This window comes from Pipistrellus hanaki (assembly GCF_964339955.1).
Source record: "Pipistrellus hanaki genome assembly, chromosome: 6".
Classification (NCBI taxonomy): Eukaryota; Metazoa; Chordata; class Mammalia; order Chiroptera; family Vespertilionidae; genus Pipistrellus; species Pipistrellus hanaki.
The window spans coordinates 57,849,537-57,921,625 of NC_140508.1; positions in this window are offsets into that span (position 1 = coordinate 57,849,537).

Genomic DNA, 72,089 nt, shown 5'->3' on the forward strand with positions numbered 1-72,089 from the left:
AGAAGGGAAGGGAAAAAAAAGAGAGGAAAGGAAGTTGTTAAGTACATTCACATTGTTGTACAACCATCATCACTATCCATCTCCAGGACTTTTCATCACTCCAAACGGAAACTCTGTACCTAGTAAATAATAACACTACAGATTCTAGTAATCACCATTCTACTTTGTGTCTCTATGAATTTGACTGTTCCAGGTAGCTCATATAAGTGAAGTCATATAATATTTGTTCTTTTGTATCTGGATTTATTTCACTTAGTATAATGTCTTCAAGGTTCATACATGTATCGTGTTGCAGCATGAATCAGAATTTCATTGATTTTTAAGGCTTATTTATATTCTATTGTAGGAATACACTACATTATTTAATCCATTTCTCTTTCAGTAAGCACTAAGTTGCTTCCACCATTTGGCTATTGTGAATAACGTTGGTATGGACATGAGTGTACAAATATCTGTTCATATCTGCTTTTAGTTCTTTGGGATGTATACCCAGAAGTGGAATTGTAAGATCATTTGGTAATTCTATGGTTAAATTTTTGAGGAACCATCATAACTTTTCCCACAGTGGTTACACCATTTTACTTCTACTGACAACATAGGTGTTCTAATCTCTCCACATCCTTGCCAACATGTTATTTTGTGTGTGTGTGTGTGTGTGTGTGTGTGTGTGTGTGTGTGTTTTATAATAGCCACTCTAATGGGTGTAAAGTGCTATTTCATTGTACTTTTTATTTTCATCTTCCTAATAGAGATGCCAAACATCTTTGCATGTGCTTATTGGCCATTCATATATCTTATTTGGCTAAATGTCTATTGGCATACCTTGGGTATACTGTGGGTTCAGTTCCAGATCACTGCAATGAAGCAAGTCTTGTAATAAAATTATGCTAAGTGAAATAAGTCAGATAGAGAAGGACAAATACCATATGATTTCATTTATATGTGGAACCTAATGAACAAAATAAATGAACAAACAAAGAAACAGACTCATAGGTACAGCGAACAGACTGACAGAGAGGAGTGGGGCTGGGGGACTGGGTGAAAAGTTGAAGGGATTAAGCATTATACTTTGGTAGTTATGGAATACTCACAGAGTTGCAGATTACAGTTTAGGGAATATAGTCAATGATATGATAAATATGTATGGGGCCAAGTGCATACTTGAAGCAGCAGGGGGCCGCTCTGTAAAGTACTTGCCTTTTTAACTACTTTGCTATATAAAACTAATACAGAATAATCATGGATGTAATTATAATTAAAAAACACACAGAAGTACAGGGTTCAAAGAGCTTTCAGGTTGGGGAGCCAGAGTATTTCCTGCCCTGAACTCCATGAGAACAGAGAGTCCTTTGACTGGGCTTTGCCATATGTGTCTCTTCACCTTGCAATTGATTCGTATCCTTTGTAGTAAAGTCAGAAAAAAGTCATAATTATTTTGCCTTCAGTTTGTAAAAAATGCACCATCTGTTAAGCACAATAAAGTGATGCACAGTAAAATGAGGTATGACTATAGCCTCTTTTGCACATTTTTAATTGAGTTTTTTATTGTTTCGCTATTATTTTTGAGTTGTAGTTCTTTATATATTCTGAATATTAATATCTAACTGGACACATAATTTGAAAATACTTTATCCCTTCTGTGGATAGTGTCCTTTATACACAAAAGTTTAATTTTTATCTTTTATTTATATTTCTTATTCTTTTGTTGCCCATGCCTTCTATGTCACATCCAAGAAATCATTGCTAAATATAATGTCATACAGTTTTTGCCTGAGTTGAACTTTTTTGATTGGCCTATATCTTAGAGCTCTCTTATTTTACCTATTAACCCAAAAAATAAAAATCCTCAGGGGATACAGTTTTTAATTTGCATTGTAACACTTAGTCTAAGGGTTGCCAAAAAGATATTCATTGAGCCCAACAGTAATTTAAAAACAACAAATATGTTTACTTAGGGAGGGTTATATGTAAGGTAGCCAAAAGGTCCTGAAGGAAATAAATTGAAACACTGCACTATAGCTCATAATATTTCTCATAGTTATGGGTAAATCTCTTTGCAAACAGATGTGGTCCATTTGTGGCACATAAACAACAATGTATAAACTGTATCAAGTCGCTGTGAAATAAGCAGTTATGAGAAATGAGTTCCATCTGTTAAAGCAGAATATCTGAGAAGTCATTCAGCATGCTTATTCTGTATTCAGTTAATGTGGATATAATAAAACTAAATTATAGAGAGGATATTATAGAATTCAATACTTCAGTGCTAATGACTCAGACTACTTAACAAGATGCTAAATGAGAGGCTGTCTGCATTTGGGATTCAAGAGCAAAGATAAAATATTAAAGCTGATAGTGTTCAGTTCTTTATAGCTTAATTCCAAAAATATTTATTAATAAAGCAATTCACATTCTGGTTTTTAAGATCCTAGTTTTATAGTAGTGATAATGGAAAAATGAGAAATGAATTAGCATTTGATGTCATTGCTCAGGTCAATAATACTTTTTTGTGCTGACTTTAATTAATATATTCTGTTTTTATTAAAATTATATTGTGCTAGGATTCCAAGACAATTCAATTGAATTGAAATTCAGTTATTTTTCAACAAATGGTGATGGAACAACAGGATATTCACATGTGAAAGAATAAAGGTGAAACTCTACCTAACACTAAACAAAAATTAATTCAAAATGGACCAAAATGTATAAGAAAATCTCATAAAATTCAACACCAAACAAATGACCCAATAAAAACAATGGTTAGAGGACCTGAACAGACACCTCTCTCTCAAGAAGACATATGAATAGCCAATATATATATGAAAAGATGTTCAACCTCACTAGCAATTAGGTAAATGCAAATAAAAACTATAATGATATACTACCTCACACCTGTCAGAGTGGCTATTATCAACAAGACCAAGCAATAAAAAAGAACCCTCATTCACTGCTGGTGGGCATATAAGCTGGTACAACCACTTTGGAAAATAGCCTGGTGATTCCTCAAAAAATTAAGAATAGAGCTACTATATGATGCAGCAATCTCTCTCCTGGCTATGCATGAAAAATTTGAAAACATATTTGCAAAGATATATACACCACTATGTTGCAGCATTATTCATGGTGGCCATGACATGGAAACAACCAAAGTGTCCCATGATAGAGGACTGGATAAAGAAGATGTGGTACATGTACACAATAGAATACTACTCAGCCCTAAGAAAGGATAAAACTTGCAACAACATAGATGGACCTTGAGAACATCATGCTAAGTGAAATAAGTCAGTCAGAAAAAGCTAAGAACCACCAGATTTTATTCATATGTGGGATATAAAACTAAACCTCAGGGACACAAACAGTAGTGTGGTACTTGCCAGAAGGAAGGGGCTGAGGGTAAAGGGGATCCTAATATAAGGTGTCAGGAGAAGATTTGACTTTGGGTGGTGGGCACATGGTGCATTATGCAGATCTTGTAACATAGAAACCCACACCTGAAACCTTTATGATCATATTAACCAATGTCGCCCCAATCAATTTAATTTGACAAATAAATTAAATTTTAAGATCTTTAGTTAGGTAAAACCTTCTTAGACACCAAAACCACAGTGACAAAACCAAACAAAAACAACAACAACAACAAAAAAAAAAACCCAGATAAGTTGGATTTAATCAAAATTAAAAACTTTTGTGCTTCAAAGGACACCATCAGGAAAGTGAAAATATAAAATATAAAATGAGAGAGAATACCTGCAAATCATATATCTGATTAGTGACTTGTATTCATAACATGAAGTAACCCTACATCGAAATAATAAAAAGGTGAAGAAACGAATTTAAAAATAGACAAAGGATCTGAATAGACATTTCCCCAAATAAAATATATTTATATCTAACAAACACATGAAAATATATACGACATCATTTACTGCCAGGGAAATGCAAATTAAAACCACATTGAGATACCACTTCACTCACACTACAATGGCTAGAATCAGGAAGTCAGATATAAACAAGCAGTAGCAGGTTGCTGGTGGGAATGTGAAATGGTATAGCTGCCTTTGACAACATTTAGTGTTTCCTTCAATGAGTTAAACATAGGGTTACCATATGGCTAATTAACTCCACTTGGTTTATAGCCTAGAGAAATTAAAACATATGTCCACACAGAAATGCATACATGAATGTGCATAGCAGCATTATTTATCGTAGCCCCAAAGTAAAAGCAATGCTTATGTCCATAAGCTGATAATTGGATATACAAATTATGGTATAGCAATACAACTGAATATTATTCAGCCAATAAAAGGAATGAATTACTGATGCATTTTATAGCATGAATGAACCATCAGACATTATGCTGACTGAAAGAAACTAGTCACACAAAAACAAATGTATGATTACATTTATGTGAGATGCCCAGAATTGGCAAATCTATGGAAACAGAAGGTATAGTCATGATTCTCTAGGGCTGGAGTAGGAAAAGGATGAGAGCAATGGAGAGTGACTGGTTGTTTGTTTGTTTTTTAAGGTAATAAATATGTTCTAAAATTAGATTGTGTTAATGGATGCACAACTGCAAATGTACTATTTCTAAAATATATACATTAAATGGGTGAATTATAACTAAATTATATCTCTATAAAGCCATTGATTTCAAAGTCATTAAAATTATGTGGGGAATTCCTCTGAAGAGGAAGAGATTAGGCTTTGAAATTAGGCATGGAAAAGTCATTCCATCTGAATGGTGTTTATTACTTAATTGAGTTTGACAATTAAATGATTGCTGCTCCGTTTCAAGGTTTTCATTCATTTATTTATTTATGCATAGTTACTATTGCCTGGGCGCTGAAGATACAAGCATGAAAAAGAAAATGCTTGCTCTCAGCTCAGCGAATAAAGGAAGGGGGGAGAATTACACACAGTAACTGAGATAGAAATATGGCATAGATGCAATAAAAGCACAGCCTAGAGGACCTACCTGGGATTGGGCATAAAGACAAAGGCGATCAAGAGGAACTTTCCTGAAGGGTGGACTGGAGTTTATCAAGTGGTCAAGAGAGGAAGAGAATACAAGAGAATGAGTTTCTCCCTTTAATTCTTATAGACTTCACGTACTGCTGATTTTAGATTGATCATTAGGAAGGACATAGCAATACAGTTAACTTTGGAGACTAATTTTACTTGCCATGTGCACAAAGCCCGTTGTGGTCATAAAATTGGAGGGTTTTTTTGTTTTGTTTTGTTTTGTTTTTTTACCTTCTGCCTCACTATACTAACAAGGCTTGTCCTCCACTGAAATATCATGGTAGTTGGTTTCTAGATCCATAAGTTTTATGGGGAGGACATTTGAGTCAGAGAGAAATCTTAGTTGGAATTTCTTCCCTATTACTTGCTAGCTGCATGATCCTTGATTTTCTGTGAATTGTAAGAAAATGACAACAGTTAACTGGTATGGTTCCATAAAGATGAAAGGAAATAGAACATATATATGTATAGAACTTCAATACATGGTCCTAGTATTGTTATAATTACATTTTCTTATGCTGAACAGATGAAAGATGTTTTAATTTCTAAAGAATATTTTAATCTCACAGATATTTTATCCTGGTGAGCAGGACTGAGATCATTCAATATATCTATTGTATGCTGCCATTTAATCAATACACAAAGAGAAACAAGATCAGTTCTCTATTACAATAAAAATGCCAGAGGGACAAAAGGCTAAGGAAATGAAAACCTAATGGGTAAAGGAATTGAGCCAGGTATGACTGAGAAGACAAGGCAAAAGCTGCTCACAAATCAGGCAGACAATCAAGTAAAGGTGGAGAGCAGCCTGGACTCGGAGGTCACACTCAGCAGCAGACAGAGTTGTCAGCAGCATTTAGGAGCTGGGAAATTACAATAGCAGGGACTGAAGGATATTAGCTGGTATTTATTTCCTAAGATATTATAAGCACATTTGTTTGGGGCTTTATCTCCAGTGAAGAAGGTAGAGTATTCTCACTATCTTTCCATAATGCTTAACAGATGGACCCTCTGTTTTATTTGCATAGTTAGAAGGATTTCCATTGTACAAATGAGAATACACACATTTATATGCACTTACATACATATACACATATATGATATTTATATCATATGCATTGAAAATTTCCTCCAGAGTTAAATGTCCTTAAGTGCTATTTCTTTCCATGTGTGACTGCTTTCACGGAGACCACCCCTACATGTTGCTCTCTATAGCATCAGTGGATGGGAAGTTGCCCATCTCCTTCATAGTTCTTGAATGTTGGGCCGGATGAATGCTAAAATAGCTACACTAAAAAGTGGAGAATAGAAAAGTGTCACTTCCTACACTTAACTTTCATCAACCTTGAAAGGCTTTTCAAAATGCTAGTCCATGGAGGCAGGTAAACTGCTTTTAAAAAATCTACATCTGTAGAATATAAGGCACCATCATTTCTAGTGCAAGTTCCTGCTTGCCCAAAGAATAGCCTTTATTCACAGATGCTCCTTTCTCCAGCAGCTTTCCAAGATAAAATGAATGGGCATTCAATGTCTCTCTACTGAATAAAGGTTATTATGTCCTCAGAGGATGACTTTTCCAGACCTACACTTAAATTTGATTCTGAAAAGAAAATTCACTAATCACTTAGATGATTATTATTATTGTAATTAATAAACATCTGGTATGCCAAATGGGTAAGGATCCCATTGACCTTAATGCTGGGGATTGGAACTTTCTTTCCAGTGAAATTAGATTAAAAACTATAGGACTAATTAAGAGACATCAAGGGAGAAATATGTTAAAAGTAATAAGGTGTGATAGATGAGGTTAAAGAGAGTCAGAAATCTTTTTTTTTAATGTTTTTACTTAAAAATTCTTGTGTCTTACACTCTAAAGTGTGTCTTTTTTACAAAGCATTTAACTACAGAAAATTTAAACCACAAAGAAGACAGCAAGAGAGGAAGAAACAAGATAAATGCAAAATACTGAGAAAACAATTAATAAAAAGGCAAAAGTACTGCCTTTAAATGTAAAAGGACCAATATCTCTAATAAAAGACATGGAATGGCTAAACAGATAAAAAAAATAAAACCCTACAAACTGTTGCCTATAGGCTGAAGGAATGAAAAAACATATTCCATGCAAATGGAACCAAAAGAGAGCATATCAGAGAAAATAGACTTTTAGTAAAAAATTATAACAAAAAAACAAAGGTAATTATATTTTGATAAAGGGATCAACTCACTAAGCAAAATAACAATTATAAAATATATACACCCAACATGGAAGCACCTAAATTTATAAAGCAAATATTAACAGATATGAAGAGAGATCTATGGTACTATGTTCACTGCAGCATTATTCATAATAGCCAAAATATGAAAACAATCTGTGCCACTTAATAGATGAATGTATAAAGAAAATGTGATATTCATGTACAATAGAATATTATTCATCATTCAAAAGGAAGGAAATCTTGACATTTGCAACAAGATAGATGAACTTGGAGGATATGTGTCCATTTTTTGAACTATTTCCCAAACTAACTTTTATAACTGCTAACCATTGAGCAACACCAGCCAGGGAGTATATGTGTTCATTGTTAAGTATTCTAGAAAACAGAGCTCATGTTTCATTTGGGGTGTACAGACTTAAGGATGTAGCTATATCTTGACCAGTTTTATTTTTAAAAATCTGAAGTTTAAGGGAATGGATTTTCTGCTCACACAACAGTGTCCCAGCTGCTTCTCATCACCAGTGTTCCAATATGACTTTCAATTCCTCTAGCCCACAAAGCCACAAAACTATAACCTCCTCCACACAGCACGGATAATAGTATCCCATTGTTTAAATTGTCTTTATAGTTCCCTGATTTCCTCCTGCCTCTGCCTCTTCTCTTGACCAATTTACTTCCTATACCACTGACCTCAGTGCCTCAGTTTTTGACAACTTCACCGGCTACCTCGCTCGATTTGCCCAATAAAATAATGAAAGTTTTTACAGTACCAAAGCAAAGGAGCTCTGATCATCACTGAGAAATACATTTGAGTGTAGGGGGAAAAAAGATAATGTTTTTGCCAATGTTTGTTGCTATGCAACCACTACACTATGACAACTAGCACTAAAATGAAACATAACTTCATAAATGGAGAATGGTTTAAAAGAATGCAGTTAGAGACTGTTAATAAAGCCAGCACCTTCTGGAACCTCCTAAAAGGAATCAACTGGAGAGGAAGTCAAGGGCATTATAAGGGCTTATAATTTGTTAGAAATGAAGCCCAAATGCAGACCCAGGCAGTTATTCCTTAAATTCTATATTATATCAAACAGTGCATCTGGAATGCACAACTAATTACGATTACAGCTGGAATGGGACACCTACATCAGTTACAATGCAAAAGAGACACATCATTATTTAGATTTTTTAAACATTTCAACTATAACTGAACTAGAATGCATATTTTTTGCAATGGAGAAAGCATGATCACAAAGATGAGATGAACTCTAAATCTAAAGCTCTTCTAGTAATCAGTATAAAAACCAGCCACTTATATATCTGCTGAACGTTTTTTTAAATGAATGCATTTTATTAAAAGTTGTGTCTGATAAAAAAAATTTTGGAGAATCTAATAATGGCATCAAGTATTACAGAAAATAAGCTATGTCTTGGGGATACTTTCTCTGTAGAAGACAAAGCATTCTGTCGCTCTTGTTATTTTCCCCCTTTTGTGGGGTGCCAAAGTGTACCCCCCAAATTCACATCTGAATAAAGACTTCCTACTTTTTCCTCCTTCAGGAAGAAAAAAAAAGTAATTATAAGGTTTCTATAAGCCAGGGTTCTCTAGAGAAACAGAACCAATAGGATACAAATACAAGCTCTCTGTTGTATAGAGACCTGAAAATCATTTTGAAAATTTCCTTTACGTTTCACTTCACATGTTGCAAGCTGAACTACCATTGCCATTATAATCTATATATATAAAAACCTAAGCGACCAGCAGACCAGCCAACCGGCTGGTAGCTATGATGTGCACTGACCTCCAGGGGGCAGACGCTCAATTCAGGAGCCACCATGACACACACTGGCCATTTACAAAGAAACAGCACTGAGGACCTGGAGCCCACAAAGCAACACTCGGCTTCCCCAAGTGGGATACAGGCCCCACCACCACCTCAGAGTGACACCATCCCACCAAATTGCAGCAGATGCTACTAAGATCCCATGGTGCAAAATGCAGCCCACAGCCCAGCCCAGCCTGCTGTGGGCACTGGGTAATGACGTCACATAGCCATGCCTAGCTTCCTCTTCCTAGTGACTAGCCTCCTTGAAGTTTCTTCAGCCCAGGAACATGACTTGCTTTGTACCCAGGTGGAAATATTTCACACTTTAAATGTCTATGAACCATTTTTCCTGTGCCTCATCTCATTTGATCCTCACAGAAGTTCTGGAGAAGGTAGATAGGAGACTTGGTAGGATCCTATTTTCTTTTCATTAGTCAGAAAGTGGAGATTTAGAAAGCTTAGAAACTTGAGCCAACTGAAAAGAAGTAAGAAATTGTGGGCCTTGAAAATACTTCATGTTTTCTAACTGCACAGAATATAGTCAAACCATGCTGAAGTTAAGTATTTTACCCTTTGTTCTTACTGTGTGATCTATAATAATAATGTGCTTTGTGTTGATATTTACTGCTGTGTTGCTGACAATTACCTTAAAGAGAAGTTGGGGTGCTTCACTGGGCTGAAAAATGTTTAGCTAAATCAGAAAGCAGGTTTTAATTAAGCAATTTTATCTATATATATAAAGCTCTCATTGGCACCAATCACACACATGTGTTTCCACCTGTCATTGTTGATCATGAATTTGGTTGACACTTCTATTATAGAAAAAGGGCGAATAGCGATATTAAAATATTTCTTCTAATCATTTTCCTTTCAATGAACACAAATTTTTGCATGAGGACTCTAATGTTTTATAAAGCTCTTCACAAAAGTGCCAATGATTCATTTGGATGAAATTTTATTAATCATAGAAGGTAAAAATTTACCTTAATTTACTGAAAAGCATAACCATTATGTTTATTGGTTCTTAGAAATCATTTGTGCCAGTGACACCAAAATATGCTTTTATTTATTTTACCATACATTATCTGTGCATTGTATTATGTGTTTACTCCCTCTAGTCAAGTTTCCTTCTATCACCATTTATCTCTCCTTTACCTTCTCTACCTCCTCAAGCCCTCTTCCCTCAGGCAATCACCATAATGTAGTCTGTGTCAAGGAATCTTTCTTATTTTTGTTTTTTTCTTTGCTTAATCCCTTTACCCTTCTCACTCAGCCCCCAAACCCTTCCTCTCTGACAATTGTCTGTTCTCTGTATCCATGAGTCTGTCTCCACAATCTCAGACATTTCTCATAGTGATATTTTTTTTTCTGATATATTGCCTCAGGCAAAATAAGCAAAAGGAAAAAAAAATAAACATATGGGACTATGTCAAACTAAAAAGTTTTGCACAGCAAAGGAAACCATCAAAAAAATAAAAAGACAACCCATTGAATGGGAGAACATATTCACTTAAAAATCTGATAAGGACTTAATATTCAAAATTTATAAGGAACTCATAAAACTCAACAACAAAAAAACAAACAATCTAATTAAGAAATGAGCAAAGGACCTGAATAGACACCTCTCCAAATAGACATACAGAAGGCCAAGAGACACATGAAAGGATGCTCATTGTCACTAATCATCAGAGATGCAAATTAAAATCACAATGAGATATCACCTCATACCTGTCAGAATGGCTATCATCAACAAATCAACCAAGAGCAAGTGTTGGAGAGGATGTGGAAAAAAGAGACTCCCTGTGCGCTGTTGGTGGGAAAGCAGTTCCATACAGCCACTGGGAAAGCAGGATGGAGTCCCTTCAAAAAATTAAAAATGGAACTGCCTTATGACCTAGCAATTCCACTTCTGGGAATTTATCCAAAAAACCCTAAAACACTAATTCAAACGAATATTATGCACTCCTATGTTCATTGCAGTGGTATTTACAACAGCCAAGATTTGGAAGCAGCCCTGATGCCCATCAGTAGATGAGTGGATAAAAAAGCTGAGCTACATTTACTTTGGAAAAATTTTATCAAAATATGCACTTAAAAAACAAAATTCTAGTCTTAAAAACAAGTGAGTCCAACTCAATGCAACTAGAATTTCAATTTTCACTTAATCAAACCTATAAATCTAATTACAAATTTTATGAAGTTGTTTCTAGCTATAATAAAATAAACACCAGCCACAACACACCACCAAGGGATGAAAATTAGCCAAATATGTCCGAATCTATAAAGATTCTCACTAATTTTATGAAAATAAATTAGTTACTTGTGTAATAAATGATTATGAGTCTTTAAAATCCAAAAAATCAATTTAAAACTTTTAGAACTAACTAGTTTAGAAATGCAGTCGCCACTAGATTTATCCTATGTCAACAAACAATAATTATAAAACAAAAGAAAAATATTTTCATTCAAAGAAGCAAAAAAAATCTAGAATTACTAAGAAAAATGTGCATTCTTATGATAAACAGTTATAGGATTTAATAGGAAGAAGCAAAGGGAGATCTAATAAATTAAGATACACATTTTTCCTCCAAAGGATTAAATAGTATTGAGAAAGCAATAATTCCAAAATTAATGTAATGGTTTAATTCAATCCTGATGATATTTTTGTAAACTGGACAATAATTAGTTTAAAGTTTATTTGGAAGAGCAAATATAATAATAGTTTTAAAAAGTCTCAACCATGTGCTGGGGGATAAGGGGCAGCCAGGGAGAGGTCAATGGGGAAAAAGGAGATTTATGTACTACTTTAAACAATAAAGAATTAAAAAACATTTTAAAAGTCTCAAACAGAGACATCATGTTAGTAAAATTACCCACAAAATATATATTAAAAAAACTACAAATAAAATAGTACGAAATTGGTGCAAAACATAAGAGTAAACAGCACAGATATCATGACAATAACCTAACTCCGTCAGTAATAGGATACAAGTTAAAAGTGACCATCACAAAACAATGGGGCTAGCTTCTTTAAAAAATAATTTGGGAATAAACTGGCCTTGCAAAAAAAGATTATTCAAAAATTGGCTTTTCAAAGGGCATTATTCGAAAAGAGTTTGAGGGGAATTGATCAAATCCAAGTCTCATTTTATACTCTCACATAAAAAGTTAACTTTAAACAAGAGAAAGTGGAGAAAACATATATATTTAACTGATCTTCTGATGGGCAGAGTTCCTAAGTATATTAGAAATGAAGAAAACACAACGGAAAACATAGCACATATGTCTAGGTAGAGATTTACATGTTACGTTTGCCAATTAAAGGCTTACTCCACCCACCTCTCACCGGCATCCAGGCTGTCTGGTGTCTGACATCAGAAGGAGTGGTCAGTTTATCTCAGTCCCAGCGGTTCTCTGTCCTCTGATGTTGTGACTCTGAACTTTTCCTGTTAGACTTGTTTCTTGAGCTCCAGGATGTCGCAAGATTGTCCCTCTCCTTTAGAGTTTTCGTAAGCAAACCAAGAACCCAGGTGGAGTCCAGGTGAAAGGAGTTTTAGGGATAAAGTAGGCAGGTGTAGGGAATTCTAGGAATGAAGAGGATCTATGGGGGAGGAAGGCATACAGAGGGGGAAAGAGGTGCCACAGAATAAGGGGAGAGGAAGACATCCATTCACAGAAAATAGGGAAAAGCTACAGGTTATGGAGAGAAAAAGGAAACCAACTTTCACCGAGGTTCGAGAAATGCCATCAAATGGGAGAAAGAGAAAAACAGATTTTCATAGAAAGTAGAGAATTCTACCACTGAAGGGGGAAAGTAAGGGGAGGCACCAGATGGGGTTTGGGCTTTGAAGCTAATATTCTACCACTTAGAAAGGAGTATGAAAAAACAAAAACAACAACAACAATAAAAACAAAACAAAACAGAGAACTGGAGTGTTTATAAACTTAGCAAAAAAAAAAAAAAAAAAAAAAAAGCTTGGTGAGTTACCCCTGGGACCCTCTCCCTACACGGGAGTCTGTACTTGCTTCCAATAAATTCCCCCCCTTTTCATCTACCACCTTTTGTCCTTGGCTTCATTCTTCCAATCCATGTGGTTAAGAACCCGGGAGAGAAATCACCCTTGCATCCTGCTTAGAACAACGCGACTCACAGGTTTGTTCAGTAATAATTTGTGGTGACAAATTGCCTCAACACGAACCCCATTCAGTTGTTACTGATTTGACAAGCCCAATGTGTTGCATATTGTGGGATGATGTACTACAGCAGCCCAGAGGGAACCATAAGGGGAACTTTTCTTTTTCTTCTTCTTATGACATTTCATTTTGAACTAGAATTATAAATCGCACAATTTTAAACATTGCTTTATATTCCTCCTCGACACTTCCAACAGCCTATCAGGCTTTTAACTCTCAGACACCAACAGCTCTTCCTCAAAGCTGGCAACTCTCACAGGAACTTAGGGCCCATTCTAAACATACTCTGCACACTTATTCCTCACCTTGGAGACAGTACAAGCCATTGAACCCTCTCCAGTTTAAAAGACCTCGTAATCATGTGACCCACTGTGGCCAATAAGGTCCAGGAAGTTTAGCTGCAGCCCTGGCCACACACCCTGATTTGCCCTGGGGCAGGAAACCTGTGCCTTCCTTGTTCCAATTGCAGGACTGGCCTCCACTTTCCCTAAGTGATGCACAGCCCAGCCCAATGAAACCTGAAATAGCTTTGTAACTCAAAAATGTTCCCCCAACACAGAATATATAAAATCACCTACCATATTCTTAGACCCTCACAACGCCTTCCTCTGAACATTTCCAGGCCAGTGGAATGTGTTATGTGACCCCTCCCTTCTTCCAATCTCTCCTTCCTCCCGTGTGCCTCTGTGCCTATTTGTATTGCAGTTTATACATGAAAGCAGAGACTCAGCAGATACGTCCCTGGCACTTGGTAGACATTCAGGAAATATTAGTTGAATAAAAGAATTAATAGACTCCATTTTCAAAAAGCTTCTCTCCATCAATTATAGACGTCTGTACTGAAGATTCTCTCGTTAGCACGTATAACAGTGGAAGGGTTAGCATTGACTGGGGACGGAAATGGCATTAAAAGGACAGAGAGTTGACTACAGAGAGAAATTATTGTGACACAATTAGGATCTCTTAGAGGAGAAAGGTTGAAAGTAGAGAAGGATTGGTTTGATTCAATTAATTCTCAGTGTGGTGAGGGCATCTATTTTTACCTCCACTGTCCTATGAGTAAAAACCATTCCACTGCTCAGAATGTTCGAGTCTTTTGGCCTCCACCAACCTTTGCCCTGACTTGTTCTATTCTGGTCTTCAGAGAACTTAATTCAAATCTGTATGAAGCACTGAGCCTTTTAAAAAAGCTTCCTTCCTAAGATTACAGTAATTTTAAAATAAGCTTTTATTTTGTTTATTGGATTTTAACACACTGAACTTTGTTCTGCTTGAGTCCATAGGTGTAATATTTTAATTTGTATCTTCATGATATCTATTTCCTCTCCTTTGCCTCCTTTTCTGTGGGCAGGCCGACCGAATTAGACCACAGTAATCTAAAGTAAACACTTTTCTCTTTTATTTATGAACCTAAAATGTTACTGTCTCTTGGGTACTTTATTTTCTTTGAAACAAATTCCTAAAATTTGAGTTTTTAAAACCAGTCACAATTTTAAATGATCATGGTTCCTTGGTAGACAAAGGCACTGTCCAGGGAATCTTTTCTTAAAGTAATAAACACAATAGTAACTTAGAATTTACAGAATGACTTACCTGGAAATTATTATTTGCAATAATTATAACATTTTTGGCTATATCCACTATAATGTAATTTAACTATTTGCTATTATAAACTGATTTTGCCTAATGCCAACTCTATGATTTATTCATTTTGGACATGTGAGTGTTCATCTACATTTATTGAAAAAATATAAAGGGTGAAGATAACATAGTTCCTGTCCTCAAGGCACTTACCCATTTCTTCTCAAACTCCTACAAAAATTCTGTCTCAAAACGAATGTGTTTAGTGTTAACAGAGGTATATTTCTATTATGCCTCAGGTAACATTAAAATATCAGTACAAAACTATCAAAAATTGATACTAATGACTTCTGGGTAGAGGAAAGTGAGATTATATATATATATATATATATATATATATATTAATATTTATATATATATATATATATATATATATATATATATATTAATATTTCCCAATAAGGCTATCTGTGCAATTTTCATTGAGCCAAACCATTCAGGGCTATGCTTCCAATTTTCAAATACCATTAGTTTTCATGTTTATTTTTCTTTCTAGAGCACATGTGTCAAACACAAGGCCTTGCAATGTGGCCCGCACCGCGCTGTCATCACTGCACTCCGCTGTCAGTTTATGACATTGTCAGTTTATGACTGTTCAGTAAACCATTCGGCCAGCGATTTAGGCTGGATTTTAGATTTTGGCCCCTTCTCTGATTGAGTTCGACACCCCTATTCTAGAGGAAGAGATATCTGAAAAGAGACTTTTAAAAGTACTATATTGATTGTATTATATATTGTGGTTACTTGTGGCAGTATCCTAATGAACTTTTCAAATAAAAGAATACATATTTTTTAAAAACTTGCATAAATGGTAATAGGAGATACAAAACAGATATTTCGAAGTTTCAAAGATTCATTAGCTATAGTTGTCAGTTTAGAGATTGCCTTTCTTAACACACAGTTTCAAATAAACAAAAAAATGGCATATCATCACTGACTAGGGAAGGGTCTTTAAAGTTTTTTGAAAGGTCCATTGAAGCCTAATAACATTTATCAGACTTGTCTACTTTTTTGGACATGATACATTCAAGGTCTGCAGTCAATTTCAGGGAATATTAATGTGCTGTTTTGAAAAGCTGAAGTGTGTCACATTCTTAATGCAATAGTTTGAAAATAGGTTGAAGATAGAGAGTTGATATAATTCAGTATTCTTACCCTGAGCATGCTTTCTTTTAAAAAGTCTCCATTATATTTCCTTTGTGAAATTCTGTGATTTCTAGAAGCAAGATTTCAGAATATATTCCTAACCAAATGTTTTCAATAGTTTATAAAATTTAGATTGAGATCATTAAAAACAAAAGGAGTATGTTTGAGAAACCCACTAATTGTTGATTTTCTAGGTGAGAAAGAATATGTAAAACATCTCTTATGGTCTATTATCTTATCTATTATATATTAATCTGTAAGGAATGTCTTTATGCCTTTTAACAATAGAAAAACTATGATTTAAGAGTGCAGGTATCTTTAAATGACTCCAGGAACAAGATTAATCTTTCTGAACTTCAGTTATCACATCAACAAATGGGTGTATATACTATCCCTACCTTATTTCTCAGGGTCATTAAAAAGCTTAAATGAGCTCTGCTATACATTGGGAGAAGGTCAGCATCATTGAAAGTGACAGAGATGGGAGGAGAGACCCAGAATATACCGGTAATGGTATCAAGTTCAAGCTGGAAGCTTATGAGAAGGTCTCTCAAATCTATAGACTCTTAGTGCTGGGTTCAGATTGGCTGGCTGTTGGAGAGAAATAAAAATGGAATATATGGCCGAGGCCGGTTTGGCTCAGTGGTAGAGCTTCGGTCTGCAGACTGAAAGGTCCCAGGTTCGATTCCAGTCAAGGGCATGTACATTGGTTGCGGGCACATCCCCGGTTGGGGGTGTGCAAGAGGCAGCTGGTCGGTGTTTCTCTCTCATCGACATTTCAAGTCTCTATCTCTCTCCCTTCCTCTCTGTAAAAAATCAATAAAATATATATTTTTTTTAAAATAGAATATATGGAAACCTAGGATAGAGTTACAGCAGTCCCCGGTAGGTAAATGTGGACCTTGGAAAAATCCTCACAATGAAAATGTGAATGACTTCTATTATGTGTGGTTTTTGTTTGCTTATCTGCTATCTCTAAATATTTTACAATGGACAGAATTTTATTTTACACTGAAAAAAATTTCATGTAAATATATACTGAGAAGAGCAGCTGTTTTTAAAAATATATATATTATTGATTTTTTACAGAGAGGAAGGGAGAGGAATAGAAAGTTAGAAACATCGATGAGAGAGAAACATCGATCAGCTGCCTCTTGCACCCCCCACACTGGGGATGTGCCCGCAACCAAGGTATAATACATGCCCCTGACCAGAATCGAACCTGGGACCCTTCAGTCCACAGGCTGATGCTTAGAATGTTCTGAGGAAGCAGAGAATTCTACCAGAATTCAAAAAGAGTTTGAGGGGTAGCATCTGCTGCAATTTGGTGGGATGGTGTCACTCTGAGGTGGTGGTGGGGCCAAACTGGTTTCAACGAAAGAGCAACTCTTATAGAATTGCTGTAAGAATTAAATAAGATCAATATCACCAATGCATTAAATATTTTTTAAAGAAAGCAAAAAAAAAATAAGATGCTATATTAAAGCACCACTGAAATGTGACTTTTTATTTTCTCCATATCAACAATAGACAAGAAAGAGCCTTTTTATTCTTAAACTTCCTGGGGTAACATTGTTTAATAACATTATGTAAGTTGCTTATAGTAGAATGCTGAGAGCTGATGGGTTTTTGTAGATAAGGGTTGCAGTTGGAAAGCCATCACTTTGAACTGTCATGCTAAAGACTGAATCAGGATGGGACTCTCAGTGGAAGCTAAATCTAGGGATAACAAGTAACAGGGAGAAGGATATATGCATGATAAAAATGTATCTTTCCACAGACCACTTATGACTTTTAGGGGGGTTGGGAGGGAAGTGGAATTATACAGTGGAGAAGGCAGGCCACACCTTGACCAATTTTTGGCACTGTTGAGAAACAAACAAACATCACTCACCTCTAGATGTGATGTCCTGAGAAGGACAGGGCACATTATCTATTCATTAACATAAATATGTAGTGAGTAAACATATTAATTAAATTGTTGTTTTTAAAAACCGAATTACATTTCAGTGATTGAAAAACTCATTTCACATCACTTGCAATATTAATTTGTGAATGGAGGTAAATCAGTGTATAGGTTTCTTGTTGTCATGTCATTCCTTTGCTTACATCTCATCTCCATCTTGAAATCTTTTAACATTAAGGGTCCCAAATGAAAGGATAGTACAGGACTAACAATCCACTTTAGATAAACAATGATAATATTTTTTAAATTTTTTTTCCTTCCCCCCCGCAAAAGAAATGGGTGGAAAAAATTGACTATTTAAGGTACCCTTTCAGTGTTTATTTAAAATGGCAGAGGGATCAAGCAAAAAAAAAAAAGAAAGAAAAGAAAAGAAAAAAGAAAGAGAAAGAATTCATGGACATAGACAACAGTGTGGAGTTTGAGGGGGGAGAGGGATGCACAAAGCAGGAAGAGGGTATGGGGGGATAAATGGTGATGAAAGAAAATAATCTTTTAAAAATAAAATGAGTCTGGCCAGTGTGGCTCAGTGGTTGAGCATTAGAGGTCACCAGTTCAATTCTTGGTCAAGACACATGCCCTGGATGTGGGCTTAATCTCCGATTGATGTTTCTACCTCCCTATCCTTCTCACTTCCTCTCTCTTAAAAATCAACAAAAACATATTTTTAAAAATAATTAAATTTTTAAAAATGAAAAAAAAAATTGTTGAGTTACCTGCTTTCCCCCCCCCCCCCAAAATCATTTTGTTTTCAGCTGAGTCTTACCTTAATGTTGTACACTTTAAATATTTAATGAATTTCATTTGTAGGAATCTATTCTTGCAGGAATCTGTTCTGGGAAAATCTTGTCTCACCAGTCATGCATATAGATAGGTGTTTTACTATTTTAAGGTGTCTATTCTATCTGGTTCCTTCCTCGTGGCAGCATCTTGCTGCCTTCCCACTCTGGCACTTTCCACCCCACATCTGATTATTTTAGGTAATCTCTGAAGTATTAGGATTGTCAAACAGTCCAAGCCCCATACTACAGCCTTTTGAATATCTTTCTTCATTCATTAAATATTCTGAGCTATAAATTATGATACAAGTAAACAACTTCAGCTTCAGAACTTCAACCCTAGAACCCACGAGACAGATATGTCAAATTATGTTGTAAACTAGAGATCCCTCAGCCCAGCCTGTGCCCTCTCGCAGTCCAGGAGCCCTCAGGGGACGTCCAACTGACAACTTAGGCCTGCTCCCCATGGACATCCCTGTGGAAGCACATTGACCCCCAGGGGGAGACTCTGGCTCCTTCCCGCTGCTACCCTGGTGGCCTCCCTCTGCAGGAGGCAACTGGCAGGCCGATCGAGGGATGGCACTGGCCAGCGAGTGGCTAACCCCACCCCATTGATCACCCTCCATCACCACTGGTCACCACTGCTTCCCCCATCTCCATCCCCTCCCTCTGCCCACTGGTACCCATCTTGGCTGGCCTGCAGCACCTGCTTGTAGGCCCAACCCCTACCAACTGGTTGTTCCACAATTTGGTTGATTTGCATAATTGGCTTCTATTATATAGTATAGCTTCCTCCCTACTGGTTATGAAGTTCAATATAACCAAGGTCTCTTGATTGAAGGGGGAATATAATCCCAAAATAGAATTTGGAAAAGGATACTTTTCCAAATCATTTTCCCCCATTGTAACAATCCCAAGGGCCCACAAGAAGAGATGTGTTTTATTATATAGTATAGCTTCCTCCTTACTGGTTATGAAGTTCAATATAACCAAGGTCTCTTGATTGAAGGGGGAATATAATCCCAAAATAGAATTTGGAAAAGGATACTATCATAAATCATTTTCCCCCATTGTAACAATCCCAAGGGCCCACAAGAAGAGATGTGGTGATGTGGTAGTGCAACCAGCTTAGGAATATACCAGGTACAACTCTGAATTATCTGTCTGGTTCTATATATACTTATTGAGCAACAGCTAGCAGAGGCGAGAAGGAGATAGAGACAGGGGATTCCATTTTGAACTTGGGCTTCTATAGGTTTTCAGGTGGATTATATATGTTGGAAAGACATACCCAGGAGGAGTCTACATAGTGCAGGAACTAAGGCAACATGTGTTAGTATGACTTTGTCCTAATGGACAAATTTCAGAAACACTCTCAATATAAGGAAGGCCCTACCAGAACTACCAAGTCACCAAATATTGTTACACAACAGAACTATTATGCCTAAGGTTTATATTTCCAACCTGAAAAGCCAAACATTCCCTATATATGTGTTTCCTTTCGATGAAATGTTAATTGTGTAAGGCCTTCATGTTTCTTGATGTAATTTAGCCATCGGCAAAGTTACATCAGCTCTCAGTGTCTCCGGTTCATTTTCAGAGACCTAGAGATCCACTTCCTCACGGTGTTCTTGAGGGACTCAATACCGTCCTTGGTCTAAGGAGAGTGATCATCAGAATTGCCCTCCTAGCTAAACTTTTGCTGGAACTTATACAAAAAGACCAGGATCCAAACATTCTAAGGCAATTACTTAATTGCTCATTATCTGCTTAAAATGTTTATGCATTTAAGCTGTTGAGGAGACATAGACCTCCTGACCTCTCTCTATATAAAATGCCAGTTCTTGCTAAAAACTACCACACCTCCCTTATTTATGCAGTGGTGAAAATGGATTTGAAAAAAAAATATTGCAATGATTCTCCTCTTGAAGTTCTTTATGTTGTTTAAATAACTGGTTTGTGTCAGTTAATTTAAAACATGACTGACAGTTTTCGGGGGGAAAAATCCTTCTTGAAGAGGCATTTAAGATTAATTTTTAAACAAAATAAATGATTTTGTACTACTCTTCTTAAAAAGAGAAATTATCATTATAGTATTTCTTAGTAAGATTTCATTTTTCTTATGTGTCAAGGACAGTACTGACAAGTCTTGTCTACACAGCTTGAAAAAAAAATGATGACATTTTAAGATGATTATAAAAATGGTTCTTAAAATTATTTTTGAACCAGAATATTTTAAGAAGTTAATTATATTTATGGATCTTCAATTTCCTAAAAAATCCTGCTATCCAAACGAATTTATAAAGATGCTTAAGGATTTCAAGGATCCTCTGAGGATCAGTATTTCCTCAGTCTAATTGAAGCCCCAGTAAAATCCTGTTCTAGCTCAGTTTTTTATAGCTTCGGGGGTCAGAGCCATTGACATGGCTTTCAACCGTTCCATCCAATTTACTGGTAATGCCAATGAACCATTTACAGGCTCCCTCTATGCCTCAGTTTCCTCATCCTTAGAAGAAAGATAAACTACTTTCACCATAGAAACAGTATGAGAAATATTCTTTCAACAAATATATGACGGGCATTTGTTTGAAGTGTAGGGCAATGTGTGAGGGAACAAGATAAATGGTCTTGATTGGGATTTATAGTCTAAAAGAAAGATAAACAGCAAACAAATAATAACAATAAAGAGTTGATTCCATTTTTGGTGGAGGGGACACACAAAGAAAGTATAGCAGAGATCTGAAGAATAGGCCGTTTTTTTTCCTTCGGTAAGAAATCTGGGAGAATGGCATTAGAAACAGATGAAAGACCAGGTGTGAAGCCCGTGAGAAATAATCTTTCAAGGAACTGGAAAAAGTCCATGTAGATGAGATCCAGAAAGCAAATGTGAGATAGAGGTTGTAGGAAATAAAGATCCTGTACTACTCTCCATCTCAGGGGTTTGAGCCTTTATTCAAAGCGATGGGGAGTAATTAAAAGATGTCAGATACATCAATGACAAGACAAGATGGTGTTTTTAAAAAAAATAAATCAAAAACAGAAAGCAGCAGGCCCATAGGTGATCACTGGAAAATTTACCAACTAGTAAGGTAGAAACTATTCTAATTCTCTGTAATATCTTAAAGAAGATAAAAGCAGAAGAAATACTTCCTAATTCAATCTTCAATCTACAAAACCAGCATTGCCCTAATACCAAAACCAGTGAAGGACATCACAAAAAAAAAAGGAAAATACAGAGCAACATCATTCATGAACATAGTAGCAAAATCCTCAATAAGATGTTAGCAAATCAAATTCAATAATGTATAAAAAGCATGATACACCACAACCCACCCCCACCTGTGCTTTCTTAGATTATGTGCGAGGAAAGATAAACATGATAAAAATCCTGACTTCCACAGTCTTATAGAGCCATGAAGAAGGAAACACAAATTCACTCCATCACAAGAATTCTTTTAAGTAAGATGGAATCTGACACAAACAAGCTTTCAGTTACTGCCCCCAAATTCCCCATTGACCAAATCCCCAATCATTCTGTAGGTTTTACTTTGGAGATCTCCAAAATACCTTTTAGCTTACTATTTATCTAGCAAGTTTCAAATAAAATCAGAGATACCGTGCTGGTCAAGCGGTATAAATTATTTTAGGGGAGAGAGAGAGAGAGAGAGAGAGAGAGAGAGAGAGAGAGAGAGAGAGAGAGAGAGAGAGAGAGAGAAACAGTGTACATTTTAAATGAAAGTCTTCCGTCTAGTGTGATTAAGCCACAGTAGGAAAGGCATGCTTTCAAGCATTTTAGGCCGTTATAAGCAGGCTCCGGTGAAAGAGGCCAGGGCACTTGTGAGCAAGGGAATACAGAAGCCAGGTGTCAACAACCACGAGGAGGAGGGAGCATAACCTCCATTTCCCCGCAGCAAATGGCTGACCTCTCTTCCTGCTTTGGCTCCATTCTGTCCTCTCATTTCTCCTAACAGGGAAACATGGGTTTAACAGCATCCTTGGGTCCCTATCCTTCCTGTGGCTGTGCAAGGGCCTGATCTGTGGGTGGTGCTACTGTAAACATTTCGGCTGCCAGTCCTGTTGCAACAGATATTTTTAAAGTTCTAGTTCAATACTCAGTTAATTCAAACCAAAGCACCTCTTATTGATCATTTCAGTCTGATCAGGTGTCTCAGATCCAACAACTAGACATTTACCTCTCCCATGACAAAGCTCCCATTTTCTTTCCAAGCTGGACAGGTCAGGTCTGCGTGCTCTCTCTGAGGGCTGGCTCCCCTGGTACCTAAGACCCTCTAATCCAGAGGCCCTCTCTTCCTCCTGCCAGTTGTCCTGAAGTACTCCAGCCCCAGCTTCCTTTGATCCACTACACTTTTCTGAATCTTGTCTGTTTCTTGATTCTCAGAGGCCAGGCCTCAGTCAACAGTCCCAGTGCTTTGGTATCTTCGTTTGACCTCCCTGACTGCTTGCCTGCACTGCAGACTATTGCCATTCTTTTTGGATTCCATGCTAGCTGGTCTGGTTGGACCTTTTGGCCATTATTTATGTTGTGGACTATCCACCAGCACTTTCCCCATCTAAGGGATGGATTGTGTGGCCCTATCCTTTGTAATCTGCTTTAAGGTGATGTAGTATCATTGTAAAGGCACAGCATGTCAAGAATTATTCTTTTCTCTCTCTCTCTCTCTCTCTCTCTCTCTCTCTCTCTCTCTCTCTCTTTCTTTCTCTCTCTCTCTCTCTCACACACACACACACAATCCAATCTATCAGTAAGTTCTGTCAAACTTCAAGGCATTTACCCAAATGCTACCCCTCTCATCTACCTCCAACAAATGCTATCCTGGTCAAAACTGCTAACACTTCTCACCTGGACTATTACAATAGGTACTTGCTTTTTCTTTGACTCCTACAGCCCAGTCTCCATACAGGAGGCAGACTGATAATATTACCAAATATGATAATGTCATTCCCCTTCCTTAGGACACCACTATAGCTTTGATCACATCCTAATAAATGCACCTAGGCTGACTCTCTTAGCCCCAGGATATGGTCTTTATTCCCAAGGCCTGGTCTCTTTGGAGTTTCAATGTCAACTCCAATGTATTTTCTAAGTCTTCCTATCCTGCTAGGACTCAGATACCCCTGCACCATTTTGGTGGGCAATTGCTAAAGTATCTGTTCATCTCTCTTTTAAATCTCCAACTGTTTCCTTCCCTGAGTCCCTTGTAATCTTGCCTTGTCCAGATCAGGGGGCCGAAAGGATTTAAGAAGAGTTTATACAAATTTATGAGAGTTTCCCCCATGTGGTTGTCTCTTTCCAGGACCCCTCCCCCAATTCCCGCCCCCATGCCCAATCAATTTCCAGTCACTCAGGGAGAGAGCCTAGGCAGTGCTGCTTTGGCTCTCTAGAAGCACTACAGGACAGAAGAGAGTCACATGGGCTGCATGGACTCGCTGAGAAGTAAAGTCAAAGAAGTGAGTCACGGCGGGGCTGCTGTGAGCTCACTGGAAAGTCGGAGAAAAGGGGGCCTTGGCCAGCTGCTCTCCCGGTTGTGTCTTGTGGGGACTCTCAGGGTTAGGGGAAAGAGAGCAGAGACACAGGCCTAAGGCAGAAAGGCGTGGGCAGGGTGTGTGCACTGGGTCCTTTGTCTTGAGGCTTTTATCTTTCTTTAGCCAGTGGAAATCCCAAGGGAGGGTCTTAACAGAATAGTCATTAGCTTTCCAGGTGTTTCCTTCAATGTGTTGATACATCAAAATGTGCCTGTAGAGGAGTCAAGGTTAATTCCAGTTAGTTTCATTTTTAAGGAACATCATCAAAGAGGGCCCAGGACTAACGCCCAGGACTGTCTGGGATGTGTAAGCTCCTAAGTGTCCTTGGTTAGGGAGGATAAAACTTGGGATTTACTAACTGACTGTAAATTGCTCAGATTGTTTGGCCTTGTTTAAGTACTCTGTCTCAGTATCTCTTATTTCACTTGTATACCTTGCTTTTTACTATCCTGCCTCATTTCCTCGTCTTTAAAATGCAGTAATAGCTGCTTCGTAACTTATCATCTGGCTTGAATGCATGTAAAAATACCAAGAACTGTATCAGACACATGGTGAGCACTGAATACAAGCTAGCTATTATCAAACAGCCTCGCAGATGAGCCTGGGGGTGAGGCTAACTCAGCATTGCACGGTGCAGGGAGAGCCTCTTTGAGAAGCTACAACTGCCAGCACGGCCTGCTGCCCTTGGAACACAGTTGGGCAGTGGGTTTGTAAAGAGAATCCTTTCCGGAAAATTAAGCGGAAGCAGAGAGAAGCAAATAAAGCCTTCAGATCAAGCGTATAAGAATCATTGGTGAAATATTTTAGGGGCTCACAAGATCTATAGTAAACTCATCTGAACTGAGAAAAAGGGAAAAGGGAAGATTACAAGGAGGCCATCTAGTCAGGGCAAATAAGTTAACTTTCGCTATCTGAACAGTTTTACAAATTTTAAAGTGCTGAAATGTTCCCAACTATTATGAAAATAGTTTCATTCACAGTTACAGCCAGATAGCTAACCACCACTGATAAAAACAGACAGGAGAAGAGGTAATTTGAAAAGAAAGTTTTCACAAAAGTGAAAGTGTAATGACAAATGAGTCAAGGGTAAATGGGTGTTAATGAATTATCTGAAGGCAAAAGTAAGAAAAATAAAAGTTGCACATAAAAATTGGTGAGGTCAATTAGAGGTCAAAGAAACAAAGCCAGCCAGGCAATCTAAGGCATGATTAGAAACACTAATTATTTAATAAATAGACTAAAAATAGGGGTTTAATTTTATGTGTTACTTGTGGCTCGATGTTCCTCCCCTTGTTAGGCACACTCAATGTCCAAATGCAGTTCTATTCACAGATTTGAGCATGCAGTATTTTCCTGGGAGAAATATAAGAATGTGGGTTTTATTTCCATTTTTTAAAAAATATTTTTAAGTGACTTCAGAAAGAAAGGGGGAGAGAGATAGAAACAACAATGATGAGAGAGAATCATTGATTGGCTGCCTCCTGCATGCCTACTGGGAATCCAGCCTGCAACCCAGGCATGTTCACTGAACAGGAATCTAACCATGACCTCCTGGTTCATAGGTCAACACTCAACCACTTAGCCACACCAGCCAGGCTCCATTTTTAATGTTACCAAATATTTCTTATATTAGAAAGTTTCATTTAATGTATATATATATATATATATATATATATATATATATATATATAGGTTGAATTCAGGTTGAAGAACAATATAGCACACATTACTATATTTTGCCCTTTGTATAATGTAAATAGATGACACTTAGACAGGCTAACCCAGAGTCATGCCATTCTTAAGTTATGGAACCGGACTGCCCAGGTGTCTGGATTTCTGTCCAGGACACTGCTAACCATGCGAACACCACCCCCCTAGGTCTTCCAAGGACTCAGTATTTGCCTGAGCTGCCCTTCCTCAGTGTGTCTGGTTGACAACTTTGAATGAGCTCAGGGTGCCTTTCAATGCAAATGCTAACTGACTGCCAAGAAGTGAAACCGGATTAGGAACTCTCATTTGCTGTATGGCCTCCTCAGAACTGAGGATGAAGCACGATTCCTTACTATTTCCATTGCAGTATTTGCAGGCTCTGTCCTACCTTGGCACACAACATTCTCACTCTCTAACTTTGCTCTTTCATTCAAATCCAGGTCACGTCATCTTGGTTCTGTAAACAGAGGCTTTGTGATACTAAAACTTAGTCTCCTAGAGGTATGCACGGAAACTCCCTCCGGTCCATAACATCTGGTGCACACATCTGCCTTCGATTCCTCTTCTGGAAATCAGAGCACCTCACGGCAGCTCTCTCCCTGGGACTGACTTAATGACAGCCTGCAAATTATTAAGGAAACAAATGATAGGACACGTCAAGAGGCTGGTGTGACAGAGTTTGAAATATTCTTGGCTTGTGTGTATATGTTTTCTTTCTTTTTGTCTTTGGAGAATAGTTTCCTTCATGACTCAATTTTTTTGTTTGACAATTAATTAGCTAGGAGACAAAATTGTAGAGTATCTTCAACAATTTTTAAGCTAAGCTTCAGAAATAGAGTCAGCATGTTGGGTCTTGTCCGGTGAAGATGATATATGTCCCACTTGCTCTGTGTGGCACTCGGACACATACCCTGTGACCGAAGAATGTACCCTTCAACTGTCGGCTCAGCGTTTGAGCAGAAGAATGTCAAGCTCTGATTTCCTTTTTTATGGTCAAGGTTCTCAGGAACCTCTGCTCAAACAGTAGAGAGAGCTCTCTCACGAACAAAATGGTCCTGCCACCTTCAATAACACCCCACTGTCACCCTACCATAATGGTTCTTTAAAACCTGCTCAGTGGGAAAGACTGAAGGAGAACACTAAAGGTAGCAGTGGTAAGAGATAGGTGAAAAGGAAAGAGAGTGGGAGGGGGCGGGAGTTTGGACCTGCTGAATTAAAAGCTGTAACTTCTTTGGGTTTGCTTGTTTGGGCTGTCACTCGCTTCAAACTGAACATGCCGTTTGGGTACCATAATAACTAGTTTCCAGCCCACTCTAAGCATGGGATCCCAGGAAGTGTTTCTCTCCTCCTCTCTGTCCTTCAGCATGGGCACAGGCTTTCCTAATGAGACGTCCAGCTTTGTGGCACACCTTTCACAGTCCACATGCCAATCATCCTCTCCCGTACCTACCAGATGCCCCTGAAATAAACCCCTGCCCGGGAGCCTGCAGGCTGGGGACTCTGAGGGCTGTGACGAGTAGAAGAGGCCAATTAGCACACCAGAGGGGTGGCAGCCTCGGCCTCCCTGGGCAGTCACAGGGCAAGGTTTGCTCTAGAAAGTTCCCCACAGCAATGCTGCAGGCTGTTCTTTTTCACCCTGCGAGGTGAAAACAAAACAGGAACTAAGAGCAGAGAGTGCAGAGCCATCTGGATCAGAGGTGGCAGAGGAAGGTGCCCGGTAACTTCTCCAATCCTGGTCCTAGAAAGAGCTGCCAGGAGTCAGAAGGCAGACCCTGTGAGCTGGAGAGAGGTGATAAAGGGGACTCTGCACCTCGGTTCTCCGGCAGAAAGCTCTCTCTGAGAACACCAAGGAGCACTCAGGGAAACTTCTCCGGTGTCTTCCTAAGAGGCTCTCTACCAGAACGCCCCCTACAAGTTTCTGTGTGTTTTCCTTCTCTAATAACCAGGAGGCAGCACCTTCCACAGCACAGTATTTCACATCAGGGATCCTGAAACCAACTTGATGTGATGGCAAAAGCAGGAATTTGAAAGGACAGGATCTAGGTTCAAGTCCTAGGCTGGCTATTTCTGGCTGTGTGCCTTTGGAAGTCACTTGCTCCACCAGCACTTCAGCTTCCTTTTCTGTAAAATGAACATAGCACTATGAATGCCTGCCTCACTAACTCACAGGAGTAATACAATAACACATGTGACAGTACCCTTTTCTATCAGCTAACCCGCAATGCAAGGTGACCCCTCTTATTTTAAGTAGATTGTTTTATCTCTCTGATTGTAAAATTATATCTGCTTATTCTAAAACTCTTCAGAAAATACAGAGAGAGAGAGAGAAAAATGGAGTGAAAAGTGTTTCTATTTCTAAGCAGATAACCACTACTAACATTTTGATTTATTTCTGTTTAGGCTTTCTTTGTGCACGCGCTCCCATTTCACAAAAAAATTGGCTTCGTAGTATGCCACTTGTTTGTAACATGCAATTTTTATTTACCGCCATGTGAAACAATATAAGTTATTTTTTAACTATAAAAATAAGTAATGCAGATGAAAATATAAGATAGCACAAAGATAGCCAGCATATGGCATGTCTCCACAATGTTAAAGTGAATTATTCATAAGCATTTGTTAGAAATATCCAAGGTTGCTGAGCTGTTCTAGAACAACAGGGCACAAATTCTAAAGAGGAGATTGCTACATGTTCAAAAAAACTGTTTCCTTTTCCTCCTGGACATGTAGCAAAGCTAGATTTGCTTTACCCCCTTATATTTAGATGTGATCATATGACGGAGTTCTGTTCAGTAGAACGTGAGTGGAAGTATAACGTGCCAATTCCAGTTGGAGGTGGCTAAGGAGAGGGTGTGTCTTCACTGTGTAATCTCTGGTTCTCTGTCAGCGGAATGGAAAGAGCCGGTAAACCTGGGTCCTGAAAGGTCCTGGAGGTAGACCACCTGGCAAACACACATTGGAATTAAATAAAAAATAAACTTCCATGGAGCTACTGATTTTCAGAAACGACACTAGCTAGTTTAACTTACCCTAACAAATAAAACTTTGAACATATTTCTGAAAGGGGTAGATAGCTAGCTTAATTAGGCAGGTTTAGGGAGCCATAGCGATAAGGGGAGGCCGATGGGAGAAGGAATACATAATAGAGACTTGAAGACGCCAGAGTGTTTATCTTGCTTGTACAGACAATAAAGAAATGCCACGGGCAAATAGAAACATATCTGGCCTGTGCAGTTAAGACAGCCATAAACCAAGGGCAGGGGCATCTCTGGTCAATTAAAGTCACCAAAAGTTAGGCCAAAAGTAGCCCTGACCTGAGTAACTAGGAAGGCCATACGATAAGGCTTTCTCTGCCAACGCCACTGGAAGATTTATAAAATAAATTAACAGAGACTCCAACCAACAAGATAAGGGGAAGAGAAGATGAGGGAGGGGGGAGAGGCACTACGTGGGCTTTGAGCATTGAAACCTAATTCTATGTAACAAAATGACCCATAAGAAGGGGTTAGGCTCAGACAAAGAAATACAGCCTATTCAATGTCTCAAGACAAAGAAAGCAGCAGTCACCCTTCTCAGGGCCCCCTCTGACCATCCAGGAGGGACAAAGCGTTAGGCTTAGAATGCAGAATTAGGTTTTAGAGGTAGTATCTGCTTGCAGCAAAGTTCCTGTACTTTTTACCCATCACCTGTACTTTTTACCCATCACCTTTCGTCCGTGGCTTCATCCTTTGAAACCATCGAGACAAGAACCCAGGAACTCAGGGTGTTCCAATTCAGTTTTCATGTTCCACTTCTAAATAACAGGTGTATATTGAACCTCGAAGTAAATCCAGCATTTTCCTTAAATATAGGCAGAATTAAAACTTAGTGTTTTAATTTCAGAAGTGTAGAGAAATAATCTGTTCTTCTCACTTATTTGGTACAAATAAATCTCTACCCACCCCTTATTAAAAATTCCTAAATTCCTTGTTCGCAGGTCTTTCTTCCTATAAATAAAATCAAGACCTAAATGCAAATATCCCTGAAAGCGACAACACATTCATTTCACTAAGTGGCCTAAATTGCATTAAGCATGGTCTTAGAGATTATGAAAAGAGGTATAAGAAGCTCCCTACCCTCAAAGAAGTAATTATACTATAACAAAGGCAACAAAACTAGCAGATTTAATAGCACGGGTCCAGTACCATATTTAATTGCTCAAATATAGTTTCCATGGAAGTAAAACCTTACTTTTTCTCCAGTACCTTATTAATAGTATCCAGCGCATAGTACACTTTCTACAAAATTTGCTGAATGACCATTGAATTAAGTGAGTGGGGAACTACTATTATTATACTGTACTTCACTATGAAGAAGAATACTCAGGGGAGGCTTAGTGAAGAAAACGGGGCTTGCAGAATGCATCAGTAGTTTATTCCTTTATATCATTGAGTCATGTTCCATTATATACCATATTTTATTTAGCAATTTACCAGTTGGTGATTCTATCATTTCCTATGTGGGTAAAGATCGATCAATTTTACACTGCAAATCCACAGGTGTGTTTTTTGTTTTTGTTTTTGTTTTGTGGGTTTTTTTGTGTGGTTTATTTTTATTGTTGTTATTATTTTTTGCCTCTAACCCCAATAGACTGTACTCATTCTGACAGCAAAGCTACTGGTTTTGTGGCCAGCATCATCCTTTAAAGCTACCCTTCTTACCAGGAACAGCTAAGCAGGAAGTAAAGGCTCCAGGCAGGGTCATATCAGTTTTTCAAGAATAAGTGCTTCAATTTGTTCTTTCTTCTCTGGGCCAATTTCCTGTACCCAGAAATGATTGTTTTGGACAATTTTGACCTGTCTGATATAAAGGAATCACTGACCTCTTCCTGCTACTATTACCAGAGCTCCCTTATCTTCTGAAGCTATCTTGAAAGTCTGGACACAAAGCTTAATACTCTCAGAATCAACAGGAAACCATTACAGTGAGTTTAGGAGTCAAACAACCTATTGTCACATCTGGTAGCATTGGAGCAGCATGAGGAGGCAGTTGGAAGGCAGAGATTTCAACCCGGACACTCTTGTATGGGTCAAATAGGAAAGTGTTGTTGTTGTGTTTTAAATCTTATGCCAATTAAATGCAATGCAATTACATTCTGTATTTTTTTTTAAAGAATGTTCTATTTATCTTTCATAATGCAGCATTCATGCTATTTAATACACCCCTTTTGAGCATGTGTGACTCTATCTTTTCTGTTTGTCACTCTTCCCAATAGAAAACAGTTTAAGCCGAAACCGATTTGTCTCAGTGGATAGAGCGTCGGCCTGCGGACTGAAAGGTCCCGGGTTCGATTCCGGTCAAGGGCATGTACAGTGGTTGCGGGCACATCCCCAGTAGGGGGTGTGTAAGAGGCAACTGATCGATGATTCTCTCTCATTAGATGTTTCTAACTCTCTATCCCTCTCTCTTCCTCTCTGTAAAAAAAATCAATAAAATATATTTTTTTAAAAAGAAAGAAAGAAAGAAAACAGTTTAAAATTACTAACAGTTTGGAGCCTTTTCCACATGCTATGATGTCATTATCATTAAGTATCTTGTGGGTCTTGTGCTTTCTTTGGCCCATCAGTATTTGTATATAGTAGTGTTTCCTCCTTCATTTAGTTTTTGTTGTTGTTGGTTTTTTGGGGTTGTTTTTTTTTTTGGGGGGGGGGGATTTGCCCACCTTTGGTCACCTGGTTAAATGCTATCCGCCCAAATATCATGTCCTTCAGGAAGCCTTACATGACATTATAAGGGCCTTTCTATGCAGTTGACAAGCCATATTATAACTGGGTATCTGCACAATTTCTCCAATTAGACTCAAATTCTGTGACAGTAGGGCCCATGCTGCCTGGTTTATCATTAGATTCCAAAGACTTAATAAACCTTCAGAAACAGAATATGTGTTTTGTTAATATATGGAAAATTGCTTTAATGGGAAGTAATGATACAGGGTTCCTGTTAAGGGGACCAACTCCTTATGATCTATTGCAAACTAATGAACCTCTCTAAGCCTCAGTTTGATTTTGAAAAATTGGGATAATTATTACACTTGTTGTGATGATTAAATGAGAAGATATTTTCAAAACCTCTTACATGGTACCTGACATATAACAAATGCTTATAAATATTAACTATTAATTAGGAAGCAATTACATCCCTGTTGATGGCAAGGGGAAGGTGCCACTCAGCCTGCTGTGGGGAGCTGACCTCCATTCCAGGCCCCCTGCTCTCTGGACCCCACCATGTGAATGCTGCAGTTCAGTTTCCCCTTGACTGTTCCCAGCCAAAGCCTGGGCAGAGGGGGACTTCTCTGGACAAGGGACTTCTCTAACACACACCTTGCCACAAGGACTCTACTTCAGCCACCAAAATCTTTCCTGACACTGCCTGTGGTTTGATTAATTCTCTTTCTACTCCATCCTCCACTGCCCCTGTCCCATCTTCTTTCACAGGTGTCAGTCCAAGACTCCCACTGCCCAGTCCTGACTCCTTCCGTGACCCTTTTCTGTCATTCCTGCTCTCCATGTCTGATCCCATCCTGGAGCCCACTTCTCAGAGGACTCTAACACAGGTGGTGCCAGGGTTGGTCCAAGGAAACAGAGATTGAAGAAGGCCTGCAATCTGCCTCATTCATTGCCTGGAGGACAAGGAGGATGCCATCCTGAGTGGTGTGAGGTACACACGGATCCTGGCATAATTAGTGATCCAATTGCTGCCGCGTTCTTTGTTGGTGGCTTGGGAAAATATCCTGGCAGAGGGGATCTCCCTCCAAGGGTAATGATCCAGGCACCTGAAAGATATGAGGGAGTAATCATGACAAAGACAGCAGAGTTGGCTGATTATTGCTAAGTTGCATTGAGATCCACAGAAGCAGAATGAAAAACTAAGAGCCATGAACAAACAAGGATAAGTATGAGAGCCATAGAGCCCTTTGGCCACATCCAAAGAGGCCCTTCTCCTGCAGGGTGAGCCTGACTCGGCTGAGGAGTAGACTCACTGGACAGAGACACAGAGCTCTGGAAAAGTGGAAATGCACAGCTAAGGCATTTACTAAGCTCACAGCCCTGGATGATAAACATGGGCCCTGAAGCATACAGGACATCTGGATGGTTTTCCAGTGGATCTGGTTCTGAGGCCCTAACCCCCAGAGCTTGCAGATGTGTCCCCTTTCTATGGAGAGTGCTTCCTCCAGGATGAAAGATGCAGAGCCCTCTCCTGACAAGGTCCCTCTCGCATGAGCTGCTCCCACCTTCTCTCCTGGGTTCCAGACTGATAACTAGAGTTATAACCACCTAAGAGGATGTTGGACCATATAAATCAGGAAAGAGATTATAGTATATTGAAAGATTTTTAAAAATTAACTTGTAACAGCAATAGCCAAGAAAGTGCCCCTGGAATGGGTGTGTAGGGAGGGGAGCATGCATGAAAGATGAGAGGGCACCAGCATAACCAAGAAATGCAGCAGTGGTTCTTCTCTGAGGCAAATGCTATAGCAGGAGAGGCTGTCCCAAGGCTGGGTTCATTAACACCCAGGGGGCTGGAGGGAACTGAGGCAGTTAGGGCCACTAGATGCATCACCAGCAGTGGTGATGTCACCCACTAGAAGCCTGACACCAGCTGAAACAAGTGAGCAGTCAGTGTGAATGGGCTCACACAGGGGTGGAGAGGGTTAACAGATCATGCATCTTTAGAAATAAAACACACCAACAAGGATTTCCCTTAATATCTGGAGCCAGAGGAGGCAAAAAATCAAGGAGCAAGAGGCTGAGGCATTTGCCCCCATACAATGTCAGAATCCTAGTTCATATCCAGAATCCACTGACTAGAAAAAAGGAATACGCAAAACTGAGGTAAGTACGTGCTCTAATGATTGCCCACTGTCTTCCCCTGGGGGAAGGGAAATATTCAAACCTGATGACTGTTGGACACAGGGTCTAAATACTGATACTTAGAATCCCAAAGCACCATCAGAAACCATTCAAAACAAAAGAGGTACTAAACAACCATATATAAACAAAATGACTCAGCCAAATGACATTAGCTAAACCTTGTCACCATCGTGATAAGCACATGAATGGAATGTACATAGTGGCAGAGTCATATAGAACCCAAAATATGAACTTCTTATCAGGGCCTATTTAGTTACTGCCACCCCTGAAGATTCAGCCTACCAACAACAGACCAGTGTGCAGCCCCGTTACGACTCTCTTCCTTGAGAAGACCAATCAGCACATATGACAAGTATTCCCTTTCACCCTAGAAGGGCCAGCAGTTCGTCCTCATAGGAATAGTATTTTCCAGGCATGGACTTCTGGGAGGTGGAGCACTCAGGACTCTCTAACGGCCTGGTTGGTACTTTCTTAGAATTGCATTGCAGTCTGAGACTCTTTCTAGCCCCATCTCTTTCCTTTCTCTTCTTTTTGTATATGTATCAGCCTGAAGGCTCTTCCTATACACTCCCACTTTCTCCCTGTATCCTTCACAAGTATTTCTCTAGTAACCTCTGACATGTCTAATCCAATGTTACCAGCTGCTTTTCAGCGACCACAGGATGAAGCCAGGGATAGGCAGGAATATTTTTTTAGCTCAAAAGGGTAGCAGTACAATACAGATATTCTTCCAGTTCACATACATATTTTGTTTCTGAGCAAGGAAGTTAACTTCAATCTTTCAAGAGATAAGGCATGTTTTATTTTTTGTACATTTCATGCCCTGTTCATATCAGATCCTGACATTTATACAAGAAAAAAAAAGGAGTTTATTATTCAGTTAAATATACGAAACGTATTTGTATATCTAGAGCCCTAAATAGACACAAGGGAAGAGAAGCTTCAGAAACACAAATATAACAAGATAAAATTAGTCTTGCCGATAAGCTGTAGAAAAAAAAAATAAGACAAGGAAATGACAGGAGCTTGGATAGGTAGAAGACGAGGAGGAGAAAAAATGAGAGCAAAATATTCTTCCTCCTACCTGACTTCTCTCTTATGTTACACAATCTACTAGAATTTCCTTGCTACCACACTTGTGATTGCATCAAATAAAACAAATGAAAGAGTACTGTGAAATCCCTACACCTTTGTCCTTAGCTACAGAATAATTCATTCATGAGTTCTCTCATTCATTCAACTTATCACTTAATTAAGGCTTTCTTATGTACTGCACACTGTTCTGAGTTCCAGTTCTGCTCCAAATTCTTGTTTGATACAAGATTCTTTGTTGTGGCATTGGTTTTACACAAATCTTTCTTCCTTCTCCAGATTCTAAAGTGGTTCATCCCTTGCTCTGTGTTTAAGACTCTAGTATGTCTAATTTACAGGGTAGGGCACAACCATCGGACAATTCTTACATCTCAGCAAGTCAACTGTAGGAAAGGAATGGGATTCATCCAGCCTTTGAAAAGTTTTAATGAGGAGGGTTAGAAGGCAAAAAAGTAAAAGAGAAAGCTGGAGAGAAATTTGTAGTATGGGAACTTCGGTTTGCTAAATATGTAAAAATGCACTGGTGTAGAAGGACTTCAAGGTTGCTAGTAGATAGAAAGCATCCCTCAGTAACCCAAAATGGATATTCCTCACCCAATGACTGAGAAACAATGCCCTACAAGTAGGGTACTTTGAGTATTGGTAACATTCAAACACTCCCAATGAAATATTCTAAAGGTTGGTATCAGGCACTCACTCACTCAGTAGCGTGAAATAATTTGATACTTAGAGCAAGTTTCCACTGTTTTTCACTTTTCCCAGGAGATCTTAATAGGAAGAAAGCAAAATCAGAATTGGTTCCCTCTGGAAAATGCTGGGCCATGAGTGAATGAAAAATAGCAACTGAAGCTTAAGGCACTGAAATTAAACCTGTCCAACCTCACAACTCTGTTCAAATTGGGGCCTTGCAATTTTTTGTTTGTTTGTTTGTTTGATCCTCACCCAAGTATGTGTTTTTATTGATCTTTAGGGAGAGGGAAATGGGGGTGGGAGATAAAGAGAAAGAAAGAAATGGATATGACAGAAAAACATCAATTGCCTTCCAAACAAGACCTGACAAGGGATAGAACCTGCAACCTGGGCATGTGCTCTGACCAGGGATTGAACCCACAACCTTTTCATGTACCTGACTGTGCTCCCAGTAACTGAACCACCCAGCCAGGGCCTTTGAGTTTTCTTGAGAGCAGCAGGTAAGCCATCTAAGTAAGAAAATCATTTTCTGGACAAGTTGTTTTGGTCTGGTTTTGGATATAAATATGACTCTTTGCCGCTGAGTTGTGGGCACCACACCAACAGTATCACTATCCCTACCAGGCTGCCAGAAATTAGAATCCTGGGCCTTGCTTTGCACCTATGGAATCAGAACCTGCATTTTAACAAGGTCATCAGGTGACATGTTGACACATTTAAGTTTGAGAAGCATGGCATAGCTCAGTGGACAGGCTAGGAATCTGGAGAACTGGCTTAGATTTCTGAGCCTGCCCCCTACTAGCTGACAAATTGCTTAGCATCCTTGTACTTCCACCTCCTCATCAGTTGGGTAGAGATAATCTCTATTCTTTCTCTTATTTCTGGTCTTTGTTTTTCACTCTTCCTTGTATTCCTTTACTCATGATTTTTCCAAGTTTCTACTCATTTGTGTTTTTACTGGACACCCTTTGCATAAGGAGGAAAGAATAAACATGCAAATACAGCATACCTCATTTTACTACACCTTATTTTATTGTGTTTCATGGGTGTGTTTTCACAAATTGAAAGAAAGACCCTATACCAGCAAAAAGATTATGACTCACTTTATGGCAACACTTGCTTTATTATGAGGTCTGGAACCAAACCTGCAGTATCTCTAAGGTTTGTCTGTATACCCATCTATATGGAAGCATCCCACCCAAGCTCTATGTATTCAAATAAGCTTGACAAAATAATAAGGTTGTTAGTGAATATACAAATTATTTGACTATTTAAGTGTTTTCCACTGCATGTCAAACAGCCTCCCAGATTCTGGGGCAACTGAAATGAGTTGGCCAATTTGTATATAATTGGTTAATACAACTTTTATCTTTCTAGCAGATTCTAACTAATCTCTACACTTTGTTTTGAAAAGAAATATGGCTAGTTGTTGATATACAAACTATTCTCCTTACATTAATCAAATTATCATGCTTCAGTTACATTTTCAAAATAAGGAAGGCTTGCTCTGTGGTCTAAAGCTTGCTCTAAAATCCTATAATTCTAATTTGAGAATTCCTCAGACCAAAACACTTGTTATTAAATATTAAAAAGCAGGGAAGTATAATTTAATGTGTTCCCCTTGGGACTTCCCTTAGATGCATGCATCTAAAGAGGAGACTTGGCCCAAAGGCCTCTCAAATTCTCTTCATTTTGTTCCAACAAAAGTCAGTTTTTCTGAAATTCAAAGACTATCTGGGCAGATACTTTGAAGCAAGCTCTTTAATATTTTAATTCCAAACCTCCTTTCAATTCAATTATAAATCTAATTGCAAATGAAAAACATTTCTATCAGTTTTCTAAAGATATACACTGAGTGGCCAGATTATAATGATTTTTGAATGCATAATAATCTGGCCATTTAGTGTATATCCTATATAATAAAAGGCTAATATACAAATTGTCCCCTCGACCAGGAGTTCAACCAGCAGGCAGGCCAGCCAACTGCCTATGTTCCTTCCCTGTGGCTAGGCTGGCCGGACCCCACCCAGGCACAAATTCATGCACTGGGCCTCTAATATAATAATTTGGCCACTCAGTGTATATGCATGATGTTTGGACCCCAAAATTAAATTTTGGGATTTTTGAAGTTGATTTTTAAATGAAGCTACAAAGAAAATTCACCTTCTGAATAAAAACTTACCAAAGTGTGTAACTGAATCACTTAGCACTCCTTACAGAAGCTAAAACTTCTTCTACGAATATTCCTTTTCCTTTAAATTCCACATAATTTTCTGGCTATAAATCTTGATGAAGCTGGTAATCTAAATACTGATTCACCATTTCATCCTGAATTAATCACAAAAATTTACAAATTTAAAGAATAACTAATACTTCAGAGAATTCATTAACAGCTCCAGAACAGAAATAAATGTCCTTCTTCTTAGAAAATATAAAAATATGTCAGAATATTTATATGCTCAGAACAGCAGATATTTAACTCTCAATATGTCCAGCCATGTAAGGCAGATATTTAAGACTTATGGCTGCAATAACAACACATTATATTTAATTGTTAGCTTTTAATATCTCATTATTTCCTGTTTCCTTAGATTCGGATTTATAAAACTCAGTAGATTTATTAGGTCTGTAGATGGTTAGGAATGAACTACTGTGGATTAAGTAATGCCAACTTAATGAACACTTTACTGAACACTCATTATGCACCAGAAATGTACTTATGGTAACATATTCAATATTGACAACAGGTGAGGAAACCAAGGTATAGAAAGACAACTTGCACAAGGTCACACAAGTGATAACCAACAGAGTCACAATTTGAACCCAGGCTGTCTCATTTTAGGGTCCATGTCCTTAGCCTTGTCTTACCCAACTCTAATCTAACCTACACTTTATTATATTAGATCCATTTATTTTATGTCTTAATATGTTCTACCCATATGTTAACAATATATGATCACACAATGTTATACTGTGAAATGTTACCTTTTACTATGATTGTACCACTAGGATTCAGAAACAGTAATTATTATTTAGGCCATTATGCTGAAGGACCCCTTTTGTCTTTCCCAACTCTAAAGACATAACTTCAATTTATCTCTTGAGCTCAAAAAATATGCAAATAATCACAAATAATCAAAACAACAGCAAACCAATTTTCTGGCTCTACTTCATAATAAATATATAGTAGTGTCCCGTTGTCAGTGCTCTCCTTTGGCAATTGAACACTCGAATGCTTGGAGATCTTGACCCAGCTGGCACAGCTTGGTGGGAGGGGAGGCGCTCACCCACAGAGCATGTACCCCTCTGCATGGGTGCCACTCAACAACACCTGGTCTGTGAAGGCCATGAGGGGATGGTAATCTAGTATTAACAGAAGCTCTAACTTATCCAGGGAAGTAAAAAATAACAAGATTTAAAAGTTGGCAATACATTTAACATATGAAACTGGGAGGGCTGAAGAATCCGTACAGCAAACAAATGATACTCATGGTCTGCTGTCATCTGGTCATCAGTTTATTGCCCAGTGCTTCTGGTCTCTACTTTATTGTCTGCTGACAGCAACATCTCCTGGAATTGGAAGCTCATCTAATATTTATGACTCACAATCTCTAGGCCTGTGGTGGGCAAACTGGGGCTCAGGAGCCACATGCAGCTCTTTGGCCCCTTGAGCGTGGCTCTTCCACAAAATACCACAGCCTGTGCGAGTGTATTTTAAAGAAGTAGTGTTAGAAGAAGTTTAAGTTTAAAAAATTTGGCTCTCAAAAGAAATTTCAATCGTCATACTGTTGATATTTGGCCCTGTTGACAAATGAGTTTGCCGACCACTACTCTAGGCAAATTCTTGTCCACAGGCCATGGATGAATTGATGTGAATCTCCATGTCTGTCAATCTCCTCCACCTGCGTGAGCCCTGCTTTGGTTAATGCAATCACTTCTATTTGGTCACCCAGGTCCACCCATGCTATTGCAAATGGTAAAAGTTCCTTGTTTAACACAGAGTAGTATTCCATTGAGTAGATGTACCTCAGTTTTTTAACCCACTCATGAGTTAAAAACTTCCCAGATGTTATTGATAAGCAAGTCTAACAGGATCTATCTCAAGATACAGTATTTCTGAAATCTCCCTAATAATTCCCACACAGTCTTTGTAAGTTTCAAGGTTGTCATTTTTGTAAGCTACAAAATATTTTCTTTTCACAAAATTCAACTTAAAAGTCCAGTTGCAACAGAGATAAGCTGATATTGTCAGGTTGACATTGAGTTGGAGGCCCAGATTCCCACCCATTTACTCTCAGTCTGCTGAGGTGATCCATGAGGTATCTCTAAGAGTTTTTCAGTGTTCACCAAAATACAGTTTAAAAACCAGGCATACATTTTTTGAATGGGTTGTTTATCTTTTTTTGTTAAGTTGTATGAGTTCCCTGTAAATGTTAGAGATTAAACCCTTATTGGTGATAACATTGGCAAATATGTTCTCCCATGCAGTGGGCTTTCTTGTTGTTTTGTGAATAGTTTATTTTGCTGTGCAGAAGCTTTTTATTTTGATGTAGTCCCATTTGTTTATTTTCTTGTTTATTGTTTATTTGTTTATTTTCTTAGTTTCCATTGCCCTAGGAGCTGTATCTGTAAAAATATTATGTCTGATATTTTGCTGCCTATGGAGTCTTGTAGGATTTTTATGGTTTCCCGTCTTACATTTAAGTCCTTTATCTATTTTGAGTTTATTTTTGTGTGTATGTTGTAAGTTCGTAGTCTAGTTTCATTTTTTTTTTTTGCATGCACTTGTCCAATTTTTCCAAAACCGTTTATTGAAGAGAATGTCTTGACTCCATTGTATGATCTTGCCTTCTTTGTCAAATATTAATTGAACATATGGTTTAGGTCTATTTCTGGGTTCTATGCTCTGTTCCATTGTTCTATATGTCTGTACTTGTGCCAGTACCAGGTAGTTTTGAGAACAGTGGCTTTGTAGTACAGCTTGATATCTGGTATTGAGATCCCTCCAATTTTGTTCTTTCTTGGGATTGCTGTGGCTATTCGGGGTCTTTTTTTATCCCATATGAATTTTTGGAGCGTTTGTCCTAGGTCTGTGAAATATGCCATTGGTATACAGAAGGCCAAGAGACATATGAAAACATGTTCAAAGTCACTAATCATCCAAGAGATGCAAATCAAAATGACAATGAGATACCATCTCACACCTGTCAGAATGGCTATCATCAAGAAATAAAAAATAAAAAAACAAGTGCTGGTGAGGATGCAGAGAAAAGGGAACCCTCAAGCATTGCTGGTGGGACTGCAGACTGGTGTAGCCACTGTGGAAAATAATATGGTGTTTCCTCAAAACTAAAAATGGAACTTCCATTTGACCCAGTGGTCCCACTTCTAGGAATATATCCCAAGAAACCAGAAACACCAATCAGAAAGGATATATGCACCCCTCTGTTCATAGCAGCACAATAGCTAAGATTTGGAACAGTCTAAGTGCCCATCAGCAGATGAGTGGGTTAAAAAACTGAGGTACATCTACTCAATGGAATACTATGCTGCTGTTAAAAAAGGAACTTTTACCATTTGCAACAGCATGGGTGGACTTGAAGAGGTTGTGGAAAAGGTAAATCCTTGTGTACTGTTGGTGGGAATACAGATTGGTGCAGCCACTGTGGAAAGCAGGATGGAGTTTCCTCAAAAAATAAAAAAATGGAACTTCCTTAAAATCCAGAGATTCCACTTCTGGGAATTTATCTGAATAAACCTGGAACACTAATTCCAAAGACTATATGTAGTGTTATTTGCAATAGCCGAGATTTGGAAGCAACCCAAGTGTCCATCAGTAGATGAGTGAATTAAAAAACAAAAGTGCTGGTATATTTACACTAGGAATGGAATACTGCTTGGCCGTAAAAAGGAAGAAAATTTTACCCTTTGCAACATTATGGATGGAGAACATTATGCTAAGTGAAAATTGTCAGTCAGAGAAAGACAAGTACCATATGAATTCACTTACATATGAAATTTAATGAACAAACTGAACTACCAAGCAAAAATAGAGAGACTCACAGGTAGAGGGAAGGCAGATAGTTCTGATGGGGTGGGGGTAGTTTGAAAGGTGGAGGTGAAAGAATTGAGAAAAAAAAAAGACATAAAAAGAGAGAGAACTCATGGACATGGACACGAATGTGGTGATTGCAGGAGGTAGCAGGTAGGTGCACTTGGTAGAGGGAATAAAGGGTGATGAAATAAAATAATAAAATAAAATAAAAATCTGAACTTTTCACCATAAACTTCTACCCTTCAGAACCTGAACGTATGTCCAGTCACTAATCATACCTCAGTGCACACTTTAGCTTCAGTGGCCTCGTCACTGTCTGCTCTCGTGCCTTTGGCTTGGTGCATTCTAATACTTTGGCCAACAAATGTTTGTTCTGGATTTGAGACGGCACTGAAGATGTAAGACTGAGATGCAAATTGCTTCCCAATTCTGCCACTGCCTGCCCAAGTGTAACTTTTACCTAGCAGAGACAGGAACCCTCAGCCTGGAAAGAAGAGTATGGCTATTCTCCAACAACTGTTTCTGCAACAGTAGCAAGCTATAGACGCTTAGTTGTCAGTCATTGGCTCTCCTTTAGCATGGCATTGCAAGTATAGATGATGGATATCATTTTGCTCATTAAATTCAACTATCCCTATTTCTGATCATTATCATCAGGCAGTGTTACCTAGCTTTCAACTAACCAAGACATTTCTGGTTATAATACATTGGGCTATTCATTTTCAAAGACACAGTCACTAAAAAAAAATAAAAAATTTAAAAAAAAAGTTTTAAGTATGTATTTTGTATCATATAATTAATTAAAAAATGACTTTTTCTAGGGTCAAAGAATGTAGTATACTTCAGAAAACAGAACTAAAATATTAAATAACTTATGATCAGTATAAAGCAATATGCAATTTGTCAATTTAACTTTACAGATGTTACAGATGATTCATGAGAGGTGTGTTCCAGAGTTCTTATTATAAACCTCATGAAGGAGACTGTGTTATGCTGAGGTTTGGAAGGCAGGAAAGAATTATATAAGAGGAGGAAAAGGTGCTTCAGGCCAAAGAAATAATGAGCAAAGGTGCAGATGTTGGAAATGAACTGGCCTGTGTCTATAGCAGCAGGCGAGGGATAGGCTGGAATGTTGGATAATTGAAAATATTTCAAACCCAGAAAGCGTTTCAAGGGTTTCATAGCAGGCTGTGAAGCATCACTGAAGCTATGTTGTGTAGATTGGTGTGTTTCTGGAATATGAAATGAAGGCAATGATTAAGGAAGACCTGCCTTGTAGACTGGTGGGTTGGCAAGATGGAGGAGAGACTGGGGTCAGAGTTAAAAAAGCAGGAGCCTGTGAAGTGATTGAGGCATGACTGGTGTGAATCTGGAGTCGCACATTCATTGGAGGGAATACATGTGTGAAGGAAGAGTGAACAGGGATTTTGAGAGTCTCAATTTTTATTAGTGAAAGAATGATCAGTACTAAATGACCACGGAATTTTCATCTTGAGTGATAGGATTACAGTGTTATTTTTGACAGACACAGGAGTAACCTGAGTGATGGGGGGAAAAAATGGAACATTTCTTATTAAAAACTTTGATTTTGAAGAGCTCTCTTAACCCTGTTGCTTTAGAAAGCAGAGCCTGATGCATTGTTTTCAGGTACATACCCTGGGCAATGAGAGTGCCAATATAGGGGAGAGAGAGAAAGGGATTAGGGGAGAGAGAGAGAGAGAGAGAGAGAGAGAGAGAGAGAGAGAGCGAGCTCACTTTAATGCTGTGCACAGAATATAGGGTTGAAACTAAGGCGAAGACTACACTGAGGGTAGTCACAGAGAAACAAGCAGGGTAGAATAGTTGGCTTATGAAACAGAATGCCTGGACCACAAATCACGCTCTACCACATCCCAGCTTTGACCATGGCAATTTACTTGGTCACTCCAGATCTCAGTTCCCTCACTTGAAAAATAAACATGTTATATGACTTAAACTGACTTTGCCTGAGTTTCTCCATCTGTGAAATGGAAATAAATGTGTAGGTTGAAAAGAGAGACATATAATTGGACTAATCAATGAGTATAGTGCTTTTGAAAAGATGGAATGCTATGGGGCCATGTGATTTTACCACATGGTGTATTCAGAATATCCCAATCAAAATCAAGTAGGCATTGAAAGAGAACTGTGAGCACAATTCAGTGATAAAGGCTGTCAGGACGGCAGCCTTGTTTTGTTTTCAGAGCAGCTGGCTTCTCTGAATTGGTTAAGCTGTACAGTAGCTTTGCAATTATGATGTGTATGCCTATGCACTTTACACTTACAAAGTCATCTCCATGTTCATCTGCTTAGTCATTAAGTTTTATGCTGCAAGTTGAATGCTTAATGAAATTGAAGTTTTGATCTGTTTTATGGCCTCTATGAAAATCTCATTTACCACAGAGTAGCTGTGAAGAGATGTGAATGACAGATGAAAGTTTATAGCATTATTACAAGTGGAAGAGGAAAATCAGTTCACAGAGAAACAAAGCTGACATCATTTTTCACCATTTCCTCCACTGCTTGATCACTTCCTCCATTCTTTCATTTGTTCATTCACTCATTAATTCACCTACTCAACAATCATTTACTAAACAGCAATTGAAGTAACCAGAACATGGTCTATTTTTACAAAGATTCTAAAATATAGATGAGAAAATTGATAGACAAAACAATTCAATATTAAACATGCTACTCATACTAGTACTTTTGTTTGGAAGTCTTATAGGGAATGGTGACTATACAGTGGAAATTCTCTAGCATAAGATTCAAAAGGAACATGAACAATATGCAATGCTTATGAGAGTTAAAACTGTGTGTGGCATAAATTAAATTTAGTGCCTTTTAAGTAGGCTGGAATAATGAATGAAGCAATAAATAGCCTGAAATACAGATGTCCTAGTCCAATTTACATTATTTGAACATTAGTTTTACAAGCTCTCTGTGTATTTGTTTCTATCCCTAAAAAATGGAAAGTTACAGAAAACTAAACTGCCAAGTTTGATATCAATCCTCAAAAATCAACTAAACTGAACAATTAAGCCGGTGGCTATGAGCATATAAAAAGTAATAAAAAGTCAGAATACAAAAACATTCACTAAGGTTACATTTAGTTAAATTAAATGATTGGGTTGTTTTTTTTATATAAATTTACTTGGTTTTAGGAACACCATGAATGATGTACAAATACTGTTATGTTGATTTTAGCATATTATGTGACAAAGTGCTAGTGGAGAAAGAACAAAATGTAGTCGGGGGATTCTCAGCTGTGACACAACTACATACACAGCGTCAGTAAGCAATCAATCTCAAGCTGGGCGTGTCTAGTTGCTTCCCCAGTCTCAGTGGATATTTTTTACCAACAATTTTTTGATAAAATGAATGTAGTGGTAGAGAAAGAGATTAGTGGTTGATTAGGCATTAGGGCCTTGTTGGAAAATTAGGAATGACTGCTTATTGCTACAGAGTTTTTTCTGAGGGTGCAGACTGTGTCCTAAATATTGATTGTGGTGCTGTCTATATATGTCTGTGAACATAGTAAAAACATTAAAGGGGAAAAAAGCAATAATATCTTTCTCATGCCTCAGCAACATACCAAGGTCTTGGGGTTAGTTCTGGTAAAAATAATTTATTTTCACTTAAAATTGTGGTGGTTTTCAATGGGAAGAGGGATGCATGGCTCAGGAAGGAGCCCAGATGCTCTAAATCCAAGAAGGTCAACGCCTGGCCTAAAGCAACTTCCCCTCTGGGGTCCCTATGGAGTGTACGTCCCCTGGGCATGATCTTGCATTTTAAGTCTAAAGAGACTTGACTCAGAGAGGCTATATGAGGAGAAAAATTATTCTGGACAAGGACACTCAAGGGACACTGCTGCAAATTTCAGCAATTGAATCAAATTCTGTCGAGCAGGGACGCACAGGCGCTCTCTGCCAGGCAGGAAGCTAGGGGGTCAGCACAGAGGCCATGTGCAGGCACAGCTGTGACCACTTCTATTGCCTGCAAAGCAATGACAGAGAAAACTCTCTTCCCTACTCTGAAGAATGATCTCTTATTGCTTGAGGAATAGAGAGAAGAACCTTTTAGGCCCTTGGTCTTTAAGGAATTACCTTGAGTGTTCTATTAGGTTATTCTTGAGAAAATGCTAACTCTGCAATGCAGGTCTGAAGGTGCCTATCACTTAGGAAGGCAGCAAGGTATAAGACCTTTTCCATAGATTGGTCCTATACATCAGCTCCTCAGCTTTTAATCTCTCTCTCTCTCCCCTCCCTCACTCCCTCCTTCCTTCCCCCTCCTCCCCTGCTTCCCTTTCTCCCTCTCTCCTTCTCTCTTTTTCTCCCTCCCTCTCATTCCTTATCATACCTTCCCCCAGCCTTTGCTTTCCTAGCATCAAAAACAGGTAAAAAGAAAAGTGTGAAAAAGGAATAAGTTGTACTAATTAATACAATATGTCTCAATAAAGTGATTCAGGTTTTTTGGAACCTAATTTCAGTTCCAATTGTTTTCTATGCTTTAAGCAGCAAAGAGAAGTATAATATTCTTCGCATACTATCTGCATCTTCTAAGGATCTGAGACACAATGGAATCAATCCCTACACAGCATGCCCATGTCTTTAAAGCTGGCATAAAAGAAGATCTCCATGGATTTTCTGGGCCACCCAAGACTCTGTGTGCAGACATCATGATCATAAATCTTGAGCATGGTGTCTGCACATAGAATCTTTCCAAGCAATAATTGTTGCATACATTTTCATTAGAATGTTTCCTTTGTTAGTGTTCCACCAATTTTCTCCCTGATTGCTCAAAGATCACTGATAGCACTCCAGCATTCTTATAAATTTACTTCCTATCATCAATGATATTTATCAGAAAAATAGTCATTGATGCATTGAGTAGGTAAGTGCTTCCTACTTATGCATTTGTCTGCCTATGCTCTCCATTCTCTTCCATGTCTGCTTTTTTTTTTTTCAGTTTGAAGACAATTTTTCTTTACAATGTTTTCCTAAGAGTTATAAATTATAAGAGATAAAGATTTCTCTAGTCTCTTCATTGGCCCCAAACTGCTGGCCTATCTCTTGCACTAAATTGTAAGCTATCTAAAGCCAGGAATGGAAATATGCCAACTCCATACCTGGTGCATCTTGTATGCTTAACAAATGTTCTACTAAACAAAACCAAGTCTTTTGGTTCCAAACACACCATGGATGGTCACCAATAAGTCACATCCTCCTGTAATCCCACTCCCTGAGAATGGGTGGAACCTGTGACCTCCTTCTAACCAAGAGAACATGGCAAAATTAATGGGTGTGACTCATGTGACTGTGTCACCTGATGTAGTGAAAGGATTTTTCAGGTGTAATTAAGGTCCCTAATCAATTAACTTTGACTTAATCAAAAGATAGGCCTGACCTAACTCATGGAGGAGCCATTTAAAAGAGGGTTTAGTCCAGTTGATGTGACTCAGTGGTTGAGTGTCAACCTAGGAATCAGGAGGTCATGGTTTGATTCCCAGTCAGGACACATGCCCAGGTTGCAAGCTCAATCCTCAGTGTGGAGCAAGCAGGAGGCAACCAATCAATGATTCTATCTCATCATTGATGCTTCTATCTCTCTTTCCCTTTCCCTTCCTCTCTGAAACCAACAAAAATACATTTTTAAAAAATAAAAAGGAGGTTTAGGTCTTTTCTGAGATCAGAAACTGGAAGAAACCGAATCAATCTCTTTTTCTCACTCTGTCTCTCTGTCTCTCTTTGTCTGTCTCTCTCTCTTTCTCCCACTGGCCCTGCAAAAACAAAATCAAACCATCATGTGCTCTCTAGTTTCAAGGAAGTGAACCCTGCCAAAAATCACATGTATCTGGAAGAGGGCCCCAGCCTAAGATGAGATTACAGCCCAGAAACACATCGACTGTAGCTTTGTGAGACTGAGCAGAGGACATAGTTTAGTCATGCCCAGATTCCTAACATGGGGAAACTGCAATAGGTGAACAGCAATGAAACAAGTAAAATTTAATCTTTGAAAACTGACTCTCTTCAGTTCTCTTCCCCTCTGGAGTTTTGTGGCATACAATCAAGTAGTTTTTTTTGTGGGGGTTTTTTTCTGAAATTTTAGGAAATTTACCAGATAGGGTTGCTGTGGGGATAGCCCAAAATATCATCACTTTATTGGGTTTAACATTTTATAAAGTTTCCTTGCAAACAAAATTAGAGCCTCTAAATTACCTCATGAGATTGGAAGCGAAAATATTTCTTGAGGGGTTCTTGGTTTACAAATGAAGAAACTAAAGCCCTTTGGGTTTAATGATGTTTCTCAAAGTAGTAAGTAATAGAAGTACAATAGATGAACCCAAGATAGTCAACCACAAATACCTTCTTTGTATTCCCTTGCAGACTCCAGCAAGTGTTCTTATGGAATCAAAATCTCTCCTATGATAACCTGGCTGGTCTGCTTGATATTACAGAATTTGAGACACCACTTCAGATGCTAAGGATCTCTGCATCTGAAACCAGCAATGCACATTTTAAACTACTTGTAAATGTTCTTTTTCCTCCTAAAGATGGAGCCTCATTACTTTAAGATAACATGGCCATGTTTTCTCAGATTTCCATCTTGCCCTTCTCATCCACAAATAAATTCCTCTTTTGGGATGAAAGTTATGCCATTTCTTAGTTGTCTATACCACCTTCTGAGAGATTCAGCTGTCAGGAAGCTGGGCCAATGACAAGGTTATCTATGACTATTAAGACTTTAGACAAATGCCTGGGTGGTAGGAGCTTTCTGATTCAATGGTGGAACTCGTATAAGAACTGCATCTCCCATTGTTCTTCCTGCTTAGAAACATGGGGATGCAATAAAGCATATTCTTTTAGGAAGGACTCAGAAAAATGCATGTTGGGGAAAGGCTAATGCCATAGCACATGTGCCCCTCTAACAACTGCTCTATAAGAATTACTAAGCCACACAGAAAACTGAAGACTTTTGTCAGCTTGATTTAGTGAAGAGTTAACTGAATCTAGGGCCAAAGGCATGGGTTTGAGTGTCAGCTGCTAGTTATCAGCCAATTATTTTCCTTCTCACAGTTTCAATTTCTCCATCTTTGAAATATAGAAAATTGGAATTTTCCCTACCTCATAGGGTCTCTGTGAAGACAAACTTTTAAAAACTGAAATGATGTGGGTCATATAGTGCTATATAGAAGTAAAATTATATCTACATGTCAATAGGTACATATCTAGTTTTTCCAGGGCTGTTTATATGCAAAGTCCAGCACAGCTCAGGCATGTGTAAGGGACCAGACAATCATTTTCTCTTTATTTCTTAACTGAAAATGTGTTACTTCAGAAGCATTAAAAAGTACTCAGAAAGAGTGCTTGTTGTTAGCCCTATAAAGTGAAATCCTACCAGAATAGTCCATATTCTATAGACAAAGGCATGGAAAAGTGGGTCATAGGAGCCCAGAGCTGCTTTGACCTTGAGTAAGAATATAGTTTTGAGAGGGTAGAGAGAGGGCAGTGTCCATGGCCTCAGGAGGAAAGCTTAGAGGGAGAAGTAAAAAATGCTAGAATCCTAAAAAGTATGATGCTATAGGAAGCATGTTTATGCTTTCACTCATTAGCACATTCATTTTATTCAACAACATTTATTGAAGAACTACCATGTGCCAGGTATTAAGCCAGCTATTGGGGATATTAAGATGAAAACATGGTTCTTAGTCACAAGGAACTATCTATTGTGAGGGTACAAATTAGTCCCAGATATTTAATATAGAGCATGGTAGGTGCTGGGATGGAAATAAATGCAGAGTACCATAAGAGCAAGTAGAAAGGTCACATAGCCCAAGTTAGAAACAAAGGATGTTTCTAGAGGAACTTACACCTAAGAGAAATCTTTAAAAACAAGCTAGAGTGAAGTAGGAAGAAGGGACAAAGTATAAAAACATAACCCAGAATGAGAAAAAAAAGCACTGCTTATGGGTAATGCAAGCAAAAAGACCATATAACTGGACAGAAATATGTGTAAGAGAAGATGGAGTTCAAACAAGTTAGAGAGACAGGCCCAAAAACTATTGTGAATAACCTTACATGACATGTATAAGAGTTTCCTTTATCCCAAAGGTACTGGGAGCCATTAAAAAAAAAGTCTAAGTTGGGAGGGTAACATCATCAAATTTGCTACAAAATTAAATATTTCTTTTATAAAAAATTTTATCCACTAATCAAGCTTCATACTACTCAATCTTGGGAAGACTGTGATACAGAAAAAAATAGAAAACACAGGTCGTGTCAAGGTCAGAGGTGGAAATTCAGAGTTTTACAGGATGGCCTTATGTCAGCTCAACCACAATGAATATCATAAGTGTAATTACTATTAGGGTTGGGAGAGAGTATTCGCTGCTTACTGAAGCCTTCCATCTGCAAATGCAGTGAGAACATAGTAGAGCTTTACTATTTGAACAGTAAATGAATGAATGTCTGCATGTTTGAGCTTACAGTAGTGTTTCAATTTGGATTGTTTCATTACAATATGTCTAAGTGTGCCCCCCCCCCAGCCCGTGACAATAATAAATGAAACAATAGAATAAAATGTGGAGTGTGGGGAATACCCTCAAGCACACTGTTGCTAAATGGAATTATTCAATGTCTGTCAGTGGCCTACCACAATCCTACAATTTCATATGCAATTGCTCTGGAAGCAGCCTGTGCAAACTGTTCTGAAATAGAGCTATGAAAACAAATAAATATTTTCAACGATAAAAAAAATGCTATAAAACAAGAATGCAATAGAAATTATTATTAGAGCCTGACTGGCATGGTTCAGTGGTTGAACATTGATCTATGACAGTTCAATTCCGGCTAAGGGCAAATGCCCAGGTTGCGGGCTCAATCCCCAGTGTGGAGTGTCCAGGAGGCAGGTGATCAGTGATTCTCTCTCATCATTGATGTTTCTCTCTCTCTCTCCCTCCCTCCCTCTCCTTTCCTCTCTAAAATCAATAATAAAAATATTTTAAATAAATTATTATTAGAGTTGTATTTAAATACATAAACATCGAAAGAATCAATACTAGAAAGACAAAGACACTCTTCTAAGAATTCAACTGCTAACAATAAAAAACATTTAATTGAAGCCAAGTGGTTTTGTAATTAGAATAGTTTCTTGTGTTCTATAGCCTTGACTTCTCCTCTGAATATCTGTCCATCTTTTTAATTAGCTACTAGACATTCTATCATATTTGTCTCACAAACACACAAGCTTAGCCTCTGGCACTGATCTTATGCTCTTCATCCACCAACACCTACTGATCTTGCAATCTGTATTTTAATTGGTTAAATACTGCAGTTATCCTAAAAAAAATTCCCTCCTTTTAATATTCCAAATCTATTTACCAGTCCTATTGATTCTGACTTCTAAATATTTTTTCAAATCTATTTCCCCTTCTACTTCCTATGGTCCTTACCTAGGATACAACTCTTAGCAGTCTCACCTAGGAAACAGAATGTCTTAGTCAACTAAGTAATGTCTGTGTCAACATTCTCTCCCTACCTCTTTACCTAACACATGGCTACCAAAAACGACCTTTAAGAATGAAAATTTGTTCATATAACTATTCTTAAAATAATTTAGCTACTCTTCATTACAAAGGCATGTTATATAAGTAGGAAGAACATTTGCCCCTGTTTACCCAAAATTGGCGACTGTTCCAGCAAAATTACTAAATAACTCCCTTTCACTATCCTAAGAGCTCCATTTCAGACAACACATTATTAGGTAATTTTGATAATAACGTCCTTCATGATTTAGTTTCCAGCCACTTCCTTTGCTGTCTGCCTGGTTTCTCCTCCTCAATCACCTGTTACACTAGGACCGGTTGTGCTCTGGCAATTGTTCACATGGTCTTGGAGCTTCTTCTGACCTTGTCCTTGTTTTTGTTATTATACATGAATAAGCTGCATGCCTTATGAGTGGTGAGGCAATGCTAGAAACTAGGAGAGGCTCACACATGCAAATGCATCTTACAGAACCAAATCAAACGTTGCTTTAGCTGCATATCAGGAGATAGTATTTATTTAATCTATCAAAATGGTCACCTACATCTACCTAAAAAATGACCATAATATAGTTTCTATATTCTTATGTTTTAACACTTAAGACTAATATGACATCATGCAATGTATCATATCTATTCATTGTTCCTATAGTAATAAAAGCAATGATAAGTATTATTATTTTAAACAATTTTAACAAATATAATGACGTATTTGGTGATCTACTAAAAATCAGTTATTTTAAAGGACGATCAATCTTCATTCAGGTCAGAGACTATTTCCCCCACACTCTATAAAGTGTCTTACACTCTTGTCAACTCTCCATTAAGTGTGAAACAGCACTTATAATTAAGCCTTTATATTTGTACTCATTATCTAGAACAAAAGGTGTACATGCTGCTAAAGCACAATGACATTTCTCATTTGAATATTTACAGTCCTGACAACTTGAAAAGAACATTAGGTGGTGTTTTTGTGCATGTGTGTTTTTAATCCTCACTTGAGGATATGTTTTCCATTTATTTTTAGAGAGAGCGGAAGGGAGGGAGGAGAAGGAGAGAGGAAAAAACAACATTGAAGTAAGAGAGACGCATCAATTGGTTGCCTCCCACATACACCCCACCAGGAATTGAACCTACAATGGATATAGGTGACCAGGAATCAAATTCATGACTCTTTGATCTGAGGGTCAATGCTCTACCACTGAGTCTAACCAGTCAGGACTATTATGTAGTGTTAATAAAATGAAGAGTTTCACATTCTTTTCACAAGCACAGGATACAAATTTTAGATAAAAATTAGAAACCACAAACATTTAACCTTAAGAACAGAGAAAAAGAAAACATTTCATATGAAGTAAGCTCACTTCAGTATGTTAACCAACTCACATAATGTATTTTGTTCAATTCTTTATTTTTATGAGTATTAAGATTCAGGAGCCAGAGTAATTCCAATAAGGTGTAGGGTTTGAATGTTGAGTGGCCAAGCCCGAGGCAGAGAGGGCACAGTAGAGGCAGGTGTGACTGCAATCTTGGTGAGAGAGGACAACAGAATTAGCGAGAGATGTAAAGAGGTGAGAGCTCTAGGACTCGGATGTTGGCTTATATGTTGATAGTGCATACTCTGTAGGAAAAGAGAGATCCTATCTTAATATCCATTTGTTTTTTCCTTCTGGCAACTGAGTGAAATGTAGGCCCCTCACCCAGATAAGATAGAAAGGAGAAGAAATAGTTTTCAGAGGAGATGGAAGTTTTATAGGTAAACACATTGAGCTTGAAAAGCTGAAGAGACATTTAAGGTATGTTTCTACTGGGCAGAAGTGGTTGTGGCTTAGGATCCAAGAGTGCAAGTTAAACAGGAGTCATAGCTTCAGGTTTGTTATTTCTAACTGAGACCTTTAGCGTTGGTTGCACTCACCCAGGGAAATGGTATAGGATTGAGAAAACATGAAACCCCAGGGTGCAAGCCTGCAGAATACCAAATTAAAGAAATGTAACTAGGAAGAAGAATTGGCAAGGGATGCTGAGCCTGGGTAAGGTAAAGGGAAAATCCAAAAGGATATGCAATCTCAAAATTAGGGAAAGATTATTTTAAGTAAAAGGGAGTACTTTTGAATACAAATGGTTCAAAGAAATTAAATAAGATAAAGTCTTGGAAGTGACCAGTGGTTTTTAAAACAAGATATTTATAAATGACCTTGCAATAACAGTTTCCATTAAGATGTAGAGTGGTCATCAAAATACAGTGGATTGAAGGGTAAATAAAAGTGAAGCAGGAAATTGAGTACTTCTGATGCTTCCTGGTAAAGGGAAGGCAAGAACATGGGCTGTCAACATGACAACCTGCAACCCAAATCCACGGAGGGTTTCTTTTGTTAAGATGAAAATATTGAGTGTAATGAGGTGTCATGGCAAAGATGCCATTATAGAGAGAAATGTTAACATAGAATGAAGAGAGTGGGTGATTACAGGCTAGATCCTAAGGAGGGGAAAGTAGATGGGATTAGAACAAAACAACAGGGGATTAGCCTGGAACAGGGGAGAGGGGCCTCATTATCCCAGAGTGAGAACAAAAAAGGCAGAACCTATGAACAGGAATGCTAAGTTTAAGGGTAGAGCTATACAAAGTTGTGAAAATTATATTTTTCTCTTTCTTTTTCTCTCTTTTCTCAATACAGTAAGAGTCAAGGTCATTTGCTGAAGATCAAGTTAGCAATAGCATACTGGGTTCAAAGGAAAATTAGATTTTTTAAAAATAGCACTGGCAGAGAAGAGAACTGATTACAAAACCAGAAGGATTGAAAGACAATAGTCCTGGGGACCCAGCTTCGGTTGGACAACATGAATGCATGAATTGACAGAAATCCCAAAGTATATGCTTTTGAGTCTTCTCCAGGCAGTTTCCTCAGTGGGGGGCAGGCATTGAGGAATTGGGTTGTTGGATTGATCTCAAAGTAGGCACTGATGAGCAGGTGCCATGGAAGGGAACTGAGTCAAGGGTACCTCGTTTCATTTAATCCTCCTCACATCTCTACAAAAATATGTCCTGTCCTTTGTTTAACAGAAGATGGAATTATCACTCATAGAGGGTTATGCTGGCCCAGTGTCACCCAGCCCGCATAGCTGAGCTGAGTTAGCTAGGCCTTTGGAAGCAAAGTCACTGCTCTCTCCACTGCACCGCACTGCCTCTCCCTGGGACACATGCTACTATAATAACCTAAACAGAAAAAAAGGGATAAGTGCTTCCTCTCATTCCCTAGGACAACTCTGCTCCCTCTGCTCTGTAATAGAAAGCCAGATTATACACACAAAGCTTTTTAGCCCCTGGAAGAAAAGTACTATGCTACTTTAGAGGATATATAAATGGTGTACCAAATTGCTCAGATCTGTGTTCAAACAGTGATAAGCTCATTTTGAGACATGATTATTAAAGCCCAAGCTCTGTGTGTTTTTTGTTGTTGTTTTTCCAACTGATTTTCATTTGCCTTAGCAGCGGACGCTCTATGCAGGGAAAATTAGGACTGATCTGTGGTGAAGGCACTAGAAGGCTTTATAGCTTCAGCTTTAAACCCAAATCACACACTCATCCAAGCGCAGATTTAATTTCCTTACTCCGTTGGTGGTGATTTATGCCATTGGACTAAAGCTATTCTGCAAATGCTGAGGGGAGGAGGGGGGGAATGCAAAATAATATTTTCTGATTAGATATCTATTATAGGCAAGGAATTTAAAATGTTTCACCAAGGATGTTTCAATTCCCACTTTTTAGGTAGGAAACACAACAAAAACAAATAGCAGCCCCTCACCTTTTGCTTCTGAGCCTCGTGGTAAAATTCTCGGCAGCCTTCAGAGCTCAACCAGCTGCTAAGCTGAATAAATGTTGAATGCTGAACATTTTGGAGAAGTGGGTCTATGTAAATGCATTATTATTTTTTTTTTAACAAAACTTGTTAGTGCCTTACTTCAAGGCTTCTAAATAGGGACTGGTGTCTAGAGGTCCAGGAGAGATAAGGCAGGAAGCCAGGGCCCTGTCTATACCCCGAGCCCTCCTTGTCCTGGGAATGCCTCCTCTTGGTCTCCCTACTTTTGCTGGGGAAAGACAGATAGTCAGAGGCCCTTATGCTGTTGTCTTAAACAGCATGGGAGCCCAGGAGAAAGACAATCCCAGCCAGAGGCCCATAAGCCAATCGCAAGCTTATTCCTTGAGTCAGAACAAGCTAAAGGAATGGGCAGTGCTCACTCCATAGTCTCTTCTCAAATTCCATGGGAAGTAACTTAATGCAGAAATCAAGTTACTTCTGACTTGGCTCCATGATAAATGTCTGATACAGAATCTATCAACAAAATTGCTATCAAAATTCTTTTTATATCACCAAGGGACAACTGCATAAGTTAAAAGAAAACCCAATCAACTGTATTTTTGAAAGGCAACAGCTAACTCATTCATCAATTTTACCGGAATAATCTTTAAAGCGATTTGGTTACAAGATTTATTTTGTTTTTCTTATGCAGATACTGAAGAAGTTCCTACACTTTTTACAACTTAAGACTAAGAGAATTAACATCAGTTCTTGCTGTCACTCTGTACCTTCCTAGCATTATTAGGCTGGACACAATTGTCTGCTGCAAAGCAGCTCATTATTTTACATTTTATATGTGCGATCCACACCGATAGTGACACAACCATGGAACATGATAAAGTTTGAACAACTCTATCCCATGTCATCAAATTTTAAAATTACTCAAACTTACTAATGCCTGTAGAGAATCTGTGTCATCTAACAATCCTCTTTGATTTCTGCTCATTCCCCACTGGTGTGTTATAACCAACTAAAATGTTTTGTTTTCCAAACCATGTATTTTTAGTTGGCCCTCAGAGCTCTCCTGAGAAATCTCCATACCTTTCCCAGGAAGATCCTAAATATTTCTTCCCTTTATTGAATGCCAACATCTTCCACCCCAGATTACATGAACCTCAATAAAGAAAGGAAATTCCACTAAAGAGAGTTACCAATGATCTGTTCTCTGTCTCAGTGCTTCACTAATAAACTCACTCTATTTTTTAATTTAAATTCTTTATTGTTTATAGTATTACATGAGTGTCCTTATTCCCTCATTTACCTCTTCCCTCATCACATGCCTTCACCCCCTTACTACCTGTGTCCATTGGTTATGCTCATATGCATGCATACAAGTCCTTCGGTTGACCTCTTGTCCCCTCACCTCCTGTCTTGCCTCATAGGTTGGAAAGTCTGTTTGATGCTTCTATGTCTTGGGTTCTATTTTGTTCATCAGTTTATGTTGCTCATTATATTGCACAAATGAGTGATGTGATATTTATCTTTCTCTGACTGACTTACTTCGCTTAGCATAATGCTCTCCAGTTTCATATATGCTGTTGCAAATGATAAGAATTCCTTCCTTTTACAGTAGCATAGTATTCCATTGTGTTGATGTATCACAGTTTTCTAATCACTCAGCTGCTGATGGACACCTAGGCTATTTCTAAATCTTTGCTATTGTAAATTGTGCTGCTATGAACATAGGGTAGCATATATCCTTTCTGACTGGTGTTTCTGTTTTTTTGGAACTTCCATTTAACCCAATAATCCCACTTCTAGGAATATATCCCAAGAAAACGGAAACACCAGTCACGTTATACTCTATGCTGGCTTGCCTTTTAATTCTTTTCTGTAGGAAGCCAAGAACCCAGAGTGGGTCATGGATCCTCTTGTCCCCAAAACATTATACACTTGCACCAAAATTAAGATTCTGAGTAAGTCAAAGGCATGAAATCAAAATCTAAAACTAGCCAGTCATTGTAGACATTGAGCAATATAAGGTGAACTACTTTTTGTATGTCAAGCTCAAAGGGGAAAAAAAGGCTTGATCTGCATTACCCTCTAAATATTTAAATGAAAATGGAGGTGTAGGAGGAGGTGTGTGAGAAAGACTACAGCAGAGTTGGGGGAAGGAGGGCAGAGGCTGCTGAAAGTACAACTGAAGTGGTACAGCATGTTCTGCTCAATGCATTGTCACTCTCAGAGGCGAGCTGCTTTTGACACTGAGCTTAAGAGGCTACGGGTTGTCAGCTAGCATACAGAGGATGCTAGGATCTCACCCAGTTTAAAAATTCCACTTACTGGCTGCAGGGAAGCAGTGGCTATTCCAGAGGTTTCTTCTAGTTTGAACCTTCTAGGTTTCGTTGCTTCTTAGTCACACAGTACAACACTTATGAGGGTACAAAAGTTTAAAATAGCTCATCCTCCTCTCAGTAAAGAGGCTTAGTTCATACCTGGTGAAAACCACGTAATCATTTTAAAACAGCCTCTAGGAGAAATGGCAGTGACATTTATTCCCTCATTTACCTCTTCCCTCATCACATAAAATGTCCTAGGATATTTTAAGAAGATAAAAATATGTTTTCGTTTGGGAGCTTCTCTGAGACCACTATTTCCTGGCTAAATATTTGGTTTTCTTTTGTGGTTTGTGTGTGTGTGTGGTGTGGTTTTTGTTTTGTTTTGTTTTTTGTTTTTTTTAAGTGAGTAAACTTTTACTAAAATATTTTGTGATCTACGTGAAGCAAATAAGTTTGTCATTGTGGTTATCTGTTTAATCCTGAAAATAAAAATGTACCTCCATGACATAAGAAGAGAAATAACATGATACTTTAGAGTTCTGTAGATAACTATAAGAGATTGAATATATAATTGGACAATGGCCAGACCATATATGACAACAAAACTCTGACCCACAAAGTCTGCAGCAATAGGCCCAGACCAGTGGTCGGCAAACTCATTAGTCAAAAAAGCCAAATATCAACAGTACAATGATTGAAATTTCTTTTGAGAGCCAAATTGTTTAAACTTAAACTCCTTCTAATGCCACTTCTTTAAAATAGACTTGCCCAGGCCGAGGTATTTTGTGGAAGAGCCACATTCAAGGGGCCAAAGAGCCACATGTGGCTCTCGAGCTATACAGTTTGCCGACCACATGTCTAGGGGATCCAGAGAAATGATGGGACATACTGTGAATAGAGAGAACTTGGGGCCCTGTGGTCTATGTAACTGACAAGAGCTAACTCAAGAGTGGCTGCATTTGTAAGCAGGTCTGAATGGAAGTGAAGTCTCTTAGTTTTACCTGAGAAAATGCTGACCACGAAAACAATCACTGGACATAGATAGAATGGTTTAAACTCCTTTAAAAAAATGTTTTTTTTAAAGTTATAAACATATCTCGTCAAATTCTTCATTCCGCTTTCTGAAATAAATAAGGGACACCATGCCCTAATGTATATTCTCCTTACTTTTCTGGAAGGAAAGTGAGAAAGAAGGGCAAAAATATCTTCAACTTCATAAGTAGTTCAGCTCTATATTTCCAGTCCTGGCACTAATGTTTTTTAAGTCAATGGGAAAAGTGTGTGGGGGCCTTCATCCCAGATATATAAATATTTAAAAGTTATAAATCGTGCTATCAAATTATTAAATAAAATATGTTCTATGCTCTCACCATGAAAAAATAATGCCTTCACAATGACCTAGAAGGCCATGTCCTAAATCCTAAGTGTCCATTAGGTCCCACTGGGGAATACTACGGTGTTAGGAGAGTCAGCCAACAGACAATCAAATTTTTCTTCCCGCCTTGGCCTTATGCTACACCTACTGCACAACAGGTGGTCCCCGCAGGACAAGGGACCTTTCAGGCAGACATGACCACCCAGCTGACACATCTCTCAATTCATACCACTGCAAACAGCCAGTCCTGCCCAGCCCCTCAAACCTAGGCAAACACACCATTGCATCAAATCCCTTAAGATGATGGGCCCAGGAGAGATATTGTGCAGATCCTGGAAGTGAGCTTGGTGCTCTCTAGGCAGGAAATCCTAGGTTCCTGGTTTTTCATGGTATAGTCTAGAATAAAAAGTATCTGTAGGAACAACCTTAACCCTACAGACTCCTTATTCCATGGGGAGAATGGTACCTGATAATGAACCAGAGTGAGGTCCCCTAAATCCAGGATTCAAGGCAGGTGCCTCTTGTGCCAGATCTAAAGATGATGCTAAAATTTGCATATTTTCTGGCCCTTAGGATTTAAAAATAAAAAAGTTGTTCCCAGAAACAAACCTCTTCCATCCTAATCACTTCCTGTCAGGGGGGTGGGGGGGAGTGAGTGCTCTTGGTTGTGTGGGTTTTCATTTTTAACATGCAGAAAATACAAAATAAACTTGGCAGCAGGCAGCACTTTCCCTGCTGTTCTTGTGATATTTCTGGCGTCGCCTGGGCGGAGGATGTGTGCCAGATCAGCACTTTGGTCAGCATGCCTCACTCACAGGGCTGCTTACCATGTCTACCTTCCCAGATGCTCTAATCCTCCAACACAGGTCTGGAAGCAGGCAAAGAGGAAAATCCAAGAAAATCTTTGACCCCAGAGAAACAATGTGAGCTAAGGTATTTCTATCCAGGACTAAAAATTCCAGGAGGACCGGTTTGTGGCCATGAACAATATGCTCTTTAATTTATGCATTTAGTCACTCGTTAGGAGAGTTAATGAGAACCTAATGTGAGCCTGCCACCTGGCTAGGCATCATGTACCAAACATCTCAAAGCACTTCATGAGTCTTCCTACAACTGTAATCTGGCATTACTTACCCTATTTTAAGAAAGCTTTCTACTAACTACCATAAATATCACTGTTAAGTTATTGCATAATGATACTATCTCATCATTTCTTTTATGGTTCAGAGATGTCCAAATAAACATTTAGACTCCTGAGTCACAATTTCATTTTACATTATAAAGGATTTCAAACAAGCAAATTTCTTCCTACAGCTAATGCTACAAGATCACATCATTTATTAATCTCCTGGCAAAAACAAAAACAAAAACAAAAAATACTAGTTAAACATAGTCTATTACACTGTGGGATGCATATGTGTAATGAGGATTCTTTTTGTTGTTTGTTTTGGTTTTTGGCATAGATTTAGAAAAACAGATTGAAAAGTAAAAAGAGGCAATAGTCATATCTAATACCTTCTAATGTGTTTTCCAAAATGTTTGAAAAGGGTGTTTCAAATGGAGACTACAGAGGATGAGTCAGTAGCAAGACATGGTTTTATGCCTGGACACTGCCAATGCCAACTGGCTGACACAGACACCAAGTCTTGTTGTTAGGTATGAACTAAGGAAGTGGTAGGCATCAGGCTATATTATCATCTGCCTACTATTCAGAACATGTAAGGTTATAATGGTATATTCTCCCATAAGAGGAAGCTGGGATGACTCAACCTGACTTTCCGCTCTTCATGGCAATTTTGTTTATCATTTCAAATGAATACATTGGGATGCTTGTTTCTAGTCCAGACTCCCTATGTTATGATCATGCAAATCTGACCAACTGAAAACAGAGACAAACCTGAATGCCTCAGTTTTCAGACTCTAAACCCTGACGATCAGGACTAGCAAATGTGCACTTGGCCCCTGGTGAAAGTTTTTCCTGCCCTTACCATGAAAAGACTCAGGAAAAGTCTCCGCAGGAGATGTGCATTGATGTGCAATGTAGGTGAGTCCTAGACCATTTCCTGACTGCGCAGCTGGGTAATGTGCACAGGCTGCCTCTGCCGGGCCCCTGTGATGATTCCACACAGGTGCATCTCTCTGGAAGGACCTCGCTGCACTTCTGCAGACCTGCCTGCATGAGATCTCTGCTTCAAACTTCAGCATTGCTATAGCATTATCAAAAATTGTATTTTTTGCATTCTTACTTAGCATTTTTAAGTGCATTTCTTTCAATAGTATGATCTAAAATTTAAATCAGCCTCTCAAACAAGCATAACACGTTTTTAAGTGCAATAGAGGTTTTATGAATTATTTTTGGCCAACAAAAGAGAGATAGGTTGGGGAGAAACCCCCTCTCCAAGTCTCAATAACATGAATTCCAATTATAGAAAAGTTGGCATAAGGATGCTAAAGATCAGGAGGCTACATCACAGTATTAAAAAATAAATAAATAAAGCAAAAAGGGCATAGACCTGATTTATGCAGTAGTGTAACTAAATGGACACTGTCACCATTTATTCACCATTTACTATATATAGTCCTGAAACTCCTGCCTTGAACATATAGGTACTAACGTTACCAGAATTTTGGAAGTTCCAAATTATTTTTACTCTGTTAGTGGCAGTCTGCTGATGTGAAAACATGCAGAGAACCCAATAGTATTTTCCTCCTGAAAGTTGAAGTTGGGAGGGCAGTAGTGACAAAATCAGCAGTAGTTTCTGAGCATCTTTAAATATTTCATGAAGTTACTTTAAATTTCACTCTAAAATTCAAGTTTCTTATCACTCATGAAAGTGCCCATAGATACCATTTTATTGTAGATTATATTTTGATCTTAAGCCGTGAGAACATAGGATGCCTAGGAATAAAAAAAGAAAGAGATATGGTGGATGCGGTGGTCCCACCCAGACTCCTTCCAGAATAAGAGTCCTCCTTCCTCCAGCCTCTGCCAGTGTTAACAGATATAGCACAGCCTGGCCTATGCAGGAGTTTGAAGGCCCCCCCCTCCCCGACCTTAATACAGGACCATCCCAGCTCCAGAACTCTGCAGAGGATCAGCTGAGGCCTTTGGAGCAACCACATCGCAGTGCATTCCCAGTCCTGTTTCCATGCTCTCTACACATGGCAAGGACAAGGGCACAGCCCAGTAAATCTCCTGTATCCTAGAGAACTAACCAATTCTCTAGAGATAAGGTCTCCACGCCCAGGAGAGATGTCTGTGCTCTGCCAGCTCTTTTGAGGAACTAATCTGTTTTGGTCTGCTCAGGCTGCTCTAACAACATACCATAGCCTGGGTGATGAGACAACAGGCATGTATTTCTCACCAGTCCAGAGACTAGGAGCTTGAGGTCAGGGTCTGATCAGTTCCTGGTAAGAACTTTCTTCCTGGTATGCCAGATGGCCACCTTCTTACTCTGTCCTCATCTGGCCTGTCCTATTGAGTGCATGTAGAGAGAGAGAGGAAGCAAGTCTGTAATTCTCTCCTTACAGGGCATTCATTCTATTGCAAGGGCCCCACTGTCAGGATTTCATCTAAATCTAAATACCTCCCTAAGGCCCCATCTCCAGGCATTGGGGATTAGAGCTTCAGGATGAACTCCTGGTCTATGTTAGGAGCATTCAGTCCATAACAGATTGCAACTTTCCATCCCTTCAGATAGAGCTAATGTTCCCTCACTGAGGAATAGAGTAGCTGTGGTTAAAAGCTACAGCTCTGGAGGTCCATGACATCCTGTAAGAGCAGGTGTGTGTGTGTGTGTGTGTGTGTACAAGCATGCATACACACATGAATGTGCATAATCCTGATTCTGGCAAGTTATATAACTCTCTGAGGCCAATTTCCTTATCAGTAAAATGACTATGTAATAATAGCACCTGCTACAAAAGATCATTGTGAAGATATAAAGCAGTAGGCACAGGCCCTGAGCATAGTAAAGTATTAATAATAATAAAAATTATTATTATATTAATAATAATTATAATTGTTATTATATTAATAATAATAATTATTATTATTACTATTATTTTAAAAAATCAATAGATGTCTCCCTTGTCTCTCCTTCTCTAATGTGAACATCCTGAGGCAGAGACCCAGTGTTTGGATGGCTCTGTGTTCCCACTGCCTGGTACTATGCCTGACTGTGGGTGAGCACTCAGCAATTTTTTTGTGAAAAGACCTGGGGAAACTTAGCAGGAATGAAGGCTATGAAAGGAGTTTGGAGTTTCGCTGAATGCCTAACTACATAGGCAGTTAATCGTAATAGGCTACTGCCTAGAAGTGACTGAAATATACATTTTTGCTTCTTGATTTCTATAAACTAACCCTTCTTATTCATAACCCACTCACATTATAGGGTTTTCTGTTTCATTGGTTTGCAAACCCTTTAAAATGTGGGCGCCCTAGAGAACAATGTTGATCCAACATGGGCAAAGCACAGCAAACTCACTGTGTCTCCAACAACACAAATCATGAAAGCTAATTAGTTTTAATAATGTGTTTTAGATAATTAAATCACAAAGTTGCATGAGTGCTTATTACAACAGTCATAGCTCAGAGGGTAACAGGATTTTGAAATATGATTTGTCATGAGTCCCCTTCCCACATCCACCTCCACCCTCCGCTGTCTGTTCTACCTTCTGGTCTGAAACTTTCCAAGTTTTAATCTCACTGTCAGACTTTTCCATGACTCACATTTCATCATAGTTCAATGTCTTTTTATTATATCTGCTATCATCTCTTTGTCTTTAAAGTCTGGGCTATGGGTGCTCTGGATACTTCAACTACAAGTAGACTTCAGAGAGCTCAATGTCCACTCTGAATATTAAATAGGCAGCAAGATCAAGTTAGGTATTCTTAACCTGGAACTTGAGTATTTGTCACTTGCAAAAAAGACAAAAGTTACACAAACTTCCCTCACTATTCACGTTTTTATATACATCCTTCCAGACAATCCTATATAATAAAACCCTAATATGCGAATCAACTGAACAGTGGAACAATTGCAGAATGACTGGTCGTTATGATGTTGAGCATCTGTCCCGAGAGGGAGGTGACTGGTGGCGGTGATCGGGAATGGGGCTGGCCAGCAGGTGGTGCCAGGCCGCCAGCCAAGCAGGTGCCAGCAGGGACACTACCCTCCCCATCACCCTGCCTGCCAGTCATCCCACAGATGGCCCTGACCTAGGGACCCTACCCTATATATTGGGAACAGTCTCTTAGATTTAGAGATTAAAACATGGCAAGGCTACTCTAACACTGAAAAAACAAGATGATGCAGCAAACTCATGCGTGGACTCTGGCTTGCACATTTTGTGGTCAGCCCTGATTCTGACACTTGTAACTGTGTGACAAAGCCAATTACTTAACTTCTCTCTGCTTTAGTTTTTCCACTCATAAGATGGGGAAAAATGATGCTTCTGCCTTGGAAGGATCATGTTATGTACTACTTTTTATAATCAGGGCAAAAAAATCCATTCAACAGCAAGATGCCTTTCCCCCATATGAAAACTACGGTCACTTGCCGAGACCGGTTTGGCTCAGTGGTAGAGCGTCAGCCTGTGGACTGAAAGGTCCTGGGTTCGATTCTGGTCAAGGGCATGTACCCTGGTTGCGGGCACATCCCCAGGAGGGGGTGTGCAAGAGGCAGCTGATCGATGATTCTCTCTCATCGATGTTTCTAACTCTCTATCCCTCTCTCTTCCTCTCTGTAAAAAATCAATAAAATATATTTTTAAAAAGAAAAAAGAAAAGAAAACTACGGTCACTGGTGCATGCAGTGTCCCGGATTGCAAAAGGGATGCCCAACTGCTGGTTTAGGCCTGACATCCCCTAAGGGGTCCTGGATTGCAAGAGGATGCAGGCCAGGCACAAATTCCGTGCACAGGGCCTCTAGTATTAGATAAAGGTCATTGGTTTGTGAGTAGCAACAGCAATCCTTGCATATATAAACACAGCAGAGGACTTATTAGACCTGTGCTGGAATCATTCAGAGAATCAAAGGAAATGCTGAGCTACAAGGTTTCTGGGAAGCGGGCATCCACACAGCTCAGTAGGAGTAGTGAGAGAATACTGAATTCCTAGGGGCCATTGTGCACCTGGCTCAATTCCAACAACTACCAGATTGTGAGTTGGTTTTCAGTTTCCTTTTCTGGGACAGAGAGTTTGTTTTGGCTAGTGTAGACCAGATGCTTTCCCCTGGGTGAATCAACTCAGGAGGGAAGACGGAGATTGATGGTCCTAGAGAAGAGAAGTATCTACCAGGGTTACAGCCCACCACTGTGCCTAGTGAATCTAGTGCCCTGTAGGGTGTTCTTGGAACCTGCCCACCCTAAGGGCTGCAGTGGTGGGGGATGGGCAAGCCGGGGGCTGTTCCCACATAAAAGAGGAAATGCTGGAAAAACAAGGAAGAAGTATTCAGCATTCACACTTTGATATACGCATATGCAAATTCTACAGGTGTATTTTCTGATAATTTTCTTAAAGCAAATACTTAAAAGTAGAACATATTTTTATGAGTTTTATAAACCACTCATGTCAGATCTTGGCTTTCCTTTGATAAAAATGGTCCAATGGCTTTTGATGTTATTCAGAAAGAAGTGTTCTCACCCTAGACCGATTCCCCACAAAACCTGGTCACTGACACCTCTGTGACATCTCCTTCCATCCTCCCTCCTTCCTTCCTTCCTTCCTTCCTTCCTTCCTTCCTTCCTTCCTTTCTTCTTTTTTTTTTTTTTTTAATATATTTTGTTTATTTTTTTTCAGAAAGGAAGAGAGAGGGACAGAGAGTTAGGAACATCGATGAGAGAGAATCATTGATCAGCTGCCTCCTGCACACTCCTCACTGGTGATGTGCCCGCAACCAAGGTACATGCCCTTGACCGGAATCGAACCTAGGACCTTTCAGTCCGCAGGCCGACGCTCTATCCACTGAGCCAAACCAGTTTCGGCTATGCTAACATTCTGCTCCCTCCTTTCTTCACCTTCCTCAAGCCAAGCCTTTTCCTTCCCAGAAGTCCTACCCTTTCCTCTCTCTGGAATTTAGCTCCCCCAGAATCCCACATGACCTGCTATTTGAATCTCTACTCCATATGTGTCAAACACAAGGCCCGCGGGCCAAATCCAGCCCGCCAGGCCTTGCAATGTGGCCCGCACCACGCTGTCATCACTGCACTCCGCTGTCAGTTTATGACATTGTCAGTTTATGACTGTTCAGTAAACCATTCGGCCCGCGATTTAGGCTGGATTTTAGATTTTGGCCCCTTCTCTGATTGAGTTCGACACCCCTACTCTACTCAAATGTTGCTGCTCCAGAACAGTCTTCCACACCCACCCACCTAAATTGGCAACCTCCACACTGCTCCCCTTTGCTTGTTTGTGCTTATCACTAATATCCTTGACATAAGATATACTAACATTATGTTTATTTTTGGATCCCTTTCTAGAATGAAATAGTAATTGCACATAAGTTACCAAATTCCCCTTCAAGAAAGCTGTAGCCATCTATACTCCAGCTGTGATATATAATCACAGCCCATTGAGGTTTCTCTCTCATCCATTTTCTATCTCTCTATCCCTCTCTCTACCTCTCTCTCTAAAATCAAAATTATATAGATATAATTTTAAATCTATGCCAGTCTTATAGGCAAAATTCCTCCAATTGTCTTTGCTTCAGCATTTCTGGCAGAATTCATCTCATTCCTGCTGAATGCTTCCAGCCACAGAAAGCTCTGTCCATCCCACAGTTAGAAAGTCAGTCCTCCCTTATACTGAGCCCACATCAGCCTATGAACTTTCTGTGAAAATCTGTTCCAAGTAAATTTGTCCTTTTGCCATGCTCACAGTCAGGATTCACACAGCGATGTGGCTATTTCATATAGTGAATTGGTAATATGGGTTTTAAAGAGAGCTGGGAAACAAGTAGTAGTTGCAGTTTTAAGAACTTTAGAGCCCACAGAAGGAGCTCCGTGTTGGTGTTACTCATATTATAAGTTACTAGAGGCCCGATGCATGAAATTCGTGCATGGGATGGGAGGTGTTCCTCAGCCCAGCCTGCACCCTCTCCAATCTGGGACATCCCTCTCACAATCCAGGACTGCTGGCTCCCATCTGCTCACCTGCCTGCCTTCCTGATTGCTCCTAACCACTTTTTCCTGCCAGCCTGGTCACCCCCTAACCACTCCCATGCCAGCCTGATTGATGTCTAACTGCTCCCCTGTCATCCTGTTTGCCCCCAACTTCCTTCCTCTGCCGCCCTAGTCACCCCTAACTGCCCTCCTCTTCAGGGTTAATCGCCTCCAACTGCCCTTCCTTGCAACTGCCCTTCCTTGCAGACTGGTCCCTCAACTTCCCTCCCTTGCAGGCCTGGTGTCTCCCAACTGCCTTCCCCTGCTGGCCATCTTGTGGTGGCCATCTTATGTCCCCATAGGGGCAGGAACTTTGCCCATATGGGGGCAGCCATCTTGTGTGTTGAAGTGATGGTCAATCTGCATATTACAATTTTATTAGATAAGATAGAAGCCTGATGCACAGGTGGGGGCCAGCTGGTTTGCCCTGAAGGGTGTCCCGTATCAAGGTAGGGGTTCCCTTGGGGTGTGGAGTGGCCTGGGTGAGGGGCCTGTGGTGGTTTGCAGGCCAGCCATGGCCCCTGATAACCAGAGCGGAGGCCCTGGTATCTGGAATTTATTTACCTTCTACAATTGAAACTTTGTAGCCTGGAGTGGAGTCAAGCCTCCTGCTTGCTCCATTGCTGCAGCCATTTCTGTTTGGATTTGTTTACCTTCTATAATTAAAACTTTGTATCCTTGAGTGGAGGCCTAGGCCACCAGAGTGTGTGGAAATCTTGGCTTCCTCTATTGCCAGGGATACCCAAGCCTCTCGACTGCTCTCTGTGGCTTCAGCCATTTTGGTTGGGATTAACTTGTATACTTGCTCTGATTGGCTGGTAGTCTTGGCTTGTGGGTATAGCAGGGTCATGGTTAATTTGTATATTACTCTTTTATTAGGTAGAATATCAGCACTTCTGAGGGTGGTGGCTGAGGCTGATTCTGGTATTGCTAAAACCAAAAGATTGCTAGAGCCAACTCCCACAGAAAGATTGATGCTGAGACCGGCCAGTGTGGCTCAGTGGTTGAGCACTGACCCATGAACTAGAGGTCACCAATTAGGTTCCCAGTCAGGGCACATGCCCAGATTGCAGGCTTAATCCCCAAAAAGGGGCATGCCGAAGGCAATGGATGTTTCTCTCTCATTGATGCTTCTATCTCCCTATTCCTCTCCATTCCTCTCTGAAATCAATAAAAACATATTTTAAAAAATTGTTTCAGAATAAATAACAATAATCTAGCCATGTTGTTTTCCTTATCGTTATGGAGGCATGCCAGATTATAAACCTTAGGATACAAAACCAATCAAAATGGGAGTGCATTTTTGCTTCAATTGACCAGTACAAGGCTAAGGGTCAATTTCAGACACACACTATACCCCACCTAAGAGGTATTAAAGTGCAGAAAACTGGTGCTTCAAGCATTTCACTGCAGATACTCCTCCTTATAATAATGTCAGCTTCTTCCTTTTGCAGCTCAGCTAGTTGATGAGGTAACTGACTGGCTCAGATACATTAAAATAGTTTGGAAACAATCACAGCCTGACTTAAACCCTAAACAATAAGCCTCCCTCTCTTAAAATCTGTTAGCTCTACTGCTCTGTTCTTCTGCATAGTTTCTTTCTTTAAAAATTAATTAATTAATTAATTAATTAATTAATTAATAAAAACATGGAGCATTGCAACAAGTAAGAGAGGAAGATATGCTGTTATAATGTCAGCCAGGTAGCTGACTCTGTAAAAGCTTTAGAATGGAGGAAGGACACTGGTCATTAAGTCTGACTTGGAAATGATTCAACATTTGATCTAGAGCCAGTCAACTTCGGTTATATTTCCTTGGAGACCTTAGTTTTTCCATCCATCACTCGGACAATTTTTTCCTAGAAAAGTTGTTTGAAAACCTGGGAGAAAATAGAGTGAGCCCAAAGGGTTCTTCATCAGTATGTGTTTAAAACATTCCAGCTGACAAGTGGTGGCAATAAAGCCTGCTTTAGCCACTCTGGTGCCTGTCAATTCCTTCTCCATTTTTGGTGTGTAATCAAAAGAGCCTAATGCCAAGTGATGGAAAGCATCCTTCCTGCATTAGCACCATCTGTTTCTTTGGCATCCACCACAGACAGCTGTGTTGCCAGCTTTCAAGCTGTTTACTGGTGTGTCACATGGAGAAGATATTGATGGACTGGCTGGATCTCTTAAAATTGGACATTTTTGTTTCTCTCTGAAGTGTTTATTCAATATCTTGTCATTCTTATAGGATGTGCAACAGACATTTATTCAATGACTCAACTAACCCCTGACAACATGGTGGTTTCATAACTATGAATGGGTATTTTGATTTTAAAAAATTACACTGGTGTCAACTCTCAAGCAGGCTATAGATGGAACTAGAAAAGGATCAGAAAAAGGAAAATGAAATGGTCAGATGGTAGAAGGGATCACCCTGTGAATACAGACTAAAAAGATCTGCACAAAAGTATGGAACAATAGAGGCAGAAAGGTATAGTTTAAGTTTCTATTATCATGAAGTTTGTGAAAAAAGGAAGCTACTGAGTTTAAGGTATAGAAAAAAAAAGAATAAATTAAAATAACAAGTAAAGAATAAAATGGAGTCTGTCTTTGCATAATGGCCACAAACCTAATATTTCTATGATCTAAAATATCCTAAAAAGATAGAAGCTGAATTCTAAATGACTCATATATATGTATTAAAATATATTGACATATTATATATGAATGTATATACATACACACATACATAAATGTAATATAACTTCATATATATTGGAGAACATAAACATATGTGAGAGAAGAGAAATATATATTTCAAAAAGAGAAATACAAGCCATTTGGGCAATCCTCTAATTTCAAAGGTCAACACCAAGAAGATCAGAAAGTTCTTTCATAAAATGCCCTTCAAGTTCATTGTAACAGGCAGAATATTAGATCAGACGTCACACAGTACAAACAATTAGCATTTCTTATTTGATTCAACACTTTGCTTAGCAAAATCCTGTTGTCAAGTGCTGTAGAAAATACAGGTTGGGTAATAAGTAAGCTTCCAGTCCTAAAGAAGTTTATAATAAATTAGAGATCACCAAATACACTAGTAAAGACACACATATATGGTATAATAAATGCATACACATAAACATATATTTACTTATAAATACTATTAAAACGAATGAATGCTACAAAAAGGTTACAAATCAATGATTCAGAGAACTATTATGGTTCAGAGAAGCTGGCTATCATCCCCAGTTGGATCAGAAAATGCTCCCTGAAAGAGGTATTGTGTGAGCTACATTTTAATGAACTGGTTGAGTTTGATCACCCACACTCAAATGAATGAGTATTTTATCCCCAAAGAGCGATGAGTGAAGCACGAAGACAGGAAACCAGGAATTGTGTCTGGGAATAAATAGTAAAATGTCCAGATAGCCTAGAACTTGAAGTGCTTTGAGGATGAGCAGTGGTCTCTGACATAAAATGCCACTTTGGTGTCAGTTCATAAAGGAATTGACCTGAAGAGGTTAAATCTTAAATCTCTTCAGAAAAAACGTGATGCGATCAGATCTCCCAGATGAACTGAGAGATTCTAGAGGCAAGAAGGCCAGTCTAGGGCAATAATGAGTCTCTGATTTAAAACTGCTACTGCTGGAAGGGACCCAAGAACAGCTCGTCCATCTGTTTATTTTATACATTTAAAAATGAAGCCTAAATGAGTACAAGTGATTCATTCCAGTTCAGCGTATCCATAATGGTAAATCCAACCAGAACATAACTCATGGTTCTATTTCAAAAAAGGAGACAGCAGTGTCTTAAAATCTTAAAATGAGCAACAGATGGTGACAGTCTCAGCAATTGGCCTTGTTGACTAATTGAGTATGAGGAATGACAGGGAGAAGTCCAAAGGGACTCAGCCATTCTAAGCCCTCTCTCTGCCTCCCTGCACTCTGTGCTTGCCTAGGGGCCCCTACCTCTATCACCAGACATGTTTGTACTACCCTCGGGCCAGCTCTGCCCACTGCCTCAATCTACCTGTGCTCTCCCAACCCAATTCAAAGGTCCCTCTGGTTTCTACCTGTGTGGCGCCAGCTCAGCCAAGGGGTCAGCGAGCCTGAGGGAGGGCAGCGAAGGATGTAGAAAAGACAAAGAGAATAAGCTGGGTCTAGGTGGATCTTCCTGTGCCTGGCTGAGGCCACAGGGAACAAGATCCAGATGGCAAGCTGAGCCTTTACTGTATAGCCAGAGGTAAACAAGATAGTGGTCACCATAGTTACAATGTACAATGTTCTTGTGAGTTTCACTTGTTTTGGCAGCACTTGCTGCACTCCCACAGCCCATTAGCTACCCAGGAAAGATCTAGGGAGTGTCATAAGGTCAAGCTTAATTATGCTAAGAGGGCTGTGCCTTCTAAACTGGGACTTGTTTGTGGCTTTGCCAACAGGTCAGTCTGAGGTTTAACCCTATAGCGGCTCCCTTCCACAGTCCTGTATTACTTTTCTAGTACAGTGTAACAAATTGCCACAAACTTAGTGCCTTAAAACAGCACCCAGTTTTGGGTTCGATGTTCTATAAAGTCCAGCATAGCATGACAGAGTTCCCTGCTCAAGGCATCATGAGGCCAAAATTCCTGGCTGAGTTCCTATCTGAAGGTTCTGAGGAAAACTGCACTCCCACATTCATTCTTGTTGTTGACAGAATTCAGTTCCTTGCGGTTGTAGGACGGATTGCCCGGCAGCCATAGGCCACTTGGCTCTTGGAGGTCACCTGAGTCCTTGCCACATGCCCCTCCATCTTCAGGCCAGCAAAAGTGCATCAAATTCTTCTCACGCCTGACTCACTTCCTCCACCTCTGATCGCTGGGCACAGGCACAAGCGGCGCCTGTAATTAGATCAGGCCCACCCAGACGATGTCCCTAACTGAAGGTCAACTGACTAATAGCATCTTGAGAGTAAAATCTGTCATTCCACATTCTGGGTATTACGCAGAGTGTGTGCACCAGGGGTATCTCAAAATCCTGCCTCTCATACCCTTCTATTTACAACAGTTTCTTTCCTCTCAGCCAGGTTTGGGAAACACAAAT